General features: G+C 37.4%; 3 protein-coding genes across 4 annotated transcripts; 2 read left to right on the forward strand and 1 right to left on the reverse strand.

Annotated features, from left to right (window-relative positions):
* Nucleotides 1-19,467: 19,467 nt before the first annotated feature.
* LOC107765833 (uncharacterized) lies at nt 19,468-24,721 on the forward strand. Its single transcript, XM_016584531.2, has 6 exons — nt 19,468-20,130; nt 21,393-21,934; nt 22,990-23,182; nt 23,420-23,484; nt 23,627-23,837; nt 24,010-24,721. The coding sequence occupies exons 1-6, from the start codon at nt 19,942-19,944 to the stop codon at nt 24,361-24,363; spliced, it is 1,554 nt and encodes a 517-aa protein (XP_016440017.1). The 5' UTR covers nt 19,468-19,941; the 3' UTR covers nt 24,364-24,721.
* Nucleotides 24,722-25,387: 666 nt separating this feature from the next.
* Nucleotides 25,388-28,280, forward strand: LOC107765831 (uncharacterized). 2 transcript variants are annotated; one of them, XM_016584529.2, is made up of 6 exons: nt 25,388-25,907; nt 26,181-26,680; nt 26,813-27,005; nt 27,292-27,356; nt 27,483-27,693; nt 27,786-28,280. In XM_016584529.2, the coding sequence occupies exons 1-6, from the start codon at nt 25,779-25,781 to the stop codon at nt 28,128-28,130; spliced, it is 1,443 nt and encodes a 480-aa protein (XP_016440015.1). In that variant the 5' UTR covers nt 25,388-25,778; the 3' UTR covers nt 28,131-28,280. The 2 variants fall into 2 exon arrangements, with proteins under 2 accessions (XP_016440015.1, XP_016440016.1); XM_016584530.2 differs by having other exon boundaries at nt 25,403-25,561.
* Nucleotides 28,281-29,044: 764 nt separating this feature from the next.
* LOC107765832 (actin-depolymerizing factor 12-like) lies at nt 29,045-30,717 on the reverse strand. The gene is made up of 2 exons (XM_075217880.1): nt 30,509-30,717; nt 29,045-29,426 (listed from the first exon to the last, which is right to left on the reverse strand). The coding sequence occupies exons 1-2, from the start codon at nt 30,715-30,717 to the stop codon at nt 29,276-29,278; spliced, it is 360 nt and encodes a 119-aa protein (XP_075073981.1). The 3' UTR covers nt 29,045-29,275.
* Nucleotides 30,718-72,089: the final 41,372 nt, after the last annotated feature.

Genomic DNA, 72,089 nt, shown 5'->3' on the forward strand with positions numbered 1-72,089 from the left:
TCTTTCATATGATGGACCTAATCTGGCAATTTATCCAAAAGAACATAATAGTTTACCATTAAATAGACGAAAATGATGTTATAAAAATTTCCCGTGTTTTATTTTTAAATTTCTTACATATAAAAATAAAAATTTCTTGAAATAAATACAATTCCTTTTTTAATTAATTTTAACAAGAAGTTTTGAAAAGTACATGTTTAAGTTGGACCCTGCTGCATTCAAACATTTGAACACACAACCAACTCTAATGCCATTGTTAGTTTAATAATCACAGCACGAGAATAACGTTAGCACGTCTGTCAACAACGCAACGAAAGAATTGTTGAACTCACTACCAAAATAATAGCCCCAAGTCGTATTCTGAATCTCCAGAAAACAGAATTTTTGTTCACAAACTAGATACCTAAAGTTTACTGTATTTTTTTTTTTGCCAGCAGAATTATATATAGAAGAGAAGATGAAGAGAGCTGTCGATCACTTTTCTATTTCCACATTACCACTTTTTTTTTAAACGTGTGGCACTTCTCCTATCCTTATGGGAGTTAATTAACTTCCGGCCTGAAAATATTAACTTCCATCAACCTTATCTCTTATAAGTGGGATGGGTCAGTCCACATGGGCGACCCGTAACTTAAACTCAATATCCTACATATCAATTTTTACCAAAACTGCCTACTTGATAAATGATACTCTCATGAGACTGAACTCACATAGGAGTTAGACTCAACTAACCAATTGTACTAGTGCAAAGGAAAGAATGGAAAACTAAGACAACTATGTATGTTATACTTGTGCTCGTTTCTCATGTTGATTCATAGAAGGAAGCTAGTCAGTCACTACTAATTAGTATTATTTATTTATTTATTTATGATGATAGATGCATTTGCTATAGTTTTAGCATAGTAACAAGCCTGTTAAATATAGAGCCGATTTGGGCGTCCTAAAATCCTATGTTAGCAATTGCCATCTAATACATTCTAGGGCTTCGCATCCTTTTTCAATTGACATAAAAACTCAATTTGGGCTTGTAAGAAAGTTTATTCTTTTAAAATTTTGAAAATTAAGAGATCTTTTCCCTAATGGCACCAATTGTTAAGCTCTCTATCACTCTCCTTCTCCTCCATTTTTCCTTAAGCCAACTTCTGTTGTAACTTCTTGCTGAAAGTAGAATTAAAAAGACCAAAAATATCGTGACACAAATAGCCAGCCAGATTAAATATTACTTGTGTAGCCAATATACATTGATGACACATAACTATAAGAGAGTAGCTGCCAAAACAAGCTCCCTAAGGTCGCACCTAAGATCCGAAGGAATCGCTTGAGAACTAACTGCATACCTGAAGTTAGCTTGTGTGCGCATAGCGTTATCTTATCTTTGAATACTTCCTTTAGGCGGCTAGAAAGATGTTATTTGTGTGGTCCGTTCTAGTGACAGCATTTCAATTCTATTGTATTTATGTAGGAGCCGTTGTTTTTGCTTTGTTTGCCGGATTGGTACGCTTTCTTTTCTAAAAACAACTTACATTCGCGGAAAACCCTGCTGGTAATAGCAACGGACTCTATTGATCAGACTCGTTAGTTCCGCAGCTCGGCCGTCTGTCTTCATCGTATTAAGCCAACATAGACCCCATAGTGGTTTCGGTGACTATATATATATATATATCTGTTGAAAAATTAGTGATATCTCAAAAAGTAATGTCCATCTTGGTTTGGGAAAACTTTTCTCTTTGAAATATTATTTACATCTACTAATTATTTAGTAAGTTATTTTACAATTAATAGAGTCAAACTAGCCATTAATTAGCCGTCATCTAGCCGTTGGAGCAACACCTATATAACCATGGTCTTTGAGGAGCTAAAGGCACTTTCTAACATAACTTTCTGAATCATCTTCTTCCTTCTATATGCTGGGTTTCTTTCTTGAATTTTTTGCTAGTTCTGTTCCCAGTTTTATAACTGGAAGAGCTTGTTGAATCCTGGGTATAAACCTAATTTTATTTATTATTGTGTGGGCGAAATATACTTAAGGACAGTATCCTTGACACGCCTCCAACTAAATCTTACTCTCCATAATCTAGGATTGTTCCAACAGTCTTAAGGATATTTCTATACTGTTCCTATGGAGAATATCAATTCTAGAATCTCAAGAGTAATAGATGATAGATGAAAAAATGTTATTATTGTATTGGTATTATATATCGTTGTTGCTGGGTATACTTTGTCATGCACTCTTGGCAAGTTGTTATTTCAATTTCGTACACTATCCCATTATGAAGATCAATATGCACGACAAATCAATGTAAGCCTTTTTCTAGTATTTGAGTGCGCCTAAGCTTATATAAATGTAGACTTTTATTGTAATCCATTTTTGAAAATCTTAAAAGCTCTAAGATAGTGGGTTTAAATTGATATTTCAACGAATTTGAGTTTTTGAATTTGGAGTGCTATATATAAAAGTACGATTGATTTCAATACTCGTATAAGTTCTTTGCTAATTCTATGAGAATGAAAGAGTGAATAATTTACTATTCATGATACTCATTCATGTCAAATAGAATTTGACAGATCTTTTTGATGGAAGGGAAGATGATGATTAATGTGTTAGATTTTGTAATCTCCTCTCAACATATTTGAATATTTTACATGTATTTGCTAAAGCATTTCACAATATATTTAACAGTTTTTTGAGATCTTGAATTTTGATGAATTAGCATTTATCTTTGCAAATAATTTGTATCTACCAAATTATCATAATTAGTGAGCCATAATTTCTAGGAATTCAACTTGAGTATATGTGTTCCTAGATCATTGGGGGTCTCCTCTGTATTAGTTTGATAGAAATAATAAATAGATAAGTCCTTCGTGTTCTTGTGACTTATTTGGTGAATCTATATTATTAACTTGTTATTTATTAAGTAAACTCTTTATGAGTTGTGAAAAGATTATCCCATTAACCTGTAACTTTCGAAAATGTGGGGGGACCATGGTGTTCAAAGTTATATAGCATGATCATAAGGGGAATAATGAGGAATATTTATTAAATTTATTGTAATGAAGCTGTACAAAATTGAGATTTTTGTGGCAAAAAAATAATTATATTAATAGATAAAAACAATATATTGTATTTTTTGCTCTGAAAAGTTATTTTACTTTGGATCTCTTATTCATTTGGGTGATGAAGAAATCCTTGAATTATGATCCGTTTTCTATTGATTTGAGATATTTCTGTAGAAGTTAAAGTTGCTTCTATATTTAGAAAATTTTACTTTGGTGCTAGACTATGGAAGATACATAAAGAAAATAAATTCTTATGTGTTGAAAGATGTTTCAAAAGGCACTTGTACAGAAGTCATGTTTTATTTCATTTGAGATGATTTTATGCCTTACTTGAGAAATACTATGAGTCAGTATTTTGTATGTGAATTTTTTATTGTATTAGAAGGATGCAATGATGATATTGAATCTTTGATTCAAATGCTAGTGATTGTATGATCACCTTCTAGTGGGGTGTTATAATATTGAAATTGTGTGGTAATAAGGTTGATTACGGAACCTCTTGGCAAATATTCTACTAGGTGTTAAGCTGGTAATATTTTTGTCGATGAATTGTGATTGCCGAATGTCACGACCCCAGTTCGCCCTCCGTGAACTGTCGTGACGGCACCTAGTCTCTACAACTAGGTAAGCCTAAAACTTGTCACGACCCCAGTTCGCCCTCCATGAATTGTCGTGACGGCGCCTAGTCTCTACGACTAGGTAAGCAACAAGTGCGGAAAATAAACTAAACTTGCGGAATAAACAATCAAAAGCTGAAAACAACTGAAGGAAACAATATTTAAATGACGCTCGGCATATACACATAACTTTTCAAAATCTGATACACTATCCCAAAATTCGGAAACTCACGGATCCACAAGCTGAGAAAAATACTACAAAGCTCTAACTCCGGAATGTCTAATAAGAACAGGAAAGTACAGAAGGGCTAAATACTAAAAGCAGGAATAGAAAGGGACTTCTCGGTTTGCGGACGCGGCAGATGTACCTCGAAGTCTCTAGAGCAGTCGCCTCCTCAAGGATGATAGGCCTGAGTAACGGTACCTAGATCTGCACATGAAAAACATGCGCAGAAGGGGCATGAGTACACCACAGCGGTACTCAGTAAGTGCCAAGCCTAACCTCGGTTGGATAGTGACGAGGAAGGTCAGGGCCTTACTGAGGTTAAATAAAATATAAAGATCAGCAGTAAAGAACACAACAGTATACATAAGTACGGCAGTAAAATAACACAGGATGTACAGGACAACAACAACTACATAGAAACAAGGTAAACATGAAAAGGAAATACAACTCAACACCAATAATAACAATCGAGGATCTCCCAAGATGACGTCCTGTAGTCCCATCTGTACATGTCCAGTGGATCTTCCGGGATCCCGTCCTGTAGTCCAACTCATAGTGCGCGATGATCTATAGAAATCCCGTTCCGTAGTCCTAAATGTAAATACCTAGTACTGGGGGAATCTACCGGGTGCATTCCCGTAGTTCTATATAACTGTGCAGGGGGATCTACCTGGAATCTAACCCGCAGTCCCAAAGTAAATATGCAGGGGGGTCTACCGGGAATCAAACCCGTAGTCCCAAAGTAAACAGACAAGGGGGAGCTACCAGAATCCCACATCCGTAGTCCCAAAATAAATACACAACATCAGCAAGAAGATATACAGAAATTGCAAAATTTCATATTAAGGCAATAAGTGATTCTAGCCTAGCATGCTGCACAAAATTCAAGTAAAGCAGGTTGAATCATATAAAGCAATTAAGTCACTTAGACATGCTTTCCTAAGCTAACAAGAGGCTTAATAGTGCAAGTAATAAAAGCAGGAAAGGAAACATGCTAGTATTTACTTAAAGAAAATCGGATTTCCAAAAATTAGCACAAGTACGCACTCGTCACCTCACGTATAAGGCATTTCAATTACCAAATATACCAATTCTAAGGGGAAGGTCCCACCCACAAGGTTAGACAAGTTACTAACCTCGAACCGGCTCAAAATCAATCCGAAACCACGCTCATGCCATGAGTATTCGACTCCAAATGACCCAAATCTATTCAATTCAATTTCATAATATAAATAACACTTCAAGTAACTGATTCTACAATTAAATTCTAAGCTAATACACGAAATTAGGTCAAATGACCAAAATGCCACTCGGCCCCACGTCTCAAAATCGGGTGAAATTTACATTTTAGAAACCTCGTACTCTCACGAGTCTATACATAACAAGAATACTGAAATCGGAGTCCAAATGACCCCTCAAATCCTTATTCAAAGGTCTCTTAAACTCAAGCCCTAATTACCCATTTTTCACCATTAATTAGGTCCTTAATCACATAAATACAAGTTATGAAGTCAAGGATGTTACCTTCAGGTGATTCCCCTTTGTTTTCCTCAAAAATCTGTCTTAAAATCTTCAAACCCGGATGAAAATGGTGAAAGAATCGCTCAAATTCGCGAAGGCAACTATTTATATGTTCTGCCCAGTGATTTCCGCATCTGCGGAAACTACATCGCATCCGCGACTTTCATTTAAGTGCCAGCTTCCGCATCTGCAGAACTCTAACCTCAAGAGCGGTTGCACTTCTGCGAACATTTCACCGCATCTGTAGTTCCTGAGGAATTCCCAAATTCCGCTTCTGCGGTCTCTATGCCGCTTTTGCGGCTCCGCATCTACGGTCCCCAAACCGGAGATGCGAAAATACCAGAAGCAGCAAAAAATACAACAGCTGCAACATGTTCCTCAATTTCTCGCTAACCATCCGAAATCACCCCTAGGCCTAGGGACCTCAACCAAAAGCACAAACATCACGTAATACCTTATTCAAACTTGTACCAATCCTTAAAACACTTAAAACAACATCAAAACCTCGAATTAACCAAGGATTTAAGTCTAAGAACTCCAGATTTCCTTGAAATACGCTTTCGATCAAAAAGTCTACAAACCTCGTCCGAATGACCTGAAATTTTGCACACACGTCATATTAAACAATACGGAGCTACTCCAACTTCCACAATTTCATTCTGGCCCTCGGATCAAAATCTCACTATCGGACCGGAAACTTCAAAAATTCAACTTTTGGCATTTCAAGCCTAAATTAGCTACGGACCTCCAAAACACGATCCGAACACACCCCTAAGCCCAAAATCACCTAACAGAGCTAACAGAACTATCGAATTTCCATTCCGAGGCCATCTTCACACTATTCCGACTACGGTCAACTTTCCAACACTTAAGTTCTCATTTAGGGATTAAGTGTCCCAAAACTCTCCGAAACTCAAAACCGAACATCCCGACAAATCAAAATAGTAGAAATAAACTTGGGAAAAGCAGTTAATAGGATATCGGGCATTAATTCTTAAGACGACCGGTCGGGTTGTCACACCGAGGTGCAATAACCATTGTAAGAAAATAAATCTTTCAATGGGAAGAGTAGACACGTTTTCTTATGATATAATGTCATAAAGTAATTGCTTAGAGATGAGAATTTTTTATATAGTGTAGTCAAAAAAATGATTTGGCTGATCCTTTAACTTATAGTGAAACATCGATGGGTTGAGACCTTTGTCAATTTGAGATGTATCAACAATGATGGTAACCCAATCTATGTGATTGGAGATCTCATAAGTAGGTTCATGTGGGTAATAACAAGTCATTAGTTGATCAAATGCGCACTATTAAATTATGTCTCTTCCTATGGGGGTGTGTGTGTATCGTGCAAGACTACAAGAAAAGTGAGGGTAAGTTATTAAACTCTTAAACCAATAATCCATAGCCTTTTGTAGGTGGTGTATTGCGCTGCAAAATACACTTGATGGATGGACCTATATGGGTGTGGAGTGAAGTCACTCCTATAAAATTTGTGGCAAAATTTCTAGAGCACTCATGAAAACCAGGCGTGCGCATTGCCTATTAGCGCAAAACCGCGATAACAACAGAAATTCTGGGGGTATGATGAATAAGATCCCTAGATTACAACAAGAATTTTTTGGTTCATAGAAGTTGTATACGTCACCAACTATTCTATAAGTTAAATCTTATTTTATCTATATCTGGTTCATAGTCTATAAGACACCAGATGAATTTTATTATATCCGAAACCCAGGAAATTATCCCTCTTTCTTTCTTTATTTACTATTTATTTTTTATATCCTTTTTGAGATATATGGGGGATTGTTGGAAAATTAGTGATATCGCAAAAGGTAATGTCCATCTTGGTTTGGGAAAACTTTTTTCTTTGAAATATTATTTACATCTACTTATTATTTAGTGAGTTATTTTACAATTAATAGAGTCAAACTAGCCGTTACTAGCCGTTAACTAGCCATCAACTAGCCGCTATCTAGCCGTCGAAGCAACACCTACATAAACATGATTTTTGAAGAGCTAAAGACACTTTCTAACATAACTTTCTGAATCATATTCTTCCTTCTATATGATGGGTTTTTTCTTGAATTTTCTGCTAGTTCTGTTCCCAGTTTTATAACTGGAAGAGCTTGTTAAATCCCGGGGGATACGCCTAATTTTATTCATTATTGTGTGGGCAAATATCCTTAAGGACAATGTCCTAGACACGCCTCCAGCTAAATCTTATTCTCCATAATCCAAGATTGTTCCAACAATATCTATAGGCTATTTTTAGTTGAGGAATTTTCAGAAATGACTATTGTTTAGTGGCTATTAACTTGCTATAGCTACCAATTACTTAATTACTTCCTATAACTATGTTTTTACTTGTTATAGAGTGTATTCGATATATTCAAGGTATTGTATTCATGAATACAGTAGCAAAATTCAGCGGAAAACAAGGAAGTCCAGCTAAACATAGACTGTATTCATATGTATTCGCGAGCTTTATTCGTGAATACAATAACGGAAATCTGCGAAAAATAAGGTCTTCAGCTGTTTAAAAACGATAAGTGAATTAATTAATGTGATAGACTCCTAATATAACTCAACAAACTTAATTATAACACGCAAAATTTGTATTTCCAGTTATAGAAGGGATTCTCAGCCGAAAAACACCCCAAAAACAGAGCAATCTTCAGAGATTCAATCTACCGTTTCTTTTTTTGGTGGTATTTGTACTAAAATATTTTTTAGAGGTATCTTTATAAATAGATTTATATTTTAAAATTATATAATTACATTAAATACAATTAAATACATACAAATATATTGAATACATGAAGTATAGCAGGTCATCTATAGTGCAAAACATATTAATACATGTTGCAGATACATTTGAACACATATATATATACATCTGGATACATAAATTATATTAATTAAAAATCACATAAATACATTCTACAATACATTGAATACATACTGCTGAATATATACTGCTGGACAAAACAGTGAAACAAAGTGAAGCTTTGAAATTATATAATTACATTGAATATAGTTAAATACATTGAATATATTGAAAAAGTAGAAAAAACTAAAGACATTGAATAAAATGAAATACATGGAATACAGCAAGATACATTGAATACGATGAAAAGAAAGTATCTTTTCCCTTAACCCCGAATCATAATCCATAAGTTTTTTTCTCTTTTCCGCATCAGGAAGTGTTGATTCTTCCAAGGATCTCTCAAATTGGGCTTGTTTCGATGTCGGTTAACCCTCTTGTGAGTTGTTGAATCAGACATTAGAGATGAAATTTTAAGTTTTCTGGTCAAAGCATAACAATGGTGATTATTTCTTAAAAATTAGTAAAGAGAAATTCTTTTAATATGAGATTTTAATAACAACAATCACGCTACTCTATCAAGAAGACTACAATAATATATAATCATGTTGGCATCATCATCACGCCATTATCATCAAGAGTTGTCATCCGAGAATGAAACAAATTAGTTTGATCAGTTTGACAAGAACATATGCTAGAGTTTAATAAGGAGGTAGTTTTATATAAAGAATGAGAGAGAAAAATATTACACAGCGTATTTAATGGCTTAATGGTAGGAAGTGACCATAAATACATATTTTGCTATAAAAACTAAAAGGTAGCTATAGAAAATAGTATATTAAAAGGGTTTTTATTTATAATAAATAGGATGTAAAACTGTCACGACCCAAAATTCACTAGTCATGATGGCACCTAACCTAACCCGCTAGGTAAGCTAACTAATAACAATCCAATTTCAATAATGCTAATAAGTCAATTAAACAAAATAAATTATCTGGATCTATTACATTTCCCAAGGACTGGTAGTACAAATGATGAACTTCTAAGAATAGAGTTTACAAAGCTGATATAATGAAAATACATCTTATGTTTGAAAAGTACATAAACAAAATTTTATAATCTAAGGCTACCGTAAACAAGAGGCAACTACAGCAGGAACACAAGTACGCCTTCAAATCCAACAACCATCAAACGCAGCAACATCGGCATCCAGGATATGCACGCAATGTACAAGAAATGCAGTATGAGCACAATCGACCCCATGTACTCAAAAAGTAACAAACCTAACCTCAAGTTGAAAGCAGTGATGAGCTGGAACATAGGTCGGGTCCAACTCTAATAACCAATAGCAGTTCTTAACAGTGCAAAGCAAATAAATAAAAAAATAGCTCAGAGATAAAGTGCTCAGCCTTTTCACAGTTTTTCGAAAATAATTCCTCTTTTCAAGAATATCAATGAAAACCCAAATCCTTTATCGAAATCATCGAAAAATTACGAGATAGTTTGAAAACTATAATTTTACTGAAAAATACTTTCCACAATAAATTAAAAATATTTCGTTTTCTTTCCAAATAAGAAGTGTGAAATACCTCTCTATAACCACATATTAATATGTGTAAAAAGTCATGAATGACGTGATACCGTACAATATGAGAAAAATACATCTCTATGCATGTATGTCATGTGCATGTCAAATGCGATGCGACTCAGCAATAAAACCATATGCGACTCGGCAATAAAACCTCGTAGAATTGAAAGTTTAAGGGAAAGTGTTCAAATTAAACCAGGAAACAAGGAATTCAGAATAATCAAGGGTTCAATCAAAGAGAAAGTCATGAAAGAGTCAGCAAGTTTAGCATATAAAATAAGGCAAGATATGAATAGTCAGGATTCGACAAATAACTTTAACAAAACAAATAGTTAAAACGAAACTGATATAAGGAGAAAGATACAGGTCTTAACAAGAATAGTTAGGATGAACACAAGCATATAGAATCAGTGAAAGGTTGAACTAAGAAGTTCAGTAGAAGTATATTAGGACAAGGAAATCACAAGAAATCTCAAGAACCCAAAGCAAGAACATAGTCGATATACCAGTGCTCAGAAACCAAACGAAGAACATCAAAAATTAAGGCTTTCAGTACAAGCGAGTTAAGGTTATAACCAACCGAAGAACATCAAAAATTAAGGCTTTCAGTACAAGCGAGTTAAGGTTGTAACCAACTTACAAAATCAATCAAAACATATGAGGAGAAGAAGATCAAACACTAAAAAAATCATAAGACGTTTTGTAAAAAGAAATTCCGGAAACCCAAGTTTAGAAAAAGGTGAAAATCAATTGAAAATCATATGATTCTTGTAAAGAATCTCAAGGTTGTTGTAAAACTCACATGAAACAAATCCAAATCATCTCAGATCTGTACAGATCTAAGAGGTCCAAAAAAAGAAATTAGGGTTTTGAAGAGAACAACACAGAGGTGAAGAAACATTCTTAGAAACCCATATATCGTAGTCAATATAGGACGACCTTACTCGAAATCATACTAGAATGGCCTGAAACAGGCGAGAAAGTGACCCTAGATGCAAGCCAACTAACCCTAATCCCTTGAGGACCCTGGAGATGGCAAGACTAACGTGAGAGAGGCCATTTGGAGGCATGAGAGATGGTGAGAAACAACCGTAGATAGCCTTAGGTGGGAGTCAGTGAGGTTTGATTAGGGTTAAGTTTAAGAGCGTTTGAGAGCAGAGAAGGGTTTCAGGGCGGCGGGTAGTGTAGAATGAAAGGGTTTGGGGGTCTTTTAGTTTATCTTAGGAAGGGTCGTTTGTCGCCGTTGATCTCTATGATCAACGGCCGAGATTAAAGGGTTTTAGGGGCCGGATCGGGTATTTGGGTTTGGGCTGGGTAATTTTATTTGGATTGGGCTGGTAATTGGATTGAATTAGGGTTGAAATTGAAAATAAAAAATATTGTAGATTTTAAATAGCCATTTTTAATACTATATAATTTATAAAAAATAATAAATGATTTCTAAAAAATACTTTCGTGTACTAAAACGATTTAAAATAGTTGCTTAACATTTTAAAAAATTTAAAAGACCATTTTATGCATCAATAATGTAATTATATGTTAACATGTGCTATTATTTTAAAGATATCCAATTTAGCCTAAAAATGTAAATGCAATTATAAAAAATGCACTAAAAATATTTAAATAATTATGATGGCATAAATAATGAATTTAAATGACTAAACCAATGCAAAGTACTTTGAAGGATAATTATTGGCTATTTTAAAAATAAAAGAGGAGAAATAAATTGATCTGGAGCTTTTAAAATTATAGAAAAATAATAAAAATGCTTATGCATGCTTATAACTGCATATATGCTGTGTACAGACTCCGAAGGGGTTACTTCAGCCCAAGCGCTATAACAAGTCAATCATGGCATAAATTAGTATAACATGCTGTGGCGTGCAGCCCGATCCCATAAACATCCTCACCATCAAGCCCTCGGTCTTACTCAGTCATCAATCTCTCCAGTCTCTCAGGCTCCCAATGTCATAAAACCAGCCCGTCAACAATAATATAATGTATCAATAAATAACAACTGAGACTGAGATATATTATGAATGCATGAATATGACTGAGTACAAAATATCAATGAAATCGGTGAGATGACAGCAAGAAACGACCACTATGGGCCCCAGCAATATCATCATAAAGCCTAAACAGGATATCTAGCATAATGTACAGATCAATTACTTTATCACATGGTGAAAACACAGATATCAACAAAGTAGGACCACTATACAGTGCCCGAAAGACAACAGAGTCATAATTCACAGGGTGCAGGCCTATACGCCCGTCATCTAGCATGTGTGTCACCTCAACACCAGTCATACATCACGTAATCTGGGATTTTATACCTCAGCACTAAGTTTAGAATAGTTACTTATCTTAAACAAGCCAATTCCGACACCGAGCAAGCCAAGCGATACTCCAAGAATGTCATCACACGCATTGCAACCTCCGAACGACTCGAAACTAGCCAAAAGCAACTCAAATACATTAGATAAAGCCTAAGGAAGCAATTACAAATGATAAAGATCGAATTCTACATCAAATCCCAAATCCGGCCAAAAATCACACCTGGGACCATGCCTCAAAACTCGACAAAATTCACAAAATCCGACAAACCATTCAATTACGAGTCCAACCGTACTAGTTTCACTCAATTCCGACTCCAATTCGATGTTCAAAGCTCAAAAATTCATATAATGAAACTTTAGGCCAAAACCCCCAATTTTCTCTTCCAATTCATTAACCAATTGCTAAAAATGAAGATAAATTCATGGAATATAATCGAAACTGAGTATAGACACTAACAAAAATTGCTTCAAGAATCGCCTCAATCCGAGCTCTATAGCTCCCAAAATGCAAAAATAGCTGAAACCCTCGAAATAGAGTACTTTATACTTCTGTACAGACATCCTCTTTCACGAACGCAGGATACCCATCGCGTTCGTGGTGAAAAAAAAACATCACCCACCAAAATGCTCTATGTGTTAGTGGCACAAGCCTCGCGTATGCAATACACACTAGAGGTAGAACTATGCGAACGCAGCACAAGCCTCGCGAACGCGAAGAAGAAAGCTTCTCCAGCTCCAATCCCCCAACTCACTCTACGTGAATGTGATCTTTCATACACAAATGCGAAGAGGACTAGTCCCAACTCTTCGCGAGCAGGGACCAATATTCGCGAATGCGATGAAGAAATGCCACTGCTATCAAAATATACTACGCGTTCGCGACACTTGCCTCATGAACGCGATGAAGAATTGAGACACCAGATACCATCAGAATACAACAATGCAAAATGAAGGAAAAATAGCCCGAAATCAATCCGAAACACGTCCCAAGCCCTTCGGGACCACATCCAAACATACCAACAAGTCCCATAATATAACACGGACCTACTTGTAACGACCTGGCCGGTTGTTTCATGAGTTACCACTCTGTTTCCCCTGTTTTTGCTTCTTATTGTCTTGATCAGATGTATTATGTGTTATCGGGTAGGTTGGTTCGGGTTCGGAGAGATTTTGGTAAGATTTGAGACACTTAGTCTCTTTGAGTAAGCTTAAGTTGGAAAAGTCAATCAAATGTTGACTTATATGAAAAAGGGCTCGGATGTGAATTTTGATGGTTCGTATAGCTTCGGGAGGTGATTTGGGACTTAGGAGCGTGATCGGAATTTGTTTTGGAGGTTCGGAATAGATTTAGGCTTGAATTGGCGAAATTGGAATTTTGGCGTTTTCCGGTTGATAGGTGAGATTTTCATATAGGGGTCAAAATGGAATTTTAGAAGTTGGAGTAGGTCCGTTGTGTCATTTGTGACGTGTGTGCAAAATTTCAGGTCATTCAGACGAGATTTGATAGGCTTTTTGATCGAAAGCGGAATTTGAAAGTTTTTGGAATTCTTAGGCTTGAATCTGATGCAGATTTGGTGTTTTGATGTTGTTTTGAGCGTTTCGAGGGCTGGAACAAGTTTGGATGAGGTTGTGGGATATGTTGGCATGTTTGTTTTATATCTCGAGGGACCCGGGTGAGTTTTGAGTGGTTGAACGGATCATTTCATGTTGGAAAAAGTTGTAGAAAAAATTTGTTGTTGGTGTTGCAGGCATTTGGCCTTTGCGTTCGCGAGTGGGCTCTCGTGTTCGCGAAGGGTTAGGGTGTGAGTCAGGAGGTTTGGCATTCAGGTTCACGATGGATGTCCCGCGTTCGCGAAGAGTTGGGTCCAGTATTCATCGCGTTCGCGATGGTTATGCCACGTTCGCGTAGAGTAAAGGTGAGCAGCTGAGATCCTGGAGAATTGTGCTTCGCATTCGCGAGTGGGTCGTCGCGTTCGCGATGCATTAAAGAGCTAAGGCTTCGCGTTCGCATACAAGGTATCGCGTGCACGATGAAGAAATAAGTGGTCAACGGAAGTTTGTGCTTCACGAACACGATGCATTGACCCGTTCGCGAAGAAGAGATTTTAAGTGTTGGGCAGAATGTTTAAAAGACCACTTCCGTGATTTTGGGTCTAAATTTCACCGTTGTTGAGCGATTTTGGAGCTTTTTGAGGGAGATTGAAGAGGGAATCAAAGGGAAACACTAGGAGGTAAGATTTATGGACTTAATATTCGATCCTATTGTGATTTCTACCTAATTAAACATGAAATTTGTGGAATCTAAAGTCTAGAATTGGAAGTTAGGGCTTAAAAATTGGAGACCTAAATCTAGGGATTTGAGGGGTCATTTGTGGTCGGATTTTAGTATTCTTGGCATGTATGAACTCGTAAGAGTGTAAGAATTCTAGTTTTGTAATTTTTTCGGAATCCGAGACGTGGGCCCAGGGGTTGGGTTTGACCAATTTCGGGATTTTTGATGTAAATTGATTATTTTTAAGTGGGCTTTGTTCCCTTAGCATATTTTGATGGTATAAATCTGTTTTTGGATATATTTGGAGAATCCGGAGGCCAATTTCAGGGGCAAAGTCATCGCGGGCTAGAGTTTGGACCCGTTAGAGGTAAGTAATGATTGTAAATGCTGTCCTGAGGGTATGAAACCCCGGATTTCACATCGTTATGCTACATTGAGGTGACGCACATGCTAGATGACGAGCGTGGGGTCATGCACCATTGGAGATTGTGAATTAGTCCATCCCGTATGACTGTTAAACCGCGTATTTGATTGAAAATTGTTTGCTATCATTGTGATTAGGAAAGTATTATCATGTTTTGGGTTGAATGCCATGTTTGGGCCTCGTGCCAACTGTTTTAGACCCTTAAGGGAATTTTTACTACTATTATTCACTGTTTTGACTTCATATTTGTGCTCAGTCATGCTGTATTTTACTGTTTTCATAATTCGGTCGTATTTACTCTACTTTGACATTTTAAATAATATTTTGGGCTGAACATCATGTTTTACTGTTGCCCGAGTTGCTTGAGATATTTATGACTGAGTAAGGCCGAGAGCCTATGTTGTGAGGATATTATGGGATCGGGTTGCGCGCCGCAGCGATATTGTACTGATTCATGATTATGAGGCCGATGGCCTGTTTTATTACGCCACGAGGTAGCTTGTTATGAGGCCGAAGGCCAGTTTGATTATGCCACGAGATGGCTTGATATAGCGCTTGGACTGTAGGAGCCCCTCCGGAGTCTGCACATCCCCAGTGAGCGCGGATACCCAGTATGAGATGTGATTTTGCCCGAGGGGCTGTTGTTGTTTCATTTGATTTTGCCCGAGGGCTGTTGTTGTTTCATGTTATTGCCCGAGGGGTTGATACAAGTGATAGTGAGGTAGCCCGAGGAGCTGGTTCTTGGTATTTTGCCCGAGGGGTTGATTTAAGTTTCTATCCCTTTTCTCACTGTTTTCATCACTCGTTTGAACTACTAAAAGATGTTTTAAAGAGGTTTTTACTGAACTAAGGTGTTTTTACGAGCTTTTACTGTACTACTGCATTGTTTTGGATATTTTACTATTTTTGTTGTAGCATTATGCTGTATTTTACGTGTTTTCTTATTGCTCAGCTACCATTACTTTTATTACATACTGAGGTGGCGTACTCACATTACTCCCTGCATACCCTATGTGTAGATCCAGGAGTCTCGGGTCACACTAGCGAGTGTTGTTTTGCTTTCCAGCAGGCTTGTTCGGAGTTGACTAGGTAGCTGCTCGGCGTTCGCAGCCCAGTGCTTCTCTTTCCTATCTTTATTTCACTTTGTACTAGCCTTGTATTAGACTATGTTGTCTTTTCATACTTTTAGATGAATTTTAGATGGTCATGATCGGTGGCACCCCGATGTCGGGCTGTGTTTGTTTTCGCATTGTTTTATTCTACTCTATATTTTGGGATTTATAGCTTATTAATGACTTAAAATGAATTATTATAACTGTTTAGTTGGTTTGGGCGTTTGTGTCGGCTGGCCTTGTTTCACGATAAGCGCCATCATGACCAGGTCCGGTTAGGGTCATGACACTACTCGATGCCTCAAAACACACATAACCACATCGAAACGACGAATCACACCTCAATTCAAACTCATTGAATTTTGAAACTTCAACTTCCACAACCGATGCTGAAACCTATCAAATCTCGTCTGATTGACCTCAAATTTTGCACACAAGTCATATTTGATATTTCAGACCTTTTCCAACCTCCGGAATAGGAATCCGATCCTGATATCAAAAAGTCCACTCCCGGTCAAACTTTTCAAAGATCCAACTTTCGCCATTTCAAGCCAAATTCTACTACAGACCTTCAAATCACCATCCGGACGCGCTCCTAAGTCCAAAATCACCCAATAGAGCTAACGGAACCATCAGAAATCCAATCCGAGGTCAAATACTAAAAAGTCAAAAGTTGGTCAAACCTTTCAAATTTAAAGCTTGTAGCTGAGAATCACTCTTCCAAATCAATTCTAAATAACCTAAAAATCAAAACCGACGATTCACATAAGTCATAATACATCATACGGAGCTACTCATGCCCTCAAACAAGTGAGCGAAGTGCAAATGTTCATAACGACCAATCGGGTCGTTACAAAAACTTTGCTATAGGAGATAAAATTTCCTTTTTAGTTTAAGAAATTAAGTGGGCTACTATTTGGATTAATTCTCCAAAAACAAATTGGGCTTGTTGGGACAAAAGTTGATCTATGAATACTTTTGCAATTTTAAAGTGCGGAAATGGGGCGAATTTGGAGTAGAGCAATTTATGTTGACAGGAAAAGCAGCGAAGTAATGTGCGTTTGTTTATGTAGCTTAAAACAGTAGCCAAGTAGTTTAAAATCGTATGGTTTGTTATCATCGGATAACCTTTTTGGTTCTATTGTCAATGTTTTTGCTTTGTTATGAAAGACTAATCAGACAATGAAAATTTATACATAATGCATTAATTATACATGTGAAAGGATGTCATTATTGTGATTTGTGATGTTGCTTAATGACTAAAACTTTGCACAGTGCTTTGTCAAACTTAGATTCTTTATCTCAATTCGGTGCTTAATCAATCACATGTTTATAGTTCAGTTCCACGCTAATTGAATTACTTAGTTCTCACTAAAAGTTACTCAAGCTTACTTTCAAAATACTTAATTCAGATAGATCCTCCTAAATCTAAACTTCTCAGTACATTGACAGTCCTCCTCTATATGCAAAATAAAAGATACTACCACATAGCGTTCACAACATTCTACTGCGCATGAAACTTACCTTTGGTTCACAATTATTTCACTTGTTCTAAAAAGGGAGAGGGTGGGGTGGGGGTTTTGGGGGGGGGGGGGATATATTCTGCATTTTAAAGAAATATATAGTTCGAAGTCATGTTATACTCACCTTCACTACAAACATGAGTTATACATAAAGTTAATACCACAAGATATTCATGGTCATCAAATAATTACAGAACTTTTCAAAGAGCCTAGCTAGAGCTAATTTAACGGGTTCGGCCGAATCTAGTAATATTAGTCAAAAATTTGCATTGGTCTTAATGACCTTTATTGAATATATACAAATCATTAAATTAATAGAATTCTGAATCAACAAATTTTAAATCCAAGCTCCGTCTCTGTTCTTGAGATTTGTTACTATGAGTAATTATTTGTGGCAGCTTGTTTATAAATGCCATGGCTAAGCTGCAACCTAATTTTGATCACTCTGTCTTAGTTAGATGTTGTTTCTAGGTAAGTAGAATAAGGTCCGTTTTTCTAACAAAATGCTAGAAAATTGATGCCCGAGTACAGACCCCATCCCATCCCACAAAAGGAAAAAAAAGGGGAACTACCATATGTGTCCATTTATAAGTAGTTTATTATAAAAATTGGTCAATTCTTAAAATATTACTAATATTAGCTAAATATTACTAATATTAACCAATTAGCTATTTGTAGAAAAAAGGTCAAAATTTTGTTTTCTTTTGAATGGATATTATTAGAATAGATTGGGTACATCTTAAGGACCTTGAATCTCAGTTTTTGGGATATTTGGTGAAGTTTTGAGGTGGTTTGAATTAAAATTCGAAGTAAAACCTGAACATGAAAAAAAAGATATGTGTATCACACTGTGTGTCATTTGTGTACCACATATGTATCAATTGTGTATCATATGAATATCCATGTATACTTGTGTATGAGATACATGCGTGATACATGTGTCACAGAAAAAAATTTGAACTCAATTTAATTAAGAATTTTGATGCAAAACCAATCCAAATCACCTCCAATCTTCCTCAGATTTTGTATATTGACTTATCTATATGTTTTCAATGAATTTTACTATACCCATTGAAAAAGTTCCTTTTTTGCTTAGATTTTTGAAATATTGTATATTTTTTTGTATTTCATCAACTTATTTGCTACCTCATCCATGAAATTTTCTTTTCATTTTGCATCTAATATTGTTAATCACGCTTAAAAATATGAAATGTGATTTTTGCATGTGATTCTTGAGAGAAAGAACCTTATTTATGTGGTTTTTCAATTTTTATATGTACTTAGTTAGTTTTGGTAAGTCTATGACTAATGACTAGAGGTTGGTAAGTTAAGACTTATTTGGTACATTTGTGTAAGTTTCAAAAAAAAAAAAAAAAAAAAATCAGTATGGTGGACCTTGTTTAATTAATAACCTTATCGTACGTGCGTGTTTGACGGTTCTCGGACTTCTAAATGAATGGTTCTAATATGAGAACTAGAACATCCAAATTTGTCAACATTAATTAGTATTGCTGTTGTTATCGGTCCTTTAGGCCCATAATCAGGGAAGATAAGGCCTAATAAGTACGAGAAGCGGGTAAAAACTATGGGATGTTAGTGTTCGCGACAAAAAATAGTGTAGATTAATTATATTTTTTTATCTGCCTAAGTCTCGATGGGCTACTTCGTCACTACTTGTATTGAATGGTAATAAGGATTTGGAAGAAATAATTTAAATGTACACCCGAACTGGATCTGGCACCATTGTTATAAATTAAATTTGCACAAGAGTTACATACTTTTCGTTGAGAATAAGGTGCATAGCCAAGACTTGGACTGAGTCAGACTTGGACATATACTTCTCAATCAAAATTTGTCGTATTAGCACCTCTAGCTAGCTAACACTTATTTTCTCTCAAGTTTGGCGGGGAATTTTCTTTTTAAATTGAAGACTAACTTACATTAAACGGCCAAAGAAATCAGAAAATTCCGGGTCTTAATTAAATGTGTGTTATTTAGTGTATTGTTCAACACTTGATTAAGAAGTTAGTTCCAGACTTCTCCATGATCAGTTTCAACTCAGAAACCTCATAACACATGTGACAACCAAGACTATTACTTAGTACTTTATTTTCATTAATTAATTATTTCTCTTGATTCCACAACTTCCTCCTTAAAGCCATCAATTTGGTAAGTTACTTGTATTAATACAGAGTTGGTTCTTGTGACAAAAATAGCTCTTTCCCTCTAACCACAACACCATCCTTAACCCAAAAACATAAAAAAGAGAACTAATTTCTATGGTTTGTGAAAATTGTTGTTTTCTTGAATCTTGTTGGAGGAAAAGAAGCAGAAGAAAATCTTCAGGTCTCTTAATTAAAGTCCATTCTGATAAGTTATAGGTAGGTGTTTATAGCAATATATATATATATATATTATATATAGTCGAAACCATGAAAGAGAGGAATGAGAAATTGATGAATGATTTCTGGCTAAGGCCAGCTTTCCAAAAGAATTCAGTGTTGGGAGCAAAATGGAAATATCTGAAAAAGAAAGCTACAGCAACCTTAACGACATCGTTGCTGCTTTTCTTCTTTCTACTTGCAGTTTCTATCTCGTCCTTGGCTGGATGGTTTGATCTTGTAAGTCATATGACATTGCCCACTCTCCTTTATATATATTTACCTCCACTATTTCACTGTGTATATACTCTTCTTTGTATCTTTACCTCTTATTAATGTGATTTTAATGCATATATGTAAATGGCATTAAAAGACATGTAATCAAATAGCTCCGTCAACTATGCTAGTATTTTTTTTAATAAAAAGTTCTGTATAGTAGATGAATTTGATATTGAAAGATTTGGTTTATTATTGATCCAAAGTATGATCATATTTATACAAGTTAATTTTACTTGAGTTGGTCGATGTGATATATATGCAAGGAATATCCTTGCAAATAAATCAAATACTACTAAAGTTAGATATGCTAGGTTTGTCCATCCTTATTATTCTATCCGGTGAACTATCACTTAGCTCAACAACAACAATAACATATTTGGTATAATTCCACAAGTGAGGTTTGGGAAAGATAATATGTATGCAAACCTTACCCCTATCCTGTAGATGTAGAGGAACTATCACTCAACTCATATTTCTTTATTTTATTTCTTTTAAATGATGGTTAAAAATAAAATCATCGGATCTAGAAATTAGTAATACAATATTTGAAAAATATATATTTGAGAAAATTACCATCAAAGAAAAAAGTTGAATTTTCATACGTAGTTAGAAAATATAAAAGTAGATATAAGGTGCATTATCTTTTGTAGGAATGAACCATGATTTCATTAATGTCATAAGTACCTTTTTTTTCCCTTCTCGTTTGAAGTTTTAAATTAAGCTTTATCAGAGAGAACTGGTTGCCACTCTGTATAGGTTCAAATGTACAAAGACTATTCTTCATTTCTGTCCTCCCCATAATTATCTTTTTCTAAAAAGAAAATTCCTCCCTATTATTCCCAACTCATTCCAGCTCAATCCAATGTAATTACTGGTAAAATCTATTTGCACCAAATATTTATAGAGAAAGTAAAAATCAAATATTAGTTCCTTTTAATTATTCCCTTGTGTTTCTGAAGGAATTTATAAAAATCTATGACCACTTCATCCACATCGGTTTTGCATTCATGCATGCTCAATTTATTCCACCACTAACAATATTTTATTTTGTTTGATTTCCACTCTATACATATTGAAGCTATATCCATATATGATATTTGTTTATGGAAATAAATGCATGGCAGTTCTTTTTAATTCTGTCTTTTGATGCTTCTTAATCAACTACTACTGATTAAAAATTTCCATTGAGTTTGGTTAATTATAATTTCTTTAAATTTATACAGGCAAAATATACTGGTCATTCCTATCAAAGAGTAGAAGGCCCAACAATTGAGCCCCAAATTCTTGAATTTCCTTTGGATTGTGGTGCATGGAATCAGTCCAATACATGTCCAAGAAACTATCCTAAATTCTATAAACCCTTAAACCCTAATAATTCAACATGTCCTGAGTATTTTAGATGGATTTATGAAGATTTAAAGCCATGGAAGGAGACAGGAATCACTAGAGAAATGGTGGAGAAAGCCAAAAGGCATGCACATTTCAGATTGATCATATTGGATGGCAAAATTTATGTTGAGAAATACAATACAAAGAGATTTATTCAAACTAGGCATTTGTACACTATGTATGGAATTATACAACTCCTTAGGTGGTATCCTGGAAAATTGCCTAATTTGGAGATCATGTTTGACACCGATGACCGGCCGGTTATCCGATCAAAGGACTACCGGCAACCTAACTCCGGTCCACCGCCGTTGTTCCGCTACTGTTCAGATTGGCACAGTTTGGATATTGTCTTCCCAGATTGGTCATTTTGGGGCTGGTAATTACCTTGCGACTTATCCTTTTTATTTTCTGTCCTTTAAAGTTTTGACACACTCATTAAGCGAATTAGTTAATATCTCACTAATTGTAAGCTTTATTTGGCTAAATTACCATTACATCTTAGTTAAATGAGTAACTACTGAATATGGTGCCTTGACTGCCTTCTTGGAGTAGTAAGGGTGGAAATAGAAAAACAACTAATGCATTTTTTTTGTTTTCTAAAATAACAATTTTCTTTTTGGCTAAAGTGACAGAGTACTTTTATGAAAAAACGTATACTTTTAGTTGCTCCCAAAAATAATAGTTATATTTTTTGTATATGTGTTTATAATACAAAAATATATATATTTTATATACTTTTTGGCTAGCGAATACAATTAGTTTCGGCCTACTTGTTAATTTTGTATTTTGCGCTACTTTTTTTTTCAGAACTACTTTAGTTACCAACATACAATTATTTCATAAACCTTTGCGAAATGATAATTTTCACATCTTAAAGATTTGATCTTCAATTTTCTTTTATATTCGAATGGGATGTGCTGTTCAAGATTTTACACAGTAACCTCTTGAAATTGTATAAAATGTCATTTTGTTTTTGTGGAAATGATTATGTTTTTCCTTTTGTTAAATAGCCGCAGAATTCCTCCTTTCTTCTTTTAAGAAACTCAATTATACAGAACCTTATGGGAAGGCCAATTCTACATAACTCAATACCCCGATTTCATAAAATCATTATGTTCTTATTAGAGAAATTAACAAGACATTATAGTATCATCATTGACGTAAAGATTGAATTATTGGTTGAACTCTTCCAATTATTTATATGACTTTAATCATGCATGTGACATTAATATTTCTTTTTTGGTCTAACCTAGGCAATGCTACCTAATTGTTTGCACAAAGATATTTTGAGTAAAAAAGTCATACAAGAAAATGTTGACTTTTATGTGTTGCGTATATTCCTGTCAAGGAAAATTCACTTTTGAGGCTACTAACTGAAAATTGGACACCAAAACTTTGAACATGATTATTTTATTTTTGCAAATTTTGTAGGGCGGAGACAAATATAAAGCCATGGAGAAGTGTGATTAATGACATAAAACAAGGTAACGAAATAACCAAATGGAAGGATAGAGTACCCTTTGCTTATTGGAAGGGAAATCCCCATGTTTCTCCCATCAGAAAAGATCTAATGAAGTGTAATGTTACTGACAAACAGAATTTTAATACTCTCTTGTACGTTCAGGTTTGTACTACCATTATTTTCTTCATATTTAAATTATGATAACCTTTTATTATCCCTCTTTCTTTTTGTTTTTAAATGAAAATTAAAAGGTATTATCTAAAATCAGTTTAATTACAATTGATTACCATCTATAACATTGTTTTCCTTTTTTTCCCCCAAGAAACTATATTTTCATTAGTTGGATACTGATACCTAGACCATAGTAACATACTTTATTGTTTAATTACAAATCTTCAGGACTGGAATGATCAATCCAAAAAGGGGTTCAAGGAATCAAATCTTGGAAATCAGTGCACCTATAGGTATAGCCAAAGGCTCCTCCCCCTCCCCCTCCCCCCCCCCCCCACACACACACCAAAAAAAACAAAAAAAAGTAACTTTGTTTATTTATTTTTCTTCTTTTGGTGTAGATTGGAAGTTGAAATTTTTTTGGGTTGACTGCAGATATAAAATATATGTAGAAGGATGGGCATGGTCAGTGAGTGAAAAATACATTTTGGCTTGCGATTCTCCAACATTGTACATAAAACCTCGTTACCATGATTTTTTCATGAGAGGGATGATTCCTCAGCTACATTATTGGCCTATTAGAGATAATGATAAATGTAGGTCCCTCAAGTTTGCTGTTCAATGGGGTAACAATAACACTGACAAGGTACAATTACTTGCTTATTTAACTTGTATACATTGACAAATATGATTTAATCTGCGAAAAATTTAATGTCACTTTTGTATGTATTATTTTTACACTGTCAATCGATAAAACTTAAACTCATTTACTAATGACTCATTCTTTCGACAATTTTTTGTTTTGAATATCTTGACAGGCAGAGGCAATAGGGAAGGCAGGAAGTAATTTTATTCACGAAGATATGAAGATGGAATATGTGTTTGATTACATGTTCCATTTACTGAATGAATATGCAAAGCTGCTCAAATTTGAACCAGAAATTCCAGCAGAAGCAGTTGAAATATGTTCAGAATCATTGGCATGCACTTCAGAAGGTATTTGGAAAAAGTTCATGGAAGAAGGCTTAGAGAAATCTCCTAGTTATACAGATCCATGCACCCTTCCTCCACCTTATGAACCTCAAGAAATTAATTCTTTTATTGAACAAAAGATAAAAGCCACACAACAAGTGGAGGCTTGGGAGGATGAATACTGGAACAAGAAGCAATAGCGCGGGGTTGAGAGCTAGCTCACTTGGTGAACTCCGTGCCTCCCACAGTTGAGGTAGAGGGTTCAGATCCCGTTATTGGCGTAGCATCCCCTTCTCCTTGCCCTCGCACCTCTCCTAGTGTAATAAACAAAATTTAAAAGAAAAAAAAAAAAAGAAGCAATAGGACCCTTTTAATTTTTGTAACTTAATTTCTTGCCTTTTTCTAATGTATATTGATTGCAATTGTATTAGAAATTACCTCAATGTACTGTTATGTAGACCTTCTTTAACCTCCCATCATAATACAATATGAACTTTATAGTAGAGGTTAGTAGCTTTTGAGACAAACTCAAACACAAGCTCTATATGAGGATGTTTACTTTGGCTGCCTTTACATTATTCTCTCTTTTCTTTCTTATTATCTTTTGCTATTACTAACTTTTTCATTTTATTGGTTAAAACGTGGATCTTGAAATATGGGAAACTACTGAACTAATTTAAGAACAAATATTATTGAGATACCAAAGAGATTTCTTATTACTTTCAATTTTAGGAGGTGTTGAAAAAGTTACCAAAGAGTTTGGCTACTCAAAAATAGTCATTCGATTTAGATTTTAATTCATATAATTATACCATTCTTGTTATCATCACAGCTTCTTTAACTCATGATATCATCTTACAATGCTGAAAATACATTTTATACAAAGTTTACAGAATATTACGACAGACTCATTGGAGACTTTTGGAAATATATTTCAAATACTATAATTTCTTTTGGTTTCCCATTCAGTATCCGGTATCCGTATTGATGTCTGACTAAGCGTTTCCTAGCAAAGACTACTCCATAACCAAGGCTCGAACCCGGAGTCTCTGGTTAAGGGTGAATGAGTACTTAATTATATTATTTCAAATATAATTAAATAGGTCTAAAGTTATGGAATACAACATTTATATCAGAAGGGGAAAAAAACAAGTACATCAAGGGGTAAAGAAGACATTACAAAAGAAATTCCCTATTTCTATGAATTTCGAAACATCCACAATTAAGTGAATCCTTACTTTTTCCTAATCATAAATCGTCTGGAGCCACTTATTTTCCACCAAATGTTGCTCTTCTTATGGAGCAAACAATACACTCAAATTTAAAGAAATCAAGATTCAGCACATGGCTTCAAATGCCAAAACTTCGCAACCATATATGAAGTTTTGCACGCTAGAGGTTACAAGTTTAACAAATTTCAACCAACCATTAGTTTCTTCTTGATCCAATTTTATCAGCCAAAGCAACAAATCTCAGCTTTCAATCTCTTTCACTACTGAAAAACACTACTTAGTTGTTATTTTCTTTAATAATTAAAGATGAGATTAAGGCTTGAATATAGTTTGGTATTCTAGCAAGGAATTGAAGAAACATAGCTTAAGTGCTGTAAATTTCCATGCGGATTTCAGCTTTGGGAATGATTGAAAGGCAGCGCAGGACTTCTTGGATTAAAAGCACTATTGGATTCTTCCTTATTCTTATATCTATTACTATTGTAGCACTAACAATTGAATGGAACGATATTGTAAGTAACTGCTTGCTCTGTCACTCTAACAAACCGACCCCAACTTTGTTTGAAACTAAGGCGTAATAGTAATAGTTGTTGTTGTTATCATAATCTGATGTTGGAATTTGACATCCCAGTCATTTGTACTTTCTGAACAATTTACACATGATTCAGTTACTTTAACGTGACAAAAAATAGTTTTTAGACTTTAGTGTTGTAGTTGATAAAATTTAGTGATGATATGCGAAATTAATCTTTTTCTCATGTATAGCGACATTTTTCTTTTTTTAGTCTGTCCATACAGATTCTTTGCAGAAGAATAAAGTTGATCTTTTCCCTGAAGTTTCTTGCTCAATAAAGTGTCCGCGAACTTCACCAAACAAGCCTATATTCAGTTCACAATTCGAGTCCTGCCCCGAGTACTTTGGATGGATTCATGAAGATTTAAGGCCATGGAAGGACACAGGGATAACGCGAAAAATGGTAGAAAGAGCGCGAGAAGAAGCCCATTTTAGAATAGTTATAGTAAATGGAAGAGTGTATTTTGAGAAGTATAAACCAACTTTCCAAAAAAGGGACATGGTCACATTGTGGGGGATATTGCAACTTCTTAGTTTTTACCCTGGCATGTTACCGGATTTAGATTTTGTTTTCGAGTGTGGTGATCAACCAGTAACACAGAAAAGTGATTATGGAAAATCAAAGGATTCAATTCCACCACCATTGTTTCATTACTGTGGAAATGACTCGACTTTTGACATTGTTTTTCCTGATTGGTCCTTTTGGGGTTGGTAAACATTCTTATCTTTTCAAGTTCAAAGCCAATGTTAAGTTGAATTAATATCTGTTGATCTGAATCACAAGTACTACTTAACATTTTTATGTGGTTGTGTTAGAAATGGTTTATTGTGGTATTACTGCAGGCCAGAACTAAACATAAAGCCATGGGATATCTTGAAAAAAGATTTGCAGCAAAGCAATGAGATGATTAAGTGGACAGAAAGGGAGCCTTATGCTTATTGGAAAGGGAATGCATTATTAAGCCAATCAAGACGCGACCTTTTGAAGTGCAATGTCTCTATGAATCAGGACTGGAACGCGCGAATTTATGACATGGTAAGTCTCAACCTTCAGTTTCTTCACACTTAGGTGCTGTGGAATCCCTTAATAGATGCAAGCACTAGGTTCACAATAAAAGGGTTTCCCCGTGCACAAAGTTGTCGCTAAGTGCAGGGTCCAGGGAAAGGCCAGACTATATTGCGTCTACTGTACACAGTCTTACCCTACGTTGTTTCCATGGAGACAAGTCTTACCTCGCAAACTTTAGGTTCACAATGCTGAAAATTTTAAACATCATTTCATAATTTGCAATTTTTGATATGCTGTTTCTAGCCCTTTTCAGCAATGGGCTCGTGAACGAAGACAAGGCTATAAAACTTCAAATTTAGCTACACAGTGCACTCATAGGTAAGCAATCAATGCAGTACCTTCAAACTAGACCTTTTTCTCTGAATCTTTCATATCTTCTTAGCCTCTTTATTGTTCTAACTCATTTATGTTGAACATATTTTTTCTTGGAATTGGCATGAAAAGATACAAGATTTATGTTGAAGGGCTTGCATGGTCAGTGAGTCAAAAGTACATTCTAGCCTGTGATTCTGTGGCTCTTCTCATAAATCCCCACTACTATGATTTCTTCACAAGGAGTTTGCTGCCAACAATCCATTACTGGCCAATAAATGAGAATGACAAATGCAAATCCATCAAGTTTGCAGTAGACTGGGGCAATAAAAATGCAGAAAAGGTCACATTCTATGTATATGACAGTGCTAATTAATCTTCTGTCACATTAATCGTTTTATAAATTTAATGTTCGAGCACAATGACTTTCACCAGGCTCAAGAAATTGGAAAATCAGGGAGCAAATTTGTACATGAGGAGCTACAAATGAAGTACATTTACGACTACATGTTTCATCTCTTGTCCGAATATGCCAAGCTTTTGAAGTATCGACCCACTGTGCCTAGAGAAGCAGTTGAAGTATGTTCTGATACATTGATTTGCTCGACGAAAGGAATAAGAAAGAAGTTTAGGGTACATTCGAGGGTTAATAATGCTTCATCTTCAAAACCATGTACCATGCCCCCTCCCTGGAGCCCTGCAGATCTCCAAGATTTTCTCGAGAGAAAAGAGAATCTAACAAAGCAAGTTGAACAGTGGGAAGAAACTCAAAGTGTTTGAAACTTTCCACATCAAGGATATTGTATTTTCTTAAGCTATCATTCTTTCAATTTCGCCTAAATTCAGAAGTAAGAAAAGAAGTCACTTTTGAAGCACTGTATATCAGTTTTCCTCAAGATATATATGGCAGAAAATTATTGTTCTTTATTATGTCAATCTATGTAGAAAAATGCTCATTTGCTCCATGTATATTGTGAAATCAACTTTCATTGACTCGAAGGATTAAGCTTAAAATTGGATTACATTTCCATAACGAAGTATCTCTTAAACTATACATGAAGTATCCCCTAGTTCGATAGGAAAGTGCAAACTCTGAAGAAACAGATATGCTAGCATTCGAAATAAAACATCCCTTAGTGCACTTGATAAATTTCTGAATTTTGCCCTCCTAATTCGAGATTTAAAGATTAAGTGGAGCGAAGAAAAGTTCGAGTGAACTCAATAATCAAGATTCCTTTGGTTATCTCCTTAAACTAACAAGCTAGCTTTCATTTCTATATAACAATTATCGATTTGCTTCTCGATATGTTTATAAATGCTCTATCTCCTTGTGCAATACAGAACAGATAAAATGTATCAGAGTGGAATTTTCAAAATGGAAGAAACTAATCACATTCTTTACATAATCAAAGAAGAAACCTCTTATGATTAGGACTAAACCTACATAACCTGAACATAGTTTAGTGAGAAGAATCTAGATAAGTGAAATCCTGGATTTTGACACTATTTTCTTGAAAATATAAAAGGACTTTTGATCTTCTAATCGTGGATACTGCTACCTTCCAAAACAGGATCAATGTGGAAAAAGGGGGTCATTAGCTTTAGTAATCTAATGGAAAATCCTGTTCTGGATTCATTTTCAAGACTTAAATAGTATTTGACAGTAACAGCGAAAATAACAACAGGAACAATGATTGAACTGAAATAATTAGAAATTAGGATTCCATGACATTGCCACACATGATCGTGTTTATAGTATATTACAGACAAAAATCACAAAGAAAAATATACTGAACGTCTTAGACAAGAAAGTATAAATGAACACAAAACTCCATTAGGAAAGGCCTATAACATATGCCTTTACTAGTGACTGAATAAAAAGGCCTGATAATATATGTAGAGGGGAAATTAAAGATACATTTCGATCAACGAGCTCTGCCAATGAAGGTATCCAAGCTCATTTCACTTGGATCAGTAGCTTGCAACTCAACCTGGACACCATCAAATTCTCTCCTGAATCTATCTTTGGAACTTGCATACAGCATCTTACTTCTTACTCTTGCTGTTTCTGGTGACCTACATCCCACATCAGTTTTATCAAGTCACATGAATAATGGCTCAAGTATATCTTTCAATATTAAATAAACTTCTTATCACAGAAAGTTTTAGACCCATCTAAAATGTAACCAAAAAGGCAGACCCGTGCACAAGGCATCCTGCGTTCACATAGGATTTGGGAAAGGACCACAGCAGACTACCTACCCTAATGCAAGCATTAGTGGTTGCTTTCACGGCTCGAACCCGTGACCTATAGGTCACACGAAGACCAACTTTACCATCGCTCCAATGCTCCCATCTAAAATGTAGCCAATGACCATTAACCTATGTTGCTCAGATTCCTCCAAAAATGTCGTCAGGTGTGTGACGGATCCTCCAAAAGTTATCCATTATCAGAGAATCCGACACCGGTGCGGCTAATTTTTGGAGGATCCGAGCAACATAATCATAAACCACAGCCAGCAGAAAGATTCGTGAAGTGCAACATTCCTTGGCAGTATGCATACTTATGAAGAAGTTAGATTCATATAACGCAACGCTCTTTGTGAAATTACATGCATGCGTTGAACACTGCTCCTAAGATAAATTGAAAATCAGAGATTCATTGAAGGATGATACACAAACTTGAAAATAGGCCATCAATTAATGTCCAAAGTATTACTTTTTTGGCTGGTGAATGTTATTAGAGTTCAACATAAACTTAAATTTGGTTAGCGAATTTGCAAATCATACGGAAAAAGAAAGAAAGATTAAAAAATTCAAACTTAAAACAACATTAAAGCCTAAAGTGGTATAGTTCACATCTACTTAGCTTCAAAAAACTGCTGTTAGAAATCGAATTGTGCAAATCTCCATGATATATAGGATGGCCAACTTGAGGCCCATTTTGTTATCATCCCACGAAAGAACTTCTCAATTTGTAACTTACTAAGACCGGAAAACAAGGAACTCTCCATACAAAACGAGGAAAATTAAGGATTTTTACATTATCAGGTTAAGTTGTCCTACAACAACAAGTAACTAGATATTCATATAACCTACTATAACATGTTGAGTCGCATTGATAGTGTAAAAATTCTTTATATTGCGAGTGTACGTACCAAGCAACAAAGAAGATCTTGCTTTTCTGGACATTTTCATCAGTAGTGAAATCATAGTCAAAAACAGCATAGCGGCATTCATTGGAAGGCAAGCTGTTGGCAAAATCTTCATGAGTCTCTCCTTGTTCCCCAACCTTCTCAACAACAACTTGCTGGCCCTCAATCTTGAACACTATGTATCTGTAGTTCCTTTTTGCTTTCAACTCCATGAAGACACAACCAAAATTTGTTATTGAGAGAGAATTGAAAATGTGGAATTTTGCCAAGGTGGAGATTTGTTGAAGTTTGGCAAAATGCCAAAGTCCCACATTGGTTGGGAGTTAAGTTTGGGGGGATTTTTCCCCTATAAAAGAAGGCCTAATGTTTAGGATTGAAACACACCTCTCATTTGCCTTCTCATCTGTTTAAGGCATTTGTATCTTCTCTCTTTAGTATTATTTCACTTGTATTTTGGAGTGGAATAAAATATTTGGTTGTGTCCGAGGAGTAGGCAGAATTAGCCGAACCTCGTAAATTCTGGTGTTCCCTTTATTATTGCTTTATTGTCTTATTTATTATTTGGTGGCTGTCATAATTTTTGGTATAGTAGTTGTGACTTATTCACACTCTATACATTTGGCTTCCGCAACAATTGGTATCAGAGCCAAGGTACTGTCTAAGTATGCTCTGTGGTTGCAGCATAGTCTGATCTTCCACATCAGAAAAGATTTATCTTGGTAACTGAGTCAAGGTTCTGTCTGAGTATGCTCTGTAGTTGCAGCTTAGTCTGATCTTCTACATCAGAAAGGAAATAATCTTGATTTGTGTCGTCAGCTATTAAATAATATTTGTGTCAAATATGGGGGACAATAAACAAGAAGAATCTACATCAAGTGTCAACAATACGTCATCATTGGCATCTTCGCTTATGACAAGAATTGTGTCAAATGCGAAATTTGCGGTAAAAATTTTTGACGGGTCCGGACATTTTGGGATGTGGCAAGGCGAGGTTCTAGATGTCCTTTTTCAACAAGGGCTAGATCTGGCCATTGAAGAAAAGAAACCAGATGTTATTGGAGAAGAAGATTGGAGAATTATCAACCGTGTTGCTTGCGGTACCATTCGATCCTACCTTGCTAGAGAGCAGAAATATCCATACACAAAGGAAACTTCTGCAAGTAAATTATGGAAAGCACTGGAGGATAAATTTTTGAAGAAAAACAGTCAAAATAAATTGTACATGAAGAAGAGACTGTTTCACTTCACCTATGTTCCTGGTACCACGATGAATGAACATATCACCAGTTTCAATAAGTTGGTCACAGATTTGCAAAATATGGATACAACTTATGATGATGGTGACTTGGCCTTAATGTTGTTGGCGTCACTTCCTGATGAGTACGAGCACCTTGAAACTACTCTACTCCATGGAAATGACGAAATTTCTCTCAGAGAAGTTTGTTCAGCTTTGTACAGCTATGAACAAAGAAAACGAGAAAAACAGAAGGGCGGAGAAGGAGAAGCACTGTTTGTGAGGGGTCGTCCTCAAAATCAAACGAGGACAAAGAAGGGAAGATCCAAGTCAAGATCCAGACCCAGTAAAGATGAATGTGCCTTTTGTCGAGAAAAAGGGCACTGGAAGAAAGACTGTCCGAAGTTGAAGAATAAGGCCAAACATAACAATGGAAAGGCTATTATGGATTCAAATGTAGCTGATTGTGATGATTCAGACTTCTCATTAGTTACAACAGAGTCATCAACATCATCAGACATATGGTTGATGGACTCGGCTTGTAGCTATCATATGTGTCCCAACAGGGACTGGTTCATGGAATTTCAAGAAGGAGAATATGGAGTCATCCACACAGCGGATAACAGCCCTCTTACCTCATATGGCATTGGTTCAATACGATTAAGGAACCATGATGGAATGATCAGAACATTGATAGATGTTCGATATGTACCGGATTTGAAGAAGAATCTCATCTCTGTGGGAGCCCTAGAATCAAAAGGGTTCAAAATCATTGCAGAAAATGGAGTGATGAGAGTATGCTCCGGTGCACTAGTGGTAATGAAGGCTAATCGGAAGAATAATAATATGTACCGCTATCGTGGCAGTACAGTTATTGGGACAGCGACAGTAACATCCAGTGACGACAAAGAGGCAGAAGCAACCAAGCTATGGCACATGCGCTTGGGACATGCTGGAGGAAAATCCTTGAAAACTCTATCAGATCAAGGATTGTTAAAAGGAGTAAAGGCTTGCAACTTGGAGTTTTGTGAGCATTGTGTTAAAGGGAAACAGACAAGGGTTAAATTTGGTACAGCGATCCATAATACTAAAGGCATTTTGGATTATGTACACTCTGATGTTTGGGGTCCTTCCAAAACACCTTCATTGGGTGGGAAGCACTATTTTGTAACCTTTGTTGATGATTTTTCCCGAAGAGTATGGGTGTATACAATGAAGAGCAAAGATGAAGTGTTGGGAATTTTTCTCAAATGGAAGACGATGGTGGAGAATCAGACAGGCAGGAGAATCAAGTGTATTCGCACAGACAATGGAGGTGAATACAAAAATGATCATTTCAATAAGGTCTGTGAAAATGATGGCATCATCCGACACTTCACTGTTAGACATACACCACAACAGAATGGAGTGGCAGAACGTATGAACCGGACCTTGCTGGAGAAGGTACGGTGTATGTTGTCCAATGCTGGCTTGGGCAAAGAATTTTGGGCTGAGGCAATTACATATGCATGCCACCTCATTAATCGTCTACCATCTGCTGCTATTGATGGCAAAACACCATTTGAAAAATGGTACGGAAAACCTGCTGTAGATTATAACTCTTTGCACGTGTTTGGCTCAACTGCATATTATCATGTGACAGAGTCAAAATTGGATCCAAGGGCAAAGAAGGCTATTTTTATGGGAATTACTTCTGGAGTCAAAGGATATCGCTTATGGTGTCCTATGACAAAGAAAGTAATATTCAGCAGAGATGTTACCTTTGATGAATTTGCTATGGTAAATAAGGTAACAGAAGATACCAAACAAAATGAAGGTGCTTCTAAGTAGGTGGAGTTTGAGGGAAAATTTATTTTTCCTACACAAGAAGCAGAGGAGGAAACAAATGAAGATTACCCTCTGGAAGGAGAGCCAGTAGAGGAGATTCCAACTCAGGAATCTCAACAACAACTTGAATCAATAGCAACCAGCAGGCCAAAAAGAACAATAACGAAACCTGTTCGTCTCATAGAGACGGTTGCTTGTGCAACCTCAATTGTAGCTGATGATGTTCCTACTACTTATAAAGACGCTGTCCAAAGTTCAGAAGAAGATAAGTGGAGGATTGCCATGAATGATGAAATACAGTCCCTTCATCAGAATCATACATGGAGATTGGCCAATCTCCCGAAGGGAAAGAAAGCAATTGGGTGCAAATGGGTATTTGCAAAGAAGGAAGGATTTCCTAACCAAGTAGATGTTCGCTACAAAGCAAGATTGGTGGCCAAAGGATATGCTCAAAAGGAGGGAATTGATTACAATGAAGTGTTTTCTCCAGTTGTAAAACATTCCTCCATTAGAATTATGTTGGCTTTGGTAGCACAATTGGATTTGGAACTAGTTCAGATGGATGTAAAAACTGCGTTTTTACATGGAAACTTGGAGGAGGAAATCTACATGACTCAGCCAGAAGGATTCAAAGTTGCTGGAAAAGAAAATATGGTGTGCAAACTTGAAAAATCGTTGTACGGATTGAAACAATCTTCTAGACAATGGTACAAGCGATTTGACGAGTTTATGTTGCGAGCAAGGGTACAAGAGAAGCAAATACGATCATTGTGTGTATTTGCACAAGCTTAAAGATGGTTCCTTTGTATATCTTCTCCTATATGTTGATGATATGTTGATAGCTTCCAAGAATTTGGAAGAAATTGATAAGTTGAAGATTCAACTGAAGAAGGAGTTCGAGATGAAGGATTTGGGTGAGGCAAAGAAAATTCTTGGCATGGAGATAATTAGAGATAGACGTTCAAAGAAACTCTGTTTATCTCAAAAGGAATATTTGAAGAGAGTACTTCAACGTTTTGGCATAGATGACAAGACTAAGCCAGTTAGTACTCCACTTGCTTCCCATTTTAAGCTAAGTACTACTATGTCGCCAATGGATGAAGCTGAACGAGAGTATATGTCAAAGGTACCATACGCAAATGTTGTTGGTAGCTTGATGTATGCAATGGTTTGCACAAGGCCTGACATTTCACAAGCTGTTGGAGTTATTAGCAGATATATGCACAATCCAGGAAGGAGCATTGGCAAGCTGTGAAGTGGATTCTACGGTATATTCATAATACTGTAGATGTCGGGTTAGTTTTTGAGCAGGAAGACAATCAGTCTGTAGTTGGATATTGTGACTCAGATTTTGCGGGTGATATGGACAAACGAAGATCAACTACTGGTTATGTGTTTACTTTTGCAAAGGCACCAGTTAGTTGGAAGTCTACTTTGCAGTCAACAGTTGCTTTGTCTACAACAGAGGCAGAATACATGGCTATTACAGATGCTGTGAAAGAGGCAATTTGGCTTCAAGGATTGCTAAAGGAGCTTGGTGTTGAACAAAAAGGTATCACAATTTTTTGTGATAGTCAAAGTGCTATTCAATTAGCGAAGAACCAAGTTTATCATGCAAGGACGAAGCACATTGATGTTCGGTATCATTTCGTACGCGAAATCATAGAAGAAGGTGGAGTCACGGTGAAGAAAATTCATACTACAGAGAATCCTGCTGATATGCTGACAAAGGTGGTGACTGCGGTCAAGTTTCAACATTGTTTGGATTTGATCAACATTGTTGAACACTGAAGATTGAAGATGAAGACACAACCAAAATTTGTTATTGAGAGAGAATTGAAAATGTGGAATTTTGCCAAGGTGGAGATTTGTTGAAGTTTGGCAAAATGCCAAAGTCCCACATTGGTTGGGAGTTAAGTTTGGGGGGATTTTTCCCCTATAAAAGAAGGCCTAATGTTTAGGATTGAAACACACCTCTCATTTGCCTTCTCATCTGTTTAAGGCATTTGTATCTTCTCTCTTTAGTATTATTTCACTTGTATTTTGGAGTGGAATAAAATATTTGGTTGTGTCCGAGGAGTAGGCAGAATTAGCCGAACCTCGTAAATTCTGGTGTTCCCTTTATTATTGCTTTATTGTCTTATTTATTATTTGGTGGCTGTCATAATTTTTGGTATAGTAGTTGTGACTTATTCACACTCTATACATTTGGCTTCCGCAACAACAGTTACATTGCGAGTTGGTAAGTACTGTTTTATCTTTAACCAGAGGTATCGAGTTCGAGTGTGGAATAGAAGTCACATTAGCGTTTGGGACTTCCCAGCACAAACCCAAATTAAAATTAGTCAAGCCCTAAATCGTTACAGGACATTCGGTGGGAAATCCAAAAAAAAAAAAAAAAAATTAAGAAAACCCGTAATTTTAAGACAAATACAAGGCATAACCTTTTTTCTTAATGATTTTAGTTTATATCTTCCAAAGAATTTTTACACGCTAAATGTAACAGGACCTGGAGCAGCTAACCTCCTCTACTTTTCTGATTATCCACCTATTTTCAGGTAAGTAGTTACCCATATGTACCTTATAGATAATAATGTGATTATGTGAGGGAATGAGCTTTAATTATATTAAGAGGAATATGAACAAATAATTTCTATTCTCCTTTCAAGAAATTTTAATGCTAATCAGTCTTATCCGTCTTTTATTTTATTCTTATTTTTATGTTTTTGGGTGAAAGATTCACGTCTCGTCTCAGCGGATGAATATTAATATTGGGAACATGATACAGTGCAAATTACCACGCATTTAATTTCAATATTTGATCGTAGGAATAGATTTCTCCCTAAATCAAAATGAGAATATTTTGTTTTCATGTTTGTTTTCAAAGACATTTGCCTTTTATTTGTATGTTCAAAATGTCCGTGCATGACGAGAAAATACAGATAACGTAACTGGGGGGGGAAACAAGATATATCTTTATAATAGAGAAGTAATTTTTGTTTATATCAAAAGGGAAACAAAGCAATAAAAGAAAACTAGCTAGAAATCAGCCAGGGAATGAAATCCGATAACACTCCCCCAACAGGTGTGCGAAAAAATGCTAGAAGGCATAAGTTCATATCATTCAAAACGAGACTCTTGACTAAAGGCCAATAAAGAAATAATTAAATGCATGCAACATACCATTTGGATAAGTGGCGAACAATGGAATTAGCTTCTGCAAACAATGAAAAGGAAGCAAACTTAGAAAAAGCAAGAGAAGAAAAGAGGGCAAAAGTGTGTATTGTTGTAGAAATATTCAAAGGGCTGAGAGCTCTTGTAGCGCTGTTTTGGACAAAAACACAAGTGTTTGTTGCTTGTTATACATCTCGTTCGTCATTCACCCTATAATCTTGGATCATAAAATTTCTTAGAATTATTTTGTTAACCAACAAAGGATATATATATATATATATATATATATATATAGTACAAGTTTTTAAATTGGGTATATCATCTCCTGATGAAGAGTCGCATGAAGCAGTTTAGTGGTTAAAAGTTGTGTCACAATCTGGGCGGTTATAGCCTTTAAACTACGGGTTCAACTGAATACATAAATATAATTTATATATATAAATCTATTAAATCTTAATAAATATTAAATTTGAACTCATAATTTCAACAGTATAATAAATTCAATGCTGAGAATCTTAGAAATTGAACACACTTATCATTTGCATTCTTCCATTACTGTTTTCTAATTTGATTTAGACCTTTTAAATGTATAATTGCTTGGGTTTCAATATACTTCGGTTTTGTTAATGTATTAGCTCTAATTTCCAACTATGCAAATGAAGAACGTTACTTTAAATTTTACCTTATTATTACCGCTTCATTTAATGCATTAATTTGAAGTAGAAATTACTCAACTTTTTCCTTTCAATAGTTTGGGATAATTTCACAAATCTCCCCTCACGTTTTGCAAAGTATTTCCACATAGGTCGCTCCTTCTAAAGCGACCTGCTTTTGCGCTTTTTTTTCTTCTTCATATAACACAAGCCTTGCTTTGTGAAGGTCAGCCTCAACATCGTTGTTTCTATGGCATTTAAAACAAGTAAATTCTTCATCTTTTCTGCTCTATTGTTTGCTTTTTTTCGCCTCCTGGTTCCGAAGTAAGTTTAAGTCAATTCTCTATTCTGTTCCATGATAGTGACAACCCAAGTTTGAAAATCACGTATCATTGTTGGTGAAATTCTTTTTTTTTTTTTTTGTGTGTGTATATGAGAACCAAGACATGTCATGTGTTTTTCCTTTGATCTTCAATTGTATGGTTATTTTAAAAAGACAAGATCTTTAAAGTTGTTAGTTGCTAAATCTGCAGATACATCGAATAAAGATATGATGGTTGATATACTTTTATGAGAAATTAATCTTCACTGGGTATTTAATTTGAATGTAATATTTGATTGTCAGTATATCTTCTATCGTGCAACCATAATTAACCGAATGGTAAAATCAAATTTTAATTGGCGATTACTTCTGGTATCTTGTTTCTTGGTTAATATTAGTTACAGTTAGCCATTTAACTAGGCATCAGTATAATATGGACCCCATTTGTTTAGATCTACATTGCATTTTCAAGACGTGATCAAAATTCATAAGTGAATTTACGGGTGAACTTAACTGTATAAGTAAACAAATTGTGCTGCTGCATCAGTTACAATAGGAAAATAATGATTTCCTTCATCTACCAATAAGATTTGACCCAAAAGGCTTCACCAATTTGCGTGCTTAGATGACTTTCTATCTCAAAGTATAAAGGCTGGTCTACTTTGATCATTGCAAAGTTTTCAGTTTTTCAACGATCATTGCAACGTTTCTATAACCCTTTTCTTCCTTTCCATTTTTTCTTGAACCGAGGGTTTATCATAAACAACATTTTTACCTCTCCAAGTAGGGATAAGGTCTGTGTACACATTACCCTTCCCGACCCCACCGGTAAAATTGTTATTGTTGTTATTGCAAAGTTTCTATAAACTTATATTGAAACGGAAAAAAATATGAATGCCGTCAAACGTGAAATATTTACCATTATTTGTAAGATTGGTGTTTGTTTGGAACAAACTTTAAAAGTTCAGCATCTGTTTGGAATGAATTTGCATTTGAAAATTGCTATTTTTCCATTACAGATTTAATATAGCATTCAAATATAATTTTTTTGGCACAATTCTAATATGTTATTTGGATTAGTCAGTCGCACCATTGGTAATATTTCTGATTTTAATAATTAAAAATATTTTAATATAATAACGATAACTTTATGTCTATTTTTTTGCATCCTCTTCCTTCTCATTGACATTTGACTCTTTCTTCGTTGTCTATTTTTCGGCTATGCTAATTCTCTTCGGCTTTCACCTTCGGAAGGTGATCACCTTCCTCTCTTTGTGCTATATCTATGATGACTGAAGCTCTCTAATCTTGTAATTTATATAAAAAAAGCTTTTGACTATATCACACTCCCAGAAAGTACTTCGTCGAGTCTAACATCTCCTAAAAAACGTTTTTCCATTTGTTTATACATATCCAAGGCAACCCTCATATGTAATTTTATTTTATTGTTTGGATTTAATATTCTTTTTGTTAATATAAAAATATTTTCTGCAATGTTGTTACAAGGTATTCACAAAGCCTTCCTACAACAGCCTACCTTCACAATTTGCTATGTTCCCCATGATCCTAATTGCAAATCGTGTGCTCATACCCCTGAAACCATAACCCACTTATTTTTAGACTGTCATATTGTCCGACCAATATGAACTTTCTTCCATATAAACACTATTGTTCCTAACTTTAATGAATGGCTTCGCTTGCACTGCCTGCGTAATCAAGGGCCCTTTTTCTACCAAGGAATTGAGGTCCCTGCTATGTTAATGGTTCCTTTCATCCTTTGGCATATTTGGATTATACGGAATCATAATCTTTTTCATTATCTCCACAATGAGTTGTCTGTAATTGATATCATGTATCATCTTATAGAATTTTTCTTTCTTTCACTGGATCGTTCTCCTAAAGCCAATACGTGCACTCTTTACATTAAATGATATCCACCGCCTAATAACTTTGTCAAGCTTAACATTGACGGCCCCTTCAATCAAGCAACTGACAGAGCGGAAGCTGCAGTCGTAACTCGACCAATCAATGGATCCGGGGATTCACAACCAATTTAACTTGTTTCTTTGCTATTGAAGCTGAATTAATAGCATTTCGGCTAGGCCTACAGTTAGCTAAAGACTTTAGCCTCTGGCCGTTTCAAATAGAAACTGATTCACAGGTCACTCATGCTGGAACTGGATCGCGTGGAGCTTAGACATGTATATGCGGAAGTCAAATATATATAGTGTGAATGAGTCAGAACTACTATACCAAAAATTATGGCAGCCACTAAATAATAAATAAGACAACAAAGCAACAATAAAAGGAACACCAGAATTTACGAGGTTCGGCCAATTTTACCTACTTCCTCGGACACAAGCAATATTTTATTCCACTCAAAAAATACAAGTGAAATAATACTAAAGAGAGAAGATACAAATGCCTTAATAAGATAAGAAACCAAATTAGAGGTGTGTCTTAATCCTAAACATTAGGCCTCCTTTTATAGGGAAAAATTCTCATCCAAAATTGTCACCCACCGACGTGGGACTTTTGACAATTTCAACAAATCTCCAGCTTGGCAAAATTCCACATCTTCAATTTTCTGTCAATAATAAATTTTGATTGTGTCTTCATCCTCAATCTTTGTGTTCAACAATGTTGATCAAATTCTAACAATGTTGAAACTTGACTGCAGTCACCACTTTTGTCAGCATATCAGCAGGATTCTCCGTATTATGAATTTTCTTCACTGTGACTCCACCTTCTTCTATGGTTTCTCATACGAAATAATACCGAACATCAATGTGCTTCGTCCTTGCATGATAAACTTGGTTCTTTGCTAATTTAATAGCACTTTGACTATCACAAAAAATTGTGATACTTTTTTGTCCAATACCAAGCTCCTTTAGCAACCCCTAAAGCCAAATTGCCTCCTTCACAGCCTCTGTAATAGCCATGTACTCTGCCTATGTTGTAGACAAAGCAACTGTTGACTGTAAAGTTGACTTCCAACTAATTGGTGCCTTTGCAAAAGTAAACACATAACCAGTAGTCGATCATCGTTTGCACAGGTCACCCGCAAAATCTGAGTCACAATATCCAACTACAGACTTGTAACGACCCGACTGGTCGTTTTGAACTTTTACACTTTGATCGCCAAATCCCGGGCATAACTTGTCTCATGTAACGTATTATGACTGATGTAGATCATTGGTTTTAGTTTTCAGGAAAAATCAGAATGAATTTGAAGGAACAGTCTCAGTTGAAAGCTTTGAATTTGAAAGGTTTGACTAAGAGTTGACTTATTTGTATATGAGCTGGATCAGAAATTTTATAATTTGGATAGCTTCGTTGGGTGATTTATGACTTAGGAGCGCGATCGAAATGCATTTTGGAAGTTCGTAGAAAGATTTGGCTTGATTGGCAAAGTTAATATTTTGGCGAATTCCGGTTGATAGGTGAGATTTTGATCCAAGCGTCGTAATGGAATTCCGAGAGTTGATGTAGATTCGTTATGTCATTTGTGATGTGTGTGCAAAATTCCAGGTCATTTAGACGTCGTTTGGTCGACTTTTTGATCGAATTCGGATTTCGGAAGTTTTGGAATTCTTAGGCTTGAATCCGATTGTGATTTGATGTTTTCATGTTGTTTTGAGCGTTCTGAAGGTTGGAACAAGTGTGAATTATGTTATGGGTTGTGTTGGCATGTTTGATCGGGGTCCCATGAGGCTCGGATATGTTTTGGAAGAGTTTTTGGAAGATTTTGCCATTTTGAGCATAAGCATGTAATGATCCAAAGGTCCATTTTTAGTTCTAGAGATTGAAATTTGATTTTGAGACTTCCGGAATTTTGATAATGAATTATAGGACTGATTTGGAAAGTTTGGTCTAATTTCATCAAGTCGCGATTGAGGTTTTGACATGAAACATGAGTTAATTGTTTAATGAGCGAAATGGGTATTGAACTAAGCAAATGAGCTCTGAATTGAGTTTCCACTGAAGGGCTATGTTTGTATTATTATTTGTGACTCATAGGAAAAAGAATCATCGAATTCTGACTTTGTATGATGGAGTTAGAGCCTTTTTAGTGGAAAAAAAGCTGCTACAATTTTCTGGGCAGTGTCTGCATTTTTCGCACGTGTGAACAGTTACCGCACCTGCATGAACAGTATCCGTGTACAGTAACATAAACAGTATCCGTGTACAGTATCAGAGCCTAGGTTACATAGGTCTTACGAGTCATGAGCAGGTTTAGTAGAGTCTCGCGGATCGGTACAGAGATGTCTGTATTTATCCTCGAGAGGCTGCAGAACCTTTAGGAAAACTTCACATTCTTGAATTATTATCGTGCGTCCTTTGATTTAGCTTGAAATGTAACTCTTTGAATTCCTTCCACACGTTCGTATGCGCGCATGAGCGCTCTGTATCAGATATGCCTTGATGGCTTGTGATTCCCTGATCGAGGGGCGAGATACGATCTCTGTGTGTTGATGTTGGGCCAATCTGGAGGACTTAAGGCCGGATTTTTGCCTATAGCTTGAGCACCGAGGTGCTGATTATGTGAGCAAGTATATTTGAACTTATATGTTCGGTAGTGTCCCTATTAGTGGGAGTGATGCCTGGATAACTATGTGATGAGTATGTTAGTACTATGAGATTTGTAGAAGAGTTAAAATTCTAGATGATCTGTGTTTTCACAAGCTTATAAATGATTTGAGTTTAATCTCATTATGTTATCATGGCATCAATAGAGTATAATCGTTATGAGTTATTGAGCGTGTGTTGATCTATGGCTTCGAGCCAAGTGGGGGAGTCCGCTATTGAATAGTTGATTGCACGGTTATGTGCTCTAATGGTTCCAGTTTGAGGCGTATTTGTAAATATGTTGTGGCTCGAGTAAAGGAAATTTCAATAAAAGCTATGTTATGTTTTATGGGATTATCGTAAAATTTATATTTAAAATTAATAAAAGTAAAATAAGATTAGATACCATAAATTTAAAATTAATCCGAATTCTTTCTTAAATATAAAAGTGAACAACAAGAATATTATCATAATTACTATATTAGAGCGACTCGAACTCATCTTTTTATTTAACCTCTAACATAAAAAAAAAGGGAACAATAAAAAATTGGTATTTAACTTGAAAATATAGCAAAAAAATCCCCATAAATGGAAATATTACCAATACAATATAGTGTCTAAAATATATCATTAATATTGTTCATTTAGATAAAAGTTCATTACAGAAAAGAAGAAGAAACTTAGATTATATGTTGAAGGAGTAAATAGATATTGAAGATACAGTATTAGTTGAAGCATTGATAATTATAAAAATTCTCACACTTGAATCTACAAAAAGACTTAGAGAAAAATAATTATTCCTTAAGGGAAACTGAACATAGCATACTATTGGCTTATTCATGCGACAAATAGTTATTTGTCCTTTGTATCAGAATTAATATGGATTAAATCATAGCATGGAAAGGCACGATAAATTATAAAGTAGCTTTTTTTTCAATTGAATATAATTTAGAAATATTATGTTCATTGACTATACAAAGCTCCAATCTACTTGATTATTACTCAAAGATTAAAGAAGAATTACCTCTAGAAAATAGTTAATCGGCTTCGATGTTCTATTGACAATGGTAACAGTCATATTTGCAAACAATGTACATATAATCTATAGAGTTATAGAATATATTAAAAGTACGAAAACTCTTAGCGAAATGTATTCGTTTTTTATACCCTTTAAAAATAAATTTCACATTGACAAAATTGTAATTTAGGCTATTTTCCTGAAAATGTGAATAGCTCAAATAAAAAAGAAAAAGACTACTGACTTTATTTCTATAGTTTTCTATGTATTCATTCTCTTTCAATTAATTCTTTTACATAACAAATTAATGGTTGTATTTGGACAAAAACTTCTAAACGTCACGGAGTTCTAATTTTTGAATATGGTGGCTTCGGCTTTGGTGATAGGAACGAGGGTGGTACCTCACTGTTGAATTTCGCTAGAGCTTTTGAGTTGGTGATGGTGAACTCTATGTTTCCGAAGAGGGAGGAACATTTGGTTACTTTACGGAGTATGGTGGCTAGGACTCAAATTGACTATCTCCTCCTCAGGATGTATGATAGGGGGTTGTGCGAGGATTGCAAGGTGATCCCGAGTGAGAACCTCGCAACTCAATATAGGCTTCTAGTGATGGACGTCGGTATCTTGATGAAGAGGAAGAAGAGGTTTGTACGGGGTCAGTCGAGGATTAGGTGGGGAGCTTTGTCTAAGGATAATGCACAGGAGTTGGAGGGGCGACTGACGAATATGGGTGCTTGGAAGAGTGGTGGGGACGCTAGCACTATGTGGAGGTCGACGGCGAACTGTATAAGGGATGCAGCAAGAGAGGTGTTGGGAGTTTTTAAAGGTTACTCTGGCAAGCATCTAAGCGATTGGTGGTGGAATGAAGTGGTCCAAGATAAAGTGAAAGCCAAGAAAGCGGCTTACATTAAGTTAGTAGAGAGCACCAACGAGGATCACAGGAGAGCGAACAGATATAAGGAGGCTAGGAAGGAGGCGAAATTAGCGGTAACAGAGGCTAAGACTGTTGCTTTTTGTCGGCTTTATGAGGAACTTGGGGGAAAAGGTGGGGACAATAAGTTATTTCGGTTGGCCAAAGCGAGAGAAAAAAAGGCTCGCGGCCTGGATCAAGTGAGGTGCATCAAAGATGAGGACGGTCGAGTATTGATAGAAGAGGCCCAGATTAGGCAAAGATGGCAATCGTACTTTCATAAACTTCTAAATGAAGAGGGGGATGGAAACATCATGTTAGGGAAATTGGGGCACTCCGAGAGTCACCGAGACTTTAGGTATTGTAGGCGCATTAAGGTTGACAAGGTCGTGGGTGCGATGGGTAAGATGAGTCGGGGCAAAGCGACCGGGCCAGACGAGATTCCGGTAGAGTTTTGGAGATAAGCAGGTAGAGCGGGCTTGGAGTAGTTGTCTGAGTTGTTTAATGTTATCTTCAGGACAAAGAGGATGCCTGATGAATGGCAGTGGAGTACAATGGTTCTAGTGTACAAGAACATAGGGGATATCCAGAATTGTAACAACTATAGGGGTTTCAAGTTAGTAAATCATACCATGAAATTGTGGGAGAAGGTGGTGCAAGGGAGGATAAGGAAGGCGGTGTCTATATCGGAAAACCAGTTCGGGTTCATGCTGGGTCGTTCTACTATGGAAGCTATCCACCTTATCAGGAGGTTGGTGGAACTATATAGGGATAGGAAGAGGGATTTGCATATGGTATTTATTGACCTAAAGAAGGCGTATGACAAGATTCCTAGGGACGTCCTTTGGAGGTTTCTGGAGGTGAAAGGTGTGTCGGTATCTTACATTAGGGCGATAAAGAATATGTATGATAGAGCTATGACCCAGGTTAGGACTATGGTAGGTGACTCAGAGCCTTTTTCGGTTGTTATGGGGTTACACCAAGGATCTGCGCTCAGCCCGTTCTTATTTGGTCTAATGATGGATGCACTGACACACCATATCCAAGGAGAGGTGCCATGGTATATGTTGTTCGCTGATGATATAGTTCGGAGTGATGAGACGCGAGGTGGCGTGAATGGTACTGGAGGTATGGAGGTAGGCCTTGGAGTCTAAAGGTTTCGAGTTGAGTAGGACTAAGACGGAATATGTGGAATGTAAGTTCAGTGACATGATGGGGGAAGCGGATGTGGAAGTCAGGCTTGACTCACAGGTCATCCTCAAGAGAGAAAGTTTTAAGTACTTAGGGTCAATTATTCAGGGGGGGGATTGGGAGATCGACGGGGATGTTACGCACCGTATTGGGGTGAGATGGATGAAATGGAGATTAGCGTCTGGAGTCCTGTGTGACAAGAATGTGCCACCGAAACTCAAAGGTATATTCTATTGAGCGGTGGTTAGACCGGCCATGTTATATGGAGCCGAGTGTTGGCCAGTCAAGAATTCACATATCCAGAAGATAAAAGTAACAGAAATGAGGATGTTGAGATGGATGTGTGGGCATACAAGGCTGAATAAGATTAGGAATGAAGATATTCGAGAGAGGGTGGGCGTGGCTCCCGCAGACGACAAGATGCAGGAAGCGCAACTTAGATGGTTCGGACACGTGCGGAGGAGAAGCCTAGATGCACCGGTTAGGAGGTATGAGAGATTGACTTTGGTAGGTATGAGAAGAGGTAGAGGGCGGCCTAAGAAGTATTGGGGCGAGGTGATCAGGCAGAACATGGCGCGGCTTCAGATTTTCGAGGACATGGCTCTTGATAGGAACATGTGGAGGTCGAGCATTAGGGTGGTAGGCTAGGGGTAGTCGAGAGATCCTCCCTCTTTGTAACAGGTAGTCTGATAGAGTTTTGTTTAGGTTTGTTAGTGGTCTATGTTGTGTTCACATTGTTGTTTTGCATAGTTTTGTGTTATTGTCCTTTCACTTATTCGTTTTTGTTATTTTCTTTCTGGCATCTTTTGGTTGTTGCATACATTTTATTTTGTTTCTTTTCTGATATTATTGTCTCTCTTGTTGAGCCGAGAATCTCTAGGAAACAGCCTCTCTACTATTTTTGGGGTAGGGGTAAAGTCTGCGTACATTCTACTCTCCCCAGACCCCACTAATGAGATTTTACTATGTATGTTGTTGTTGTATGAAATTTTGATTTCCAATTGTTGTGTCACTCTTTGAATATTATATAATTTTATGTCAAAGAATAAAGATTTCTAAACCTAAAAGAACTGCAGGCGCATATTCCAACTTTGGTTTTTCCATTTTTAGTCTTAGTTACTTTTTTAAATAAGGAAAAATTTATAAATACCCAAAATTTAGCTAATTTCAAACTCCTAAATATTAGAAAGACAAAATTACATCATATATCACTTGGGCCATACAGCCCATTCAAAAATAGCCATATTTGAAGTCTTTACCTGGCTTAGCCCATGTTGTATATGTTATGAAATTTACTTTTCACCCGGTAGCCCACCACTTAAAACAATGGTTTTAATATTTTAAATTTCAATTTCTTTGTTTCTCTTTCTCTCTCTTCCTCGCGCTTTTCTCAAAGACGACGATAACCGCCCTCCATTGTTGGGTTCAAGTACTTTTTCGAGCTTTCAATCTTATTTTCAGGTAATTTTCGTTTCATTTTATGCTTTTACCACAAATTTTGTTTTGAATTTTGTTTTTGTTTTTATTTTTTTTTGCTTTTCTGATTATGCCTATTTTCTTATAATGTTGTTGTGTTTTTTGTTTGATTTTGTGTTCCTTCTATCTTCGTTCTAGGCTTAAACTTGATGTTTCAGTTTGCATGCTTTGCTCTTTCGACTTTTAGGGTAGAATTTTTTATTTCTTGAGTTTTGTTACAATTTGAAAAAATTGGCCTCTGCTTTGTGTTCATGGCCTTTATTTTTGGTTCACTTTTGAGTTTTGTTACAGTTTGATTTTTTTTGTTTTCCTTCAGTTGTCTTCACTTTTGTTAAAGCTTTGTTTGTTTGGTTTATTGTAGAAAATGCGTTAAAAAAATACCTGCTTCTAAAAGCAAAATGAAGGTTGCTGGAAAAGGCGTTAAGTTTGATTGGGCGAAAAGATTGAGGGACTTGCCCTCAAGCCCTGATTCTGAAGCTAATATAAATGTCTAGGCGCCAGATGATGATGATTTTGAGTTTCCTGCTCCTCCTAATAACTCGCAACAAGAGAGCAGTCGAATGACTCGTTCGCAAACGAGGAATTCTACCACTCCAGTTAAATCATCGAGAGACTTGCCCTCACCCCTGCTTCTGAAGCGAATACGCATGTCCAGGCTCCCGATGATGATGATTTTGAGTCTCTTGCTCCTACCAAAAAGTTGCAACAAGAGAGCAGTCGAATGACTCATTCGCAAATAAGTAATACTCCTACTCTGGTTAACATCGTTAGAATAAGGAGTAAGAAATGTGGGAGACCTGAAAAATCAAAAGAAAAGCTGAAAGTTAATTTGGTTAATGAAGATGATGTAGGTCCCAATGTTAAACCGAAAAGGAGAAAGATCAAGGACAATGGTGAGAGTGGTCTTGATTGCATATCGAAAGAACAAAGGTTTTCTATTCGCTGCAAATTGAATGAGAGAAAAGCTAAGTTGAAGGTATTTCCTGTGTTGCTATTAATTTATACATGCTTATACAATTTTATACAAAGTTATACAGCTGTTTATACATCTTTATACAAATACTGCTACACTGATTTATACATTTTTATGAAATGTTTTAGTATAGTTTTTGTTCCTGATCTATTTCTTGTTATTTTTCATATGCAAGGTTAGGGACTTCTATATACAACTAGTTGACCATTTCCACAACAGGATTAGTTCCCATACTGAAATTGATATTGTGAGCATTTTGAAGCAATGTTTGACTAACACGAAGCTTCAAATTTTCCGTGCTAGTTGTTTTGGGTACTTCTTGGACCTCCCTCAATTTAAAATTCAAATCAACTTATTCGTTGTATATTATTGAGGGAAGTCGTCCCAGGACGGGAAAGGGAGTTGTGGGTGAAAATAAATGGTTGTTTGCTGCGTTTTGGCATTGGAGAGTTTGTTGTTATCACTGGTTTGAAGTGTGTAGAAGACGACACCACTTTCTATGACAAACCAAATGTTAATAGGTTGCTAAAAGAGTACTTTCCTGGAGATGGAAAAAAGGCTATAACGAGGGGGCAGCTTCTTGATCGCTTCAAGAAAAAGGACTGGAAGTCGGACGAAGATGCGTTCAAGATGGCCTTGATGGTGTTTGTCCATCATTTCATATTCTCAGATGCCAATAATCATGGTATCAACAAAGATGATTTTGATATCATTAAAACTAGTCAATATCAGACGTATGCTTGGGGAAAAAAGTCATTTGAAGATATTTTAAAGAAATGAGGGACAGACAGTGTGACTATTTGACAATGTATAGGCTTGGAGGTTTGCCACTTGCATTACAAATATGGTTTTTTGAGTGTTGCTCTATGGCTGACAAGCATCTAGCTGTTCGCGTTGTCACAAATGTACCACGCATTCTTAATTGGAAAGTGACTAAAACTCCAACATATGCGGATTTGACTGGCGGGGTGATCATGTGTAGTATCGACAAGGTAAACATTTTGTACCATAATACTTCTTCATATATGATTTCAGTTTTTCTGTATGTATATTTATGAATATGTCACAATTTCCTTTTTCTACTATTGTAATCCAGTTTTTCTTCTTGTAGTTGAACTATAGGAACATTTCCCCTACTCGTGAAGAGATGTCAACTCTGAACATCGACACGCTTTTTGAAGTTAATGCCGATGATGTTGCATTAGGGGAGGTTCCTGTGGTGCCTGTCTTTCACACTGATGATTTTGTCGCTGCATCTCCACCTTGTCCTCAGAATATGGAGCAACAGTCTAAACGATCTTATCCTCAGAATACGGAGCAACAGTCTAAACGACCTTTTCCTTAGAATATGGATCGACAGCCTAACCTGAGTTATGATCCTTTGGTGTGCATTGATCTATTGAATGCTGAAGTTGAGAAGTTGAGGAGTGTTGTTGGAAAGGTACTGGATCTTTAGCTTTTCTGTAGTTTATCAGTACTTTTTGTATATACATGTTTTTTTGGTTATAAACATAGTTGTTGATTTGCTTTTGTTGTTTTTTTTGTTGTAGTTGACTGATACAGTGACGACACTCAACAATTATGTAGTTTCTTCCTTTGAAAAAGTGTTCAGTTTTCTGAATATGAAGGAAACCAAGGAAACGATAGAGGATGTTACTGATTCTAAGGTAATTGTTTACTGATAAAACCAAATCACTCAACAGTTATGCCTTCTCTGAATCATCACTCAACATGCCTTCTCTTTTTATTATTTTTATTAGATTCCTCAGCGCGTGTCTGATGACAATACATCTGGTCTCGGCGAATTTGATGGCTATCAATATGATGTTGTTCCTGACTTTGTCAATCAAGTGAATCAAGATAACGTGCTAGCTGACGAGGGAGTTACTGATGGTGTTGATCATGGTATTTGTTCTGCATTTTTTTTTGTCTGATTTTTCTTTTCTTCATTTTTAAAGTTTTTTATTATTTGTTTTCTCTATCTAAGGGGAAGCAGGTGTGAGCACGTGATTTTTGTTTACACGACAATTACTCCAAAAGAAATCGAAAAATAAAACAAATGGTTTTGTTGTACAATTTTTTGGAGTTTACGTGGCATTTTTGGCAGTTATTTGTAGTTTTGTCTGTGATTGTTTAGTTTTGTCAAATAAAAATATAAAAAAATATATGTCGCGTGTGAGTTTAATATATCGTTCTACTATTAGGAGTTAATCAAACCATAATTTGGTTTTTTAAAAGGAAAAATCACAAAAATATGCATCTTTTATTCTATTTGTTGTCATTGAGTGATTTTATTTTAATTAAATGTTTAATGTGTGTGATAATTGTTGTTTAAGTATTAATTAATATTTATATAGTTTTATTTTGATTTTACAATTTAGTTAGGAATTTTATTTAAATTAGAAATTAAAAGAAGGAAAAGAAAGGAGTTTAAATTGAAGAAAACCTGGATTTGGGCTCATGTCAAACCAAAGAAAATCAGGCCCAAAGCTATACATTGACCCAGTCCTTGGCCCAGCCTCTCAGACGAAAGAAACGATGTCGTTTCGGGAGCTTTGATCTGAGCCGTTCATCTCCCTTGATCCCACGGTCTTAAACATGCCTCATAGCCCGACCCGTTCCCGTTTGAGACCGACCCAGTCTCACATTTAAACCACACGACGTCGTTCCCATTGACGAAAGGATCCTGGCCATTTATCTCACTTGATCCAACGGCCAGGATCAAACAACTCACCCCGTATATAATTCCTCATCTCTCACCCCGCACCCCCGAGCCAGACCCCCCTCCCCCATCTTCGTCTCTTTTAGAGACTGAACCCAAACACCCTTAGAACCCTAGCGCCGCCCCTCCTTTCCCTCACCATAAGCCCGGCGACAACGATGCCGGTGACTACCAGACTAACACCCCTTGTACACCTTGACCCCCTGGACACGGATCTACAAACCGTTGGTCTCGAACCTTCCCCCATCGTCTCGAATCTTCATTTGAAGATTCGAGCCAAACCCCAACCTATGCCAAACCCCCCCAAATACATACCAGTACCCCCTGACCTCCCTCGTGACCAAACCAAGCTTGGTTTGGTCCAAATCTAACCAGAAAACCCCGAGTCCCAAATCCGCCCTAAGAACCCTAGAAATCCAGAATCTGAGGTTTTGTCTAATTAAACGAGAAGGTTGGGGTCTAATAGACCTTAATCGAAGTGTTCTCAGTTGAGAACACTTCGATTAAAGTCCGTTCAACCCCAAAAGAGGTTCGATTCAAAATCCGAGACATGGTCGTCTGATTTTCATTTCTTTAAGGTATTTTCTTTTTCTTTTCCTGGCCAGTTCATGTTGCTTGTTATGATTAAATGTTTGTTCATGTGTTCAAATGTTTAGTTGATTTGTTTTTATTTTTGTGTCGACTATTCTGACCATCTTGCCCGGACCTTTTATTTGGTCAAGTTTTTCTCCACTGATTGAGTGTATGTGTATTAAACTACATAACCGATTGAAATGAATTTGGTCGATCAATTAGTTTCCAAGGCAACCCTTGTTTTGGGCAGTGCAATTTGAACCCCTTGTTTAATACTGTTCGATTCTGATTCATTGGGTATTGATTGAATGTGTTGTAATTCGCGTAGTCGATTCGATATATGTCGTCAATTAGTTTCAGCTTTGAATGGTAATAATTTGACTCGTGTTATTTAGTTCTCACTAAGGCATTGTTTGAATCCAACTACGAATTGAGTATAGCTGTGTTAGCCTGTTTAGTCGAGTCAGAAACCACTTAAGGATTGGTTATAGTTGCAATCTTAATGGAAATTTCAGAGCTTAAGTTAAGTGGACTGCCAGTTTGAGTATGGTTGAACCATTAGAATAATCTATAGTGCAAATACACCTTGGCTGACATCTTTACAGATGAGAAGTCAGGTGTAAACTGAGTTTAATAATAAAAGGCTGAAGATGCACATGAGAATGGTAGTGGAACCTGCTGTACAGCAGGGTATCCACTGCCTTTCTGAATTTCAGCAGTTTAAAGTAGAAGAAAACCCCATGCCTAGACAATCCAAAGTGGAGATGACAGCCTTTAAGGCTTATTTTAAGCCCTGGGCAGCCTGTCTTTAAGGGCAATTTTCTTCCCTTCTATAGAAAAAGGGGCAGACCTGGGGATCAAGAGGGGAGAACCAAAAAGGAGTTAGAACCAAAAGGAGGATTTTTTTTGGAACTAGAAAAGAGAGCTCATTTCTGGACTTCAATCCTGGGTAGACAATAAACAAAAGAAAATCTCTATTGCTCCATTGAAGCTGAAAATTCTACTTTTCTTCACTTTTACTGTTTGAAATCAGCATTAACCTGCTATTGTTCTATTGAAACTTAGGTTTCTTTCTTTGAGTGTCCGAAAATCAGAAACTGTTGTTCCATTATTGTTTCGGATTCACCTATTTCTGCCTGTGATTAAATGCGAGAAATGGGAAAGATTTGAAGCTATAGTTTAATGTAGTCTTTTCTTTCTTTTTTTATTGTCTGTATTTAAAACATTCTATGCATTGCCTATGTAAACTCTGTTTACATATTGAATCTCATTTGTATATATGTTAGCTAGTTGCATGAACTAGAATCAGTTGGTTGTTGTTTATGTATAACATGGGCTTTATTCTATAGCAGTTTAAGACGTAAACTACTTCCCCGTAGGCTTTTTGTTTAAATGGACTGACAGTGTAGTTGTAACATTCTGCTAGTTCAATTTGGTCGATTAAACAACATGTTCCAAATACGTATCAGGCCTTAGGAGATTACTCAATAGTTCAAACTATTTCATGTTAACAACTTGTTCATCTGAATTCGTAAAAATGGGTTTCATAAGGCATCACTTTCGTTTCGGATTATTAAAGTTCGAACATGTGTAGAGTCATTTAGCTAAGCCCAACATCTAAATGAGGATGGCACAGGTCCTGTTTTACCCCTTATACATCGGACTTGGGCCCATAATTGTTAACCAATTGCTCTTATTGTATCGTTTTCAGATTTAATGACTCACTTTCGAAACTCAACTATAATAACTCGTGAGCATGTAAATAAGTTAGAACTCTTTTTCTTTCATTATAGAGATGAACGAAAAAAAATAGAAAAACATAGCCACTATAGGTCATCCTTTTTGATAATGAGACGAGTCTCGCCAAATAAAAAATGCAAATTGCGGGGCCCTCAATAATTGGTCATAATAAATACTTAGAATTTGGGATGGGCCGTTTAGTGAATTTCACTGCCTTCCTCGAGGATAACAACGCGTTAGACTCTTAGGCGCGATTTTAATTAATTTACATTCTTAAATTCGGGTGCGCATCTATGTGACCCAAATCCGAATCTCAATGAAGTCAGAATGTATTAACAACCACGGGTGCATTGATTGCGGCGTGGTTCGAGATGCATTTTCACGACGTTGCAATTCTATTAAAAATAATAATAATAAAAGCGGTTTAAAGTTGATAAAAGCACGGGTTATAACATGTATTAAAATCAGATATTTAGCCATTATAACAATTTAAGCGACCGTGCTAGAACCACGGGATTCGGGGGTGCCTAACACCTTCCCTCGGGTCAACAGAATTCCTTACTTAGAATTTCTGGTTCGCAGACTTCATTTGGAAAGTCGAATATTTTCCTCGAATTGGGATTCAAGATAAACCGGTGACTTGGGACACCAAAAGCCAAACCTTTCCCAAGTGGCGACTCTGAATTAAATAAATAATACCATTTTGAATATTGTCACTTAAAATGGAAAAACTCCCTCGCGCATTCACCCTTCGGGGCAGGCGCGCAAAAAGGAGGTGTGACAGCTCTGGCGACTCTGCTGGGGAACTCAACCCAGAACCTCTGGTTCAGGGTTCAAGAATTCGAGCTTAGAATAATTGTTATATTTGGCTTTATTATCTGATCTTTATTACATGTTTTGGCATAACATGCTAAATGTTGTCTTTTACCGCTTTGATATTATCTGAACTATATATAAACTGTGCTGAAACCTTTCTCTTCTTACCTCCAGGGAGAAGCTCGCTGGTCGAGACTCCCTATTCTGTTAGTGTCAATAACTGAAATAAGAAAGAGGCCGGACAAGTTACAAAGCCGGACGATCTCGCGGGTCCCCGGTACGTAGCCCCCTCCTCGACTCGAGTTGTCCGCTCGGGTACACAGTCTAGAACATATACCCAGGTTATAAACCTAGTATAACAAAACCTCATGCCGGATCCCTAGTAGGAACTCTTATTTGCATCATGTTGCATTTGACATAGGGGACTCAACACAGGGGTTGGTTCCGTCTAGGACAGGCAACCTGAAATGACAAGACCATCCTGCTGCATCCAGTTTGTTTTGCGCATTTATTTTCTTCAGTTCTGCATGCTGACTGGTTTCTAAAAAAAAACTTTAAAAAAAAAAAATAGCAACGTAGGGAGATAATTACTTATTTTTGGAAAAATAAAACCAATGTCCAAGTAGTGTCAAAACCTCGCCGGAATTTTCTTAAAAAAAAATGAAAACAAATTTGCCTTTTAGTTTGATTTATTAAAAAAAAATTCTTTTAATCACTTTCAAAATCCAAAAAAAAAAGTATTTATTTAAAAGTAAAAAAAAGGGAAAATTCAAAATTCAAAAAAAAATTGTTTCTTTTGTAGTATCTCTTTTATAAATTCAGACTAATAGTCCAAATACTTCCTTAAAAGATATTTTGAAATTTAAAAAAAAAGGTAAAAAAAAATATATATATTTCTTTAGTCTTCATCTCTTTTCAAAAAAAACAAAACGAAATATAAAAATCCAGAAAAAATATTTTCTCCTTTTCTTTAAAAGATTGTATTCAGAATGGGTTTAGTTTATTTCCCTATCGGCCCGAACTACGCCGGTTTGATTCTCACATGGTGCGAGATACGTAGGTAACCCTCATCGGGTCCAACCGCCCCTTTTTCAAAAATAGCCAAAATGTTAGAATTTTAATTTCGTCATAAATGAGTCAGGTGATGTCGTTTTGTCAAGGATAGCCGAATGTTCCCGAAAGGGACGCCGGAAGGCTGACTTTGCACAAACGGCCATTGTTGGTCATTTTTTATTTTTTCTGGTCAAATTGCCCAACGACCTTAGGATCCTCGTCCCCGAGGCTCTGTGAGGCCGTGTTCCCCATGTCGGGTCATTACTAAAAAAGAGTCATAAATAAATCAAGTGATTGTTTTTGTCAAAAATAGCCAAATGTTCCCGAAAGGGACGGCGGAAGGCTGATTTTGCATAAACGGCCACTTTCGGTCATCTTTTAGAGTTTTTAATCGGTTGACCCTCACAGCCTTAAAATCTTCATTCCCGAAGTGCTGAAAGGCCGTGGTCGAAAATCAGTTTTTTTTTTCTAAAATATAGTCAAAACATTTTTGAGTCAAATCAGTTTTTGCTTAAGTCACCTTAATAAATGTGCAGGATGAGCACAATGCAAAATGAACGCTTTTCGATAATGACTAAAATCCCTGTCAAGTTACGGCTATGGTGGAATGATCTAGGTGTTGAAGGGCAAGATGAGGTCAAGAAATATCTGAAAGGTCTCACGGGTTTATTGGAAATCCAGCCTCGGGGAGATATCATAAGAGCTTTGGTCACCTACTAGGACCCAGCGCACAATGTTTTCCACTTCTCCGATTTTGAACTCACCCCGACTCTGGAGGAAATAGCTGGGTACATCGGAAATGCTGAACTTTCATTAAGGCAAAAATACCTGATTGCCCCAAGAGCTGTCACGGTGCATCGATTTCTAGACTCACTAAAGATACCCAGGATGGTCCATAACCCAGATTTGGCCGCCGGTTTTTGTAATCCATGCTTCATATACGACATGTATGGTCATGTTGGAGGATTCGATAATCCGGTTAACAAGTTATGCAGCAAAGGTAGTCGTCAAAAGTGGGATGAGCACAGACGGGTGGCTTTCATGATAACATTTTTGGGCCTTCTGGTATTTCCGAGGAAAGACGGAAATATTGATCTGAAAATATCCGGGGTCGTCAGTACTTTGCTCACTCAGAATGAAAGTACTCTCGCGCCTATGGTGGTATCTGATATCTTTCGAGCTCTCACAGCCTGCAAAGCCAGGGGGAATTTCTTCGAAGGGTGTAACTTGCTGCTACAAATATGGATGACTGAACATCTCTGCCATCGTTCCGAGCTTTTGAGCCATGGTTCCTCGAAGAAAACTTGCATAGAAGAGTTTTACACGAGAACCAAAGAGGTCAGTCTGCCCAAAGGAGTTATGGCATGTACTTCATTCTTTCAGACTCTCACTGCCAACCAAATACAGTGGACACTGGGATAGTTGCTTGTTGATGAAGTTATGTATATGCCAGCAGCTAGAACTCACTTTCTACTGATGGGACTTAAGAGCATTCAACCTTATGCGCCCTGCCGAGTCTTGAGACAACTCGGGAGATGCCAGATAGTGCCACACGAGGAAGATCTTAGTGCTCAAACAATTGAGATTAGCCCTAACGGACAATTTCCTGAAGCAAAAGTCCGCTAGATCTGGAATGAATGTCAATATTTGAAAGCGGATACTTGTATGCAGGATCAGGCCAAAAGTATACTTGCGTGGTATAGAAGAGAACTCGAACACGAAAGGCCAGCTAATAGACCCCACATCCTGAATTTTACCGAGTCGTCACAAAAGTAGTTGGATTGGTTAGCAAAAGAAATAGGCTATCGTGCCAAAATTAGCAAATTGAAGCGACAAGTTAAAGGTCTAAAATATGAGCACAACGTGCAAGTTGCTACTGATCTGGGAGAAAAGAACAGGTTGACCCAGGAAAACAAGATGCTCAGGGCCCAGATCGAACAAATGAGGATAGACGCTGATAACCAATAAAGGAGCCGGTCGGATGAACGATTGATAAAAGGTCTAAGAATGGAAATTGGGGCGTGCCGGAGTGAGTCAGAAAATCTTGAAAATACCATAGCAGGACTCGAAGCACACTGGGCAAGAAGGACAGAAAAGCATAACCGGTACCTGCAGCAGTTGAAAAGGGATCACGAGCAAACCATTGCCAATCTGAAGGAAAAGGTGGTCACTCTCGAGGACAGAGCGGTTGAGCAAACCCGAATCCTTGAAGCTGAAAATAGACATTTCCACAAGCTCCTAGCCCAAATGGAAGTAGAAATTCAGCAGTGGCGAAATCAATATCTCCAGGATTCTCGGATTATGACAGCCCGTAATGATCAAATAAAGCACCTACTCAAAGAAAAGAGGCAAACCAGGGATAAGATTAAGACCATTCCCCATGCCATCATCAGAAGGTGTCTACGATGTGAAAACATGACCAGTATTACCGTTCTCTTGGCAGTGATGATTTATGTCAAGCAGACCATGCATGAGCTAGAACAATTTGAAAGGGACCTCACACCTAAGACCGCGACGAGGCCGAACGATGCCCCGCGAGCGTCAATTCTTGAAACCTTAATGTATTTATAGGTCGAGTCTATATCTTAGAATCTTCTGTCCGTCTTTTCGCATCAGGATGTATCAGTAGTTGTTGAGTCTGTACTTATTTCAAGTTTTGTTATTTTCCCCTTTTCAAAAAATGTTAGTTTGTAATAGATTGTTTCAGTAATAAAAAATATGTGCTTCTTTTACACTCGTTTGTTTTGAACTACGTAATGATCTGATTCACGCGGCATCGTGATACGTAGGCAATCCTCATCGGATCTGGTCACATTTTAATTGTAAATAATGAAAATAATAATCAAAAAATAAAAAAAATAAAAAAATAATATATGATAAATAAAGGGAAGCCTAAAGAGAAGCCGGAATGACGCATGTCTTCATTGCAAACATGTAGAAATTCACTTAACTGTATAGGTGCATCACGCCCCAACGTGAAATTACCTATCTGTTATTTGTTTCAAACTAACCGTTTGCTTGCTGCTAAGTTCCAGGTTTTTAGAAAAGGTGGTTTGGTTTGGTGGAGGTCTGGCCTCACATTCATACTTCACGAGGTCGAAAGGAAGTGTTCAGTTGCCCGTTGCTAAGTCGAGAGGGAGTATTCACACTTACTTCACGAGATCAAAGGGAAGTATAGAGATGTCTTCAGAAATTCCTTTGCCGACAATTTCTGTCTCCGAGGAGAGTTCAATCTTGGTTGTACCAACTCCCGAGTCAACAACTGCTGAGGAAAACAGAATCCTGCGGCTCCGCATGTTGGAAATGTTGGATGACTGGAATAACGGAAAAGAGCCATCGAGTGTAATCCCTGGGTTCCCCGAGTTGTTCTCCAGGACAAGTGGGACTTCCAACGTCCCCATAAGCTATCCAACTACCCCATTCGGGTACCCGGCCATTTCAGCCCACTCTGCTGGATCTCCCTCTGATTCTTATCCCCGGATGTCAACAACAGATGTAGCTACAAACATATTCACTGCACCGCCTTGTCCAATCGTGGAACAACCCGTTACACACAGGCCGAATTTTGACTCATCCTCATTCACATTTCAAGCACCATCCTTCTCACTGGAACCAACTCGGTTCACCACCAGCACTCATCCTCAACAACCTCAATACGAGTTTGCACCTGGGCAAGATCAAAACCCCAAAGCTTTTGAACAAGATGAGATGGCAAAAAGAATGAGGAGCCTCAAGCAGAGTTTGAAAAACATGCAAGGTTTAAGCGGGCAGAAGAGTGTTTCCTATACTGATCTGTGTATGTTTCCACATGTACATTTGCCGTTAGGGTTCAAAACACCAAAGTTTGAAAAGTATGATGGGCACGGCGACCCCATCGCTCATCTCAAGAAGTATTGCAACCAATTACGTGGAGCCGGCGGCAAAGAAGAGTTGTTGATGGCATACTTCGGAGAAAGCTTGGTAGGAATAGCCTCGGAATGGTATATGGACCAAGACATATCTCGATGGCATATATGGGATGATCTCACCAGAGATTTTGTAAGACAATTTCAGTATAATATTGACATCGCACCGGACAGGAATTCTTTGTCAAATTTGAAAAAGAAACCCTCGGAAAGCTTCAGAGAATATGCTATTAAATGGCGCGAGCAAGCATCAAGGGTAAAACCTCACATGGATGAGATAGAAATGGTCACTACTTTCCTCCAGGCTCAAGAATTAGACTACTTCCAGAATATGATGTCAGCCATGGGAAAGCCTTTCGCGGAAGTGATCAAGATCGGGGAGATGGTGGAGAATGGTTTGAAAACGGGTAGAATTTTGAGTCAGGCAGCCATAAGGGCAACCTCCCAAGCCGTCCAAAGCGGGTCCGGAGGAATGGAAAGAGGGAAGAAAAAGGAAGAAACGTCCATGGCAGCATCAGAAGCAAGGGAATATCGTAATCCCAGGCCCCGTTTTCCAGAAAGAACCCCACAACATTACTACCCCCACCAAAATGTGACCTATGCTCCTCAACCCTACATGGTCATGAATACCCAGCCTTATGTCCAGCCACCGCAACAAGCCAATCGAGCCCAAGCTCCACCTCCCAAAAATCAGCTTCCCTACCGAAACCACTATAATCCGCAACCACCTCAAAATAACTTCCGCCCTCAAGAACCACCCAAAAGATGGACTTTCACACCCATTGGTGAACCATATTCTACCTTGTTCCCAAATCTAGTCCAGATGGGTTTCCTGCAACCAGTCCCTCAGACAAGGCACAATCCGGCATCACCTACTTACAAAGCCGGTGTTAGGTGTGCTTATCATTCGGGAGCAGAAGGTCACGACACAAATGATTGTTGGACTTTGAAAAGGGTGGTTCAGAACTTAATAGAGCAGGGAAAGATAGTACTGAGGGACGAGGAGGTCCCAAATGTGACCAACAATCCGTTTCCTGCTCACAATAACGGGCCGTTGATTGGGATGATTTGTGAGGACAAAGAGTTTGATCCTGCCCTAAAAGCTATAATCGCCATCGTCGATGCAGGGAAAAATCCTAAAGCCTCCCCGAAGCTAGAGAAAGGGGAAAATAAGACTAGTACTGTCAAGGTTGAGCTCGAAGAGAAGGTCGAGACAAAGACAGTGACGATGGTGCCTGCGAGGAATGAAGTTCTTTACATTCCACGAGGTCGAACAGAGAAGCCGCCGAGATTCGAAGTCAAAAGGGCAAAACCAATGTACGTACCGAAAGGGGCCTATGTGGTCCGGGGGACGATTCAACCACCTCGGTTAAATGAGCCAGTGGTTATCGGACGCGTACCACAGAAGCCAATGACAGACCCGTCCACAGTACCGTGGAACTATCAAAGAACATTGGTTACGTACAAAGGCAGAGAAGTCACGGGGGAACTTCCGGAGAATACTTTCATTGGAAGATATTCAAACACTCAAGAGTTAAACAATGCCACACGGAAACGCTTCCCACCCAAGAAGCCTGTAAGCGTTGAAGAAGCGGAAGTTTTCTTCCAAAAGATGAAAATGCCCGACTACGAAGTGGTGGATCAGTTACGCAAGTGCCCTGAGCAAGTGTCTATGCTATCTCTACTGATGAGGTCGGCCGAACACCAGAAGATCTTGCTCAAAACCCTGAACGAAGCATACATACCGGCTGAGACTTCAGTTGAACAACTGGAACGAATGACAGAAAGGTTTTTCGCAGTTAATCAGGTTTCTTTCAGCAAGAACGACTTACCTCCAGAGGGAGCGGCTCACAACAAAGCTTTACATCTGACAGTTAAGTGCGAAGACTACTACGTCAAGCGGGTAATGTTGGATGGAGGTTCAGGTGTTGACATTTGTCCGCTCTCCACGCTGCAGAGAATGGAAATTGGGACTGGAAGAATTCGCCCCAATAATGTCTGCATAAGGGCTTTTGATGGCGTCAAGAGGGACACCCTCGGGGAAATAGACTTGGTATTGACTATAGGACCGGTGGAGTTCGAAATAACTTTCCAGGTGCTTGATATGGATACGTCTTACAATTTTCTCCTCGGAAGACCTTGGATTCATGCGGCAGGGGTTGTACCTTCCACTCTTCACCAAATTGTGAAGTTTGAATATGAAGATCGGGAAATTGTGGTCCACGGAGAAGACGAACAGTCTATTTATCGGGACACATCCATCCCATATCTTGAAGCAGGGGAAGGGAGTGAGCACACGGTTTATCAGGCTTTCGAAGTTGTGCTAGCGGAGCAGTATGAAGAAGGAAGACCTTGCCCCCAACCTTTCCTGTCCAACGCCTCAATCATGGTGGATAAAGAAATGATCCGACATGGATTTAGACCAGGGAAAGGGCTTGGACGAACGCTACAAGGAATAACGGAACCCATCACCTTGCCTTCCACTAAGAAACTTTTTGGGATAGGTTTTCAACCCACTCCAAAAGATGAAGAGTGGGCAAAGATGAGGAAAAATGAGGGTTGGAAGCTGCCTCGACCATTGCCAAATTTATACGAGACTTTCGTCGGACCGAAATACATCGAAGAAGAAGACGATGAGGCTTTTACGGCCGAAGAGATCGAAGAGATATGTGGGGAATGAGAGGAATGCTCTATGAAACTCACATGGTTCAACCGGGAGAAGGCACAAGCACCGCTGAAATGCTATATGTGGGGCCAAATGCCAAGCTTCAGAATTGGGAGGCCACGCCGTTCCCAGCTAGGCAGGAGTCCGGGTAGACCTGTCTTGCCACCTTTCCTGCATCACGAGTTATCCCCAGGATGTAACTCGGATGTTTTTCTTTAGTTTCTTGTTTTAAAATTCTTGAATTATAAACCTTGTTATCTTCCAAATTCCAAGGAATAAAAATCAGTATTTCCTCATTTTTTCCTTTATTCTGATTTTTGCTATTTTTCCTTTATCTTTTCAGTTATAATAATGCGACTTTAAATAATATGACATGCTTGCAGACTTCGCGCCCAGATCCCAACGAGCTCTTTAATTGCGAAATAATGAACCAAGAACCGGAATATGACGAAGAAGAGGATTTTAGGGAAATAAATCGAGAATTGGAAAACTTTGAGAATAAACCTAAGCTGCATCTGAATGACACTGAACCGGTTAATTTGGAAACTCCTGAAGAAATCCGAGAGACCAAAATAAGCATTCACACGGACGAGAAAACGCGAGACGCGATAATTCAACTCCTTTTTGAATTTAAAGATGTGTTTTCTTGGTCATACGATGACATGCCAAGATTAGGTGTTAATCTAGTGGTGCATAAATTGCCAATTCACCCTGATTGTCCTCCAGTTCAACAAAAGCAAAGAAAGTTCAAAACTGATGTCAGTGATAAGATTAAAGAAGAAATCACCAAGTAGTTGAAAACAGGAGTAATTCGGGTAGTCCAGTACACCACATGGTTAGCGAATGTAGTTCCAGTGCCGAAAAAAGATGGGAAGACTCGGGTATGTGTGGATTATCAAGATTTGAACAGGGCGAGTCCCAAAGACAATTTTCCATTGCCCAACATCCACATCCTTGTTGATAATTATGCCAAACATGAGATACAGTCCTTCGTAGATTGTTACGCTGGATATCATCAGGTGTTGATGGATGAAGAAGACGCCGAGAAAACTGCCTTCACTACACCTTGGGGTACTTACTGTTATCGGGTTATGCCATTCGGTCTGAAGAATGCTGGGGCAACTTACATGAGAGCCATGACTGTCATTTTTCATGACATGATGCATCAAGAGATAGAGGTGTATGTGGACGACGTGATAATCAAGTCCAGGACTCAGGACAATCATGTCCAACACTTGAGGAAATTCTTCGAGAGACTGAGAAAGTACGACTTGAAGCTAAATCCGGCTAAATGCGCCTTCGAAGTCCCATCGGGCAAGCTTTTGGGTTTCATAGTAAGCAGGAGAGGTATCGAGTTAGATCCAACAAAGATAAATCTATCCGAGATCTACCTCCTCCAAGAATGAAGAAAGACGTGATGATTCTTTTGGGCAGGTTAAACTATATCAGTCGATTCATTGCCCAGTTAACTAGCACGTGTGAGCCCATATTCAAGCTATTGAGGAAGGATGCAGCAATCAAATGGGCGGCTGAGTGTCAAGAAGCTTTTGACAAGATCAAAGAATATCTTTCAAATCCTCCAGTCTTGGTCCCGCCAGATCCAGAGAGACCCATGTTCTTGTATCTGATAGTATTGGAAAATTCCTTCGGGTGTGTCCTCGGGCAACACGACATAACCGGAAAGAAAGAGCAGGCGATCTATTACTTGAGCAAGAAATTCACCAGCTATGAGGCCAAGTACACTTTGTTGGAAAGAACGTGTTGTGCTTTGACGTGGGTCGCTCAAAAATTGAGACATTATCTCCAAGCTCACACTACTTACCTCATAAGCAGGCTGGATCCTTTGAAGTACATATTTCAGAAACCGATGCCTACTGGAAGACTGGCCAAGTGGCAAATCTTGCTTACTGAATTTGACATAATCTATGTCACTCACACGGCGATGAAAGCCCAGGTATTAGCAGATCATTTGGCCGAGAACCCGATTGATGAGGAATACCAACCATTGAGTACTTATTTTCCAGATGAAGAAATAAACACCATAGAAGTAGTCTCGGAAAACGCTCATGTTTGGAAGATGTTCTTTGACGGGGCCGTAAATGCCAAAGGTGTAGGAATTGGGGCAATCTTGATCTCACCCACTGGTCAGCACTATCCTGCTACAGCTAGGCTTCGCTTCTTTTGCACGAACAATACAGCTGAATATGAAGCCTGCATCATGGGCATGCATATGGCGATCGATCAGGATGTTGAAGATTTATTGATTATGGGGGACTCTGACCTGATTATCCGGCAAGCCCAAGGTGAATGGGAAACTCGGGATGTCAAGCTTATTCCTTACCGACAGCACGTGGAGGATCTCGGCAAGCGATTCAAATCGATAGAGTTCAGGTATATCCCGCGGTGTCACAATGAACTAGCGTATGCACTTGCCACCTTAGCTTCAATGTTACCTTACCCAAGTAACGCCCACATCGATCCCTTGGAAATCCAAATCAGGGAAAGACACGGTTACTGTAATGTAATCGAGGCAGGATCATGTACCCACCCGTGGTACCATGATATCAAGAGGTTCTTGAAGACACAAGAATACCCCGAACATGCTACTGGAGATCAAAAGAGGACTATTATGTGGCATGCGGGTGGTTTCTTTTTGAGCGGCGAGGTATTGTATAAAAGAACCCCGGACCTCAACTTGTTAAGATGTGTTTGTAAGCACGTGATTTTTGACCCTCCCTGAGATTTTTCACATTTTTTAGCGTGAATATGTGAAATTGGGTCTAATATAGCCATTTTAACTATTTTTACTTTATTTCGTTGCAAAAAGAAAAAATCACAAAAAATACATATATAAATTTTAGTTTATGCATTTCTCATAAACGTGGAAAAAATACAAAAAAAAAAATTTTACTTTATTTTAGTACTTTATATAAATTCAAAAATTACTAAAATATATAGTTCTATTAATGTTTGCAGTCATTATAATTTTGAAAAAATAAAAAATTGTACTTTATTTTGGTACTTTATATAAGTTCGAAAATTACAAAAAATATATAGTTCTATTAATGTTTGCAGTCATTATAATTTTGAAAAATACAAAAATGGTACTTTATTTTGGTACTTTATATAAATTCGAAAATTACAAAAAAAAATATATAGTTCTATTAATGTTTGCAGTCATTATATTTTGAAAAATACAAAAATATTACTTCATATTTTTGTCTTTATTAAAGAGCGAAAATCACAAAAAAAAATAGTTTTATTAATATTCTATAGTCATTTTAACTTTGAAAAATACAAAAAAACACTACTTCATATTTTATCTTAATATTTAAAAAAAACGAAAATTACAAAATTAGTTTTATTAATATTTTGTAGCTATTTTAAATCTTGAAAAATATTTAAAAAATATATAGTTTTGTTTGAATACTAGTCTTATTTTTAGTAGTTATTTTGGTTACATAGGACTAGTTAAGCAACGTTTTCCTATTTCTCGGGTCTGGGCAAAAGAATAATATTCGGGTTCAAACTACCCGGTTTTAGGCCTAATTTTCGGACCTAGCCCATAATAAACCGTGTCCAGGACACGTGGGGAACCCCACCACGCGTGGGGGACATATGCCTTGAACCCCACCACGCGTGGGGCTCATTTTTCTGGGCAAAACACTACAAAACACGGACAAAGGCAAAAGCATGAGGGGACTTTTAAAAAATTGAAAAGAAAAACTACTGTTCCTCTTTCTTCTTCAGAAGAAGAAAGAAAGAAACCTACTGAAAAAAAGAGAAAAACCCAACGACACCGGCACCCCCCACCGTCGACAAACCACCATGGTTACCCAAACCAGTCCATAACCATCGTCGTCAACCCGTCAGCGGCCCTCACCCCGTCGTAAGTAAAACCAGTCGCAACAGTGACGACCATCGCCTTTCTCCTCCTTGAATCCGCCATTGTTGCCGTTGCGAGCTCCCTCCGTCGACCAAGCACCACCACCAAACGACCACTCCATCCCGACCAACTCCCCCATCACCACCGTCCGACACCACCAACGAACACACCCAAACGATACTGTAAAAACCCTCTATTCCCGACTTCCCCCGTCACCTTCCCCCAGCTTTCCTCACGTCCGAACCAGTCGCGCCACCACACCCCCGTCGCCCAAAAACCACCACCCACAACGCCATAACCACCATCCAAACGACCACTCCTCCAGTCCGTCGACCTCCATAACTTGCTGCCCAGTTCCGTCGACCACGACCACTCTTCCACTGCTGCCTCTTCTACTCCCTACGCCCAAACAACCCACCAGCTTCGTCGCACTCCCCTCCGTCGACCACTGTCCGACGACCAAACAACCAGCAAACGCCCACCTCCATTAACGCCGGCCCCTCACGTCCAAAACCTTCAACCAACCCACCTGCTCGTCGATAGTTGTGGGGTCCAAGCTCTCCGTCGAGGTCGTCTTTGGTTCGTCGAGGTGTTTGTCCGAGGTTTCATCATTATTCCTCGTCGAGTGAGGTCCGGCTTGAGTTCCGTCGGAATCGTGTTTGTCGTTCTGAGTTTGTCGAGGTGCAAAGGTCAGTAAACCTCGATGTATTAGATAAATAAACTTTACGTGGAATGTTTGAGATGCAATATAAAAATTGGTATGGAAATTTTCTGCCTATGTTTCATTGTCTGCACTTTGGTTCATTTTCATGTTATGTTATTCTTGTTTATTTGATGTCATTTAGTTAAGTTAGGCTAGTTGTTCTATGATACGAGTTTGACGTTAATTTGTTCGTGGTCCTTTGCTTAGTTCGTTCGGACAAAATTAACATTAGTACTTGTTGTTACTACTCCCGAAGCACTCATTCACTAAACTCAGTTTATTAATTTTTTGACAAGTTATGAGATTTTAGTTGTAAAGAAGCCGTAAGGTTTAGTATTGTTAAAGGCGTAAAAATGGCATCCTTTTAAAAAATAATAAATAAAAAATAATAATAAATAAATAAATAAATAAAAAACGAGACTAGCTTCGCCAAATAAAAATGTACACCTTGCGAAGCCTTCACAAAATATGTGTATTAAATACTTAGATTCTGGGACGGGCCGTTTAGCAAATTTCGCGGCCCTACCAAAAAATAATAATGCGCTAGTTGCTTTAGGCGCGCCTTTAATAATGTTAACTCCCTAAACTCGGGTGCACATTTATGTGACCCAAATCCAAATCTCAACGAAATCGAAATGTGTCTTTAATCACGGGTACATTGACTGTGACGTGGTATGAGATGCATTTCCATGACGTTGCAAATTCCTTTTAAAAAATAAGAATGAGATGAGCCTCGCCGAATAAAAAAACACAAATTGCGGGGCCCTCAGTAAATACTTGTTTAAAATTACTCAGAATTCGGGAGGGTCGTTTAGCGAATTTCACGGCCTCCGCAAAATAATAACGCGATAGTCTCTTTAGGCGCGCGTTTAATAATTTACTTTCTTAAACTCGGGTGTGCATTTCATGCGACCCAAATCCAAATCTCAAAACATCAAATAAAATGCGTTCCGGATTGTGGGTGCATTTCATGTGACGCAGTCCAAAGACGTGTTTTAAGCGATGTTCACATTCTTGTAAAAACAATAATAATAAAGCGGTTAAAAGTTAAAATTTGCACATAAGTTCATACTTGTATAAAATCAGATAATCAAGCTGAATATAACAGTTGAGCGACCGTGCTAGAACCACGGAACTCGGGAATGCCTAACACCTTCTCCCGTGTTAATAGAATTCCTTATCCGGATTTCTGGTACGCAGACTGTAATATAGAGTCATTCATTTTCTCGATTCGGGATTAAAATTGGTGACTTGGGACACCCTAAATCTCCCAAGTGGCGACTCTGAAATAAATAAGCAAATCCCGTTTCAATTGTCCTTTAATTGGAAAAACTCCCCCTGCTCCCATTGGGCGCGAAAAAAGGAGGTGTGACAGCTCTGGCGACTCTGCTGGGGATTGGCTAAAACCAGAACCACTGGTTCAGGGTTAAGAATTCGAGCTTAAAATAATTGTTATTATTTGGCTTTATTCATCATCTGATTTTTACATGTTTGAGCCTAATGTGCTAAATGCTGCTTTTACTGCTTTGATATTACGTGAACTGTATATAAACTGTGCCGAAACCCCTATACTTTCTGAGTCTTCTAAATCATGAAGAAGGGCGTACTTCGTATGACTTCTTTTCTGTATAGTGTCAAATCCCAATTTAGAACGAGGTTCGGATAAGTTGCTAAGCCGGTGAAGCTTCTGTATTCCCGGTACGCTGCCCCCCCTCGGCTCGAGCTGTCCGCTCGGGTAAGCCAGGTCTAGAACAAACGCCCAGTCTCTGAACCTAGTATAACAAAGCCACATGCCGGATCCCTAGTAGGAACGTTTATTTGCATCATGTGCATTTGACTTAGGGGACTCAACACAGGGGTTGGGTCCGTCTAGGACAAGCAGCCTGAAAATAATAGACCAGCTTTTGGCATCCTATGTGCTACATGTTGTATTTAGTCAAGGGCGAATGGGTCATTTGGTCATTTCCAGCATGGTGTTATTTTAATCAAAGCACGGGGAACATTTGTGGAATCCAAGGAGCCTTGGAATTCTCTATGTCCCCCATGCTTCATTTTTGGGAAAAGCACATGGGGAACATTTGCGGAATCCAAGAAGTCTTGAAATTCCCTATGTCCCTCATGCCACATTTTTGAAAATATAATAAAAATAAAAATAAAATATATATGTATACATATATAAAATTGAAAATTCAAAAAATCGAAAAAAAAGATTGTGTATGTTTTCATCATTATCCACAAATTAGAAAATAGTGGAAAAGAGGAGAAAATAACAGTGTAGAGATATAACTACTTATTGTTAGAAAAAAAAACAAATGTCCAAGTAGTGTCGAAACTCTGCCGAAATTTTGAGAAAATAAAAAAAATGTGTTAGTTTGCTTTATTAAAAGCAAAGGAAAAAAAAAAGGAGAAAAGATATATAGTTTGTCTTGCCATTAAAAAGAAAATGAAAAAAGAGTCTTATTTTAAAAAAATAAAAAAATAGTTTTTTTATTTGCTTATGAAAATGCAAAAAAAAAATATATATAAAAGAAAAAAATAAAAGGAGTCTTTCATTATCTGTCGCAAGTATATATATATAAAAAATCCAAAAAAAAAAAGTTTTTCTTATTTTCCAAAAATTATATATATCTTTATCTGTTGCAAGAACAATTGTCTTGCCAAAAGTTTTTAGAATCCCAATTCTCAAAACAAATAATCCAAAAATATTTTCCATTATTGACTTCTTTAGAAAGTCTTTTCAATTGTTTTTTAAAAAAAAAAACTAAATAAACAAAATAAAAAAAATATAAAATAAAAAATCCGAGAATATTTTGATTCTTCTTTCAAAATTGAAAGGGAATTCAAAATTCAAAAAAAAAACATTTTAGAGCGCTTCTTTTATTAAAGGTAAAATTCCAAAAAATATATTTTTCTTCTTTAGAATAAAAGAAAAAAGCAAATGAAATTCAAAAATATATCTTAGAAGTATTTCTTTCAAAAAAAAAGATTAATCAAAAACCCAAAAAATATACTTCATTTCTTCTTTTTAAGTAGTTCTTTTGACCGAACTACGCGGGTTTGATTCTCACCGGATGTGAAATACGTAGGCAACCCTCATCGGGTCCAACCCCACCTTTTGCTAAAAAAGCCAAAAATAAATAAATAACAAAAAATATATATATATATGTCAAATTTTAGTTTTTGTCATAAAGAAGTCGGGTGACGCTGTTTTATCAAGACATAATCGAATGTTCCCGAAAGGGACGCCGGAAGGCTGACTTTGCATAAACAGCCACCTTTGGGTCATTTTAAGATTTGGTCCAGTTGACCCACACAGCCTTAAAAATCTTCGTCCCCGAGACGTTGACAGGCCGTGTTTGCAATATTGAGTTTCCTATTTTTAAAAAAACGATAAAAGAGTCATAACTAAGTCAGGAGATGTTGTTTGTCATAAATAGCCGAATGTTCCCGAAAGGGACGCCGGAAGGCTGACTTTGCGTAAACAGCCACCTTTTGGGTCATGTCTAGGAGTTTGGTCCAGTTGACCCACACAGCCTTAAAAAGCTTCGTCCCCGAGACGTCGAAAGGCCGTGTTTGCAACACAAGGGTTTTATCGTAATTTGAAAAAAGAAACAAAGAGTAAACGGTCAGGTGAATGCCATTTGGATGTTTAGTAAAAAAAAAATGAAAGAATAAAATAAGCCGAGCCAGCTTCGGCCGCGTCTTAAACCGTTCTTGCCGGAATAGCCTTAGAGTATCTTTCAGTTGTCGAAAGGCTATTTTCGTAAGAGAACGGACAAGTTTGTAAAGTGTCATAAATAATCCTCCCCGACCTCAAAATTCATGTGAAATTTGGAAGGGGCCACATTTGCAAAAATAACCATTTGGTTGCATTTGTCGAACAGAGAAAGGGAGCTAGCCTTTTGTTTTTGAGTTTATAAATCTTTAATTAGAATATGTGGTTTGTTTGATTGTTTTTCAGTTTATTTTAATATATAAATTGAAAAAATGATTAGTATTGTTTATCTTTTATTGGTCCGAACTACGCAAGGTCTGATTCATGCGGAGTCATGATACGTAGGCAATCTCCATAAGATTCGACCACAACAAAGAGAAAAAAAAGAAACGAAAAAGAGAATGAAAAAAAAAGAATGAAAAAAAAAAAAGAAAAAAAAAAGAAGAAAGGAAAAAAGGAAAAGAGAAAAACAAATGGCAAGCTAGGAATGAGGAATGAGTTTTTATTTTATTTTACTCTATTTTCAAAAAAAAGAGAAAAAGAAAAAATAAATAAAATAAAATAATAAGCTAGTTAGTTTATAACCCGAACTACGCCGGTTTGATTCTCACCGGATGTGAGATACGTAGGCAACCCTCATCGGGTTCAACTCCCCTTTTCATTTTACCAATAATGATATACCATAAAGCATATATGTACACACATGTATATAAATACATATACTGTTTGTTTTGTTTTCCAAGATTTTTGTTTAGAGTCAAAATAAAGGTTTCTGTTTTCGCCTAAAAGGTCACCTTAATAAATGTGCAGGATGAGCACAGAGCAAAATGAACTATTCTCGGCCCTCAGCGAGGTCCCCCTACAACTCCACATGTGGTGGAATGATTTGGAAGCCAATAGCAAAGAGGTAGTAGGAAGAATATTGGGAGGTTTTGTAAATTTGTTGGGCGTTAGGCCAAGGACAGATATTCTTGAAGCTCTAATACCATTTTGGGACCCAACCCGCAATGTATTTCGTTTTGTTGACTTTGAACTTTCACCAACACTTGAGGAAGTCGCCGGATATGCGGGATTGAATGAGAGGTTAAGAGGGCAATATTTGCTTTCGCCAAGGCCAGTGTCTCCGCATGCGTTTCTGGATCTACTAAGCATTAGTCGGAAGGTACAACATGACGATTTATCGAGAGGATATTGTGATCTCCATTTCTTGTATCAGCGGTACGGAACCCCGCAGGGTTTTGAGGAACCGAACCTTGGGTTAACTCACGGAGGGAACAGAAACAAATGGGAAGCAAGACGTACTTTGGCTTTTATCACAGCATTCTTGGGAGTCATGGTCTGTCCAAGGAAGGATAAAAAGATAGAGATAGGTCTGGTAGGGATGGCCGACGTTGCAGTCAAAAGAACCAATAGTACTGTGGTTCCTTTGATTTTGTCCGAAATCTACCGGGCTCTGACTATATGCCGAGAAGGAGGCAAGTTCTTCCAAGGTTGCAACCTGTTACTTCAGCTATGGATGCAGGAACATCTCCATCACCGAGTAGGATACATGAACCACGGGTTGACCGAGAGGAATTGTATCAGCGGATTCAAGAAGCGCATGACAGGCGCCAGATTTCCTGAAGGTGTCGAAGCATGGTTTACACGGTTAAGGTCAACAACATCTGACCAAATTGAATGGGCATTCGGTTGGTTGACTGATACTGAGGTGATCTACATGTCGGCTGAAGAATGTCATGTTCTCTTAATGGGGCTTCGCAGCATCCAGCCATATGCCCCTCATCGGGTATTACGACAACTGGGCAGGTTTCAAGTAGTCCCTACTGATGAAGATCTGAGCAAGCATGCCATGGAATTAAGCCCGGGAGTCATATTCCCCGAGGGGAAAATTAGAAAACTATGGCATGAATGTAGATTCTTGGAGCCCAAGACCATGGTGTGAGAACTAGCTAAAGGTGAGGTAGACCCAAAGTACAACGCTTGGTTCGAGAGAAGATTTCAGATTCGGCAAAGACCTGCTAAAAGGGCCAACGTCCAACACTTCACAGATGATTCACAAGAGCAATGGGGATGGTTAAAAAGGGAGGAAGGTTATCGGGTTGAAATCGGGAAGCTAAAGCAACAAGTCGAAAGGCTTGTATTTGAGAACAATGTGCAAGCCGCCTCGGAGCAGGTTGAAAGAAACAAGCTAGCCCAAGAAAACCAAACCTTGAAGGCACGCCTTCGCCAAGCCAGTAAGAGTAATGTTGACCGACAGAAGCGTCGCTCTGACGAAAGATTGATAGCAAGTTTGAGAAGTCAGGTCATCCAGAGCCAAGAAGAATTAGAACAATCAGAAGCATGCATAGCAAGGATGAAGGTCAGATGGGCAAGGCACACAATGGCCCGGAAGCAGCGTTTGCAACAGGTCATAAGGGATTATGAGATGAGCGTCGGAATATTGAGGGAGACGAACTCCA

This window comes from Nicotiana tabacum, chromosome 7, assembly GCF_000715075.1.
Source record: "Nicotiana tabacum cultivar K326 chromosome 7, ASM71507v2, whole genome shotgun sequence".
NCBI classification, from domain to species: domain Eukaryota; kingdom Viridiplantae; phylum Streptophyta; class Magnoliopsida; order Solanales; family Solanaceae; genus Nicotiana; species Nicotiana tabacum.

What these genes read in the sequence shown, in the direction of transcription:
- LOC107765833 (XM_016584531.2), top strand. Translation starts at nt 19,942, where the DNA reads ATGAAAGAGAGGAATGAGAAATTGATGAATGATTTCTGGCTAAGGCCA. An exon ending in GATTGGTCATTTTGGGGCTG is followed by an intron (nt 21,935 to 22,989) that starts GTAATTACCTTG and finishes CAAATTTTGTAG; the next exon opens with GGCGGAGACAAATATAAAGC. An exon ending in GTAACAATAACACTGACAAG is followed by an intron (nt 23,838 to 24,009) that starts GTACAATTACTT and finishes ATATCTTGACAG; the next exon opens with GCAGAGGCAATAGGGAAGGC.
- LOC107765831 (XM_016584529.2), top strand. Translation starts at nt 25,779, where the DNA reads ATGCGGATTTCAGCTTTGGGAATGATTGAAAGGCAGCGCAGGACTTCT. An exon ending in GCTACACAGTGCACTCATAG is followed by an intron (nt 27,357 to 27,482) that starts GTAAGCAATCAA and finishes TGGCATGAAAAG; the next exon opens with ATACAAGATTTATGTTGAAG. An exon ending in GCAATAAAAATGCAGAAAAG is followed by an intron (nt 27,694 to 27,785) that starts GTCACATTCTAT and finishes GACTTTCACCAG; the next exon opens with GCTCAAGAAATTGGAAAATC.
- LOC107765832 (XM_075217880.1), bottom strand. Translation starts at nt 30,717, where the DNA reads ATGGAGTTGAAAGCAAAAAGGAACTACAGATACATAGTGTTCAAGATT. An exon ending in AAGATCTTCTTTGTTGCTTG is followed by an intron (nt 29,427 to 30,508) that starts GTACGTACACTC and finishes TGTGGGATGTAG; the next exon opens with GTCACCAGAAACAGCAAGAG.